Here is a 60,948-nt window from a genome sequence, read left to right on the forward strand (position 1 = left end):
CTTCCCTCCTCCTCCTCCTCCTTCCTCCCTCCCTTCTCCTCCCTCCTCCTCCTCCTCCCTTTTCCTCCTCCTCCCTCCTCCTCCCTCCCTCCTCCTCAACCCTTACCCCTCGAATCTGCGAAGGAGACTAGCTCTCCACTCCTCAACCTTGGACTCCTCCTAAACCCTACAACCGCCTTTGAACCCTAGAACTCCTAGTTAACTCTCAACCCTGCCCCCCTTTCTAACCCTGAAATCCCCTTCTAAACCCTTGATCTCCCATAGAGGCGAGAGCCTCCATCAATCATTATAATCAAGCCCTCTTTCTCATTCACACACGCATGAGATCTGCTTTCCATGCTTTAGCCTACACCTCTCACCGGAACATGACCCGAGGACCTATGCTACACTTGTGAACACCTATGCTACAATGAGCAACGACACGATTGTAGGTGACCAACACCCTTGGAACCTGCATTTGGGTAAAACAGAGACAATATTTGGCATTGCTGTCGAGGAGGTTAGCGCCTGAAGCGAAAGCGGAGCACATGCTTGCATGTGTGAAAAAGGACCCCTTCGAAAAACCATTCAAGATACATCTCTCAAGGAAAAGGAGTGAAAAAATGCTTACAAATGATGCAAAAGGATAAATCACATTAATACAAAAAACACCCAAAATTAACCCTTAATCCCCCCACATCCTATAAAGGCAACACCAACCCCCCCCATTTCTATCCCCAAGCCACTTCTTTCTCCAAATTTCGTTAAGCATTCATAATTTTCGTCTTTCTCTATTTTCTGTCCTCCAATTTCTGTCCACCATTTCCACCACCACCACCACCACCACTTTTGCTATCAATCCCCCCTCTACCACCACTTTTTCCGTCACCCCCCCTCTTCCATCTCCATCTCCACCTCCCATCATCTTCCTCCCCACCACCTCCACTTTTTCTGTCCATCCCCCATCTCCCCCACTCAAGGTAACCATCCTTTTCCCCTCCACCATCTCTCTACCTCTCTCTACACCCCATCTCCCCTTTTTCCCCTCCCCCTCCCCCTCCCATCTCCTCCATCACCCCCCACCTCCATCACCCTCCACTCTACCATCTCTCTACCTCTCTCTATCCCCCACTCCCTCCACTCCACCATCTCTCTACCTCTCTCTATCTCCCACCTCCTCCACTCCCCATCTCCATCACCCTCTACTCCACCATCTCTCTACCTCTCTCTACACCCCATCTCCCTTTTTTCTCCTCCACCCCCCATTTCCTTTTTTTTTTTCCAAAAAAACGGTGCTGATTATATTACTTCGAAAAAAACAAGATACATGAGGTCAATTTTGCAACTGACGGGCTGCGTACACAAATCGGACGACGCAACCCTACATGGAATCAAAAAGCTCTCTCTCATGGAGGGATCAGGCGGGTGTGAGTAAACAGCCAGAGAGGTGGTGAATAGCACCACTAAAGGCTCTGAGAAGTATGCTCGAAGAAGAGGCCCCGCGTATCCCAATCTCGGAGGAAACGTCTCCGCTTCTCTCGGCCAGCCCAGGAGTCTCCCTGAATCTAGTCCCACTGGCCTTTGAGTGTGTGGATGATCTCACTCCAGATGTCGGCCATGATCTGGGCAGTCGAAAGAGAGGTACCATCGAGGATCTGCGCGCAGCGCGAGGTCCAAATGTGCCAGCCAGCGATGCTGCTAATAATCTCCCAGACTGGCTACCTCTCCTGAGAACCTGTCTCCGCCTCTGCCAGGTGTGGTGGGATGCCCTCCAGCGGCCCCCAAGTCCCCTGTGTGATAAGGAATATGGGGTCCTGCGGGCCTGCCTCAAACAACTGATGAAAGCTAGGTGTGGTGCTGCACCAGCAGAACGCGCCCCAGATGATCAAACCTAGCTCCAGTGCTGCACGTGTAAGGATCCCGAAGGTCCACCTCCACACTTCTTGGGCGCGAGTGCAGCTCCACAGGTAGTGTTTTGGTGACTCCTCGTCCTCATGACAGATCTGACAAAGTCCATTCTGACCAATCTGCCGCAACCAGCTCCCCACTGGAAGACCCTTGTGGGCGAGTAGCCAAAGGAAGTAGGAAATCTTCCGTGACCGCCAGCTCTCCCACAGGGCCTTCCAGAAGGCCTGCAAAAATAGCCTGGAGATACCCTGAGCATACCAACTGGGCCGCTGAGTGGGCGGGCGGCTCTGCATCCTCCCAAGAACTCTCCTATCCAATGTCGTACTGTAAGCGAAGAAAGGGATCGGCCCCTGGCCTGCCACAACCTCTGGCCATCTCCACTCACCTGGGTCCCAATCAAGCTCTGATAGGGCCCGCCCCTCCCAAAGCCAGAGTCGCCATAACTGCAGCTGATCCTGCTCTATACTGGGATCGATCCGCCAAACCTTCCCCACGAGGCCTACGACCCAAACCCTCTGCTATGATAGAAGGGGGTCGATGAGCACACCCTCTCTCCTGAGTCGGCCGTCCCCCGAAACCACGAAGAAGGAAACAGAGGTGTCGTCCATCCGGCCTGCAACCACCAGTGGGATGCCACGGGGGGTGAACTGTCCAAGCCATCAGTCATCACCAGGCATGAGGATCTGAAACTCGGGTGGAACCAACCAACTAGCAGGTATCGCTCCGTTTATCTCTGTGCATCTCGCCTGAGCTCCACGGACACCTCCAGCTGTGGCTGCTAGAGCAATAGTCTCCAAGTGTCTGTAAGTGTCCCTCCAAACTCGAAGGGACTGGGCTGGCCCCCGCATCCAACCGTCCCACAACATATGTGACCTCTCCCCTAGCTGAAGGCCCAAGGTGTCTCTGACCTGATCGTTCCAGATGAGCGGCTGGTGGTCGATCTCCTCCTGACTGCTAGGAGGGAGCTGAAGGAGGCTGAGACGGAGTCGCCTCCAAACCATGAGAAGGCTACGAATGAGTGGGGAGCGGGGGTGAGTAAGCGGTGCAGAGGTGAAGATCCACCGGAGGGACGGTTGCCACTCTCCACCTCGGCGCGGGATGCAAGAACTGATCCCTTGCTGAAGTAACATCTTCCACGTTTGCCCCCCCGGGGTCAAACCGCGGATAACTAACTTGCCCAGCAGGGCTTGACTCTAAAGCTCAGGATCAATGACCCCCAAGCCACCCTCAGCCTGCGAAAGAATGACTGTCTGCCAGGCTACCCTGGCTCTGGTATCTCTGAGACCATCCCCCCCAGACCAAAGGAAATTCTGAACCATCCTCCTGAGCTGTGCCACGCTGGACCTAACAAGAGGCCACATACCAGGGCCGTGGCCAAGAGAACCTGGTTGACTACAAGAGCACGACCTGCAAGAGAGAGCTTAGTAGTGTTCCAGAAAGCCAGCTTCCGTCGAATGGAATCTAGCATCGGGAGAAACTGCTGAGCTGGTGTGATGTCCAAGCCGACCTGAAAGCCGAGATATCTAGCTGTCTGCCCCCGTGGGATCCATCTGAAACCCAAGAACCTCCCCCACTGTGAGCATGCCTCAGGGTTTGTGAGAAAACTAACTGATTTGTTCCAGTTGATTTTTGCACCGGCTGCCGAGCAGAAGACCTCTAAGGCCAGCCTCACCCTCTCCAGCATCATCTCATCATCCTGAACGTACAACGCTGTGTCATCTGCATACTCCGAGTCTAGGAGCTTCGTGTCCTCCTTGATGGGAAGGCGAACACCCCGGATCTCGGTCGACCTCGCCCGAAGGTAGTATGTCATCGCCTCGGCGAAGAATAGAAACAGGTAAGGAGCGAGGGGGCAACCCTGATGCATTGATCTCTCCAATTGAAAACGCTCTCCCATCCTGCCACCGATGATGACCCTGCTGGTAGCTGTCTTGTATAACGCTGAGATACCCTGAATCCATCCTACTAGGAATCCCAGTCCCTCCAAAGTACCCTCCAGGAAGGACCAGTCCACTCGATCGTAGGCCTTCTCAAAGTTGAGAAATAGAATGGCTAAGTGCGACCCGTTGTGCTGAGCCCACTCCGTCGCCTCTAAGAAGGTAAAGACATTATCTAGGATACTGCAATCCTGGACAAAGCCTGTCTGAGTGTCATGAATGAGGTCAGGAAGTAGTGGCCGAACTCTGGCACTGATCATCTTGGTAAGGATTTTGTAGGCAGTGGTGAGAAGAGTGATCGAGCACCACTGGCAGATCTCCTGTCGGTTTCCTCCCTTCGGGATGAGGCAAATCAATCCAGAAGAGAGGCTCTCTGGCATATGTCTGCTGCTGAAAATCCTCTAGAGGGCTGCTAGGAGGGGCTGATGGATCTAATCCTAGAAAGAGGTGAAGAAAGCGCGAGAGAGCCCATCCTCACCAGGGCATTTCTACCCATTGATGGCCAACAAGGCCTCCTGCATCTCGACAGTGGTGAACGGAGCCATCAGCATCGTCTGCATGCTGGACAAGGGCTGGAATGTGCCTCCACACTTCCTCGCGGGAGCGTCTAGAATGGGGGGCGAGCTGCTCCTACTGGAAAAGAGTCTTGTAGAAGTCGGTAGCCAACCCCAAGACCTCTTCCGGATCAGAAACGATGTGCCCCTCCACTGTCCTAAGACTCCGGAGCTGATCACCTGCTGCCCTCTGGCCATGCATCCTGAAGAACTCCTTGCTCATCCGATCGCCCTTCCGAGCCCAGTAGGAGAGGGAGGCGTGATAAGAAAACTCTGAGCGACGCTGGAGAGTCTCCTCAAGAAGGGCTCTAGCTCGAAGGGCCTGGATCCGAAGCTCCTCCGAACCTAGAGCTACCTGCTGGAGTCGCTGAATGGAGGCGAGGTCCCTACGAAGAGCTCTCTCTCTGCCCCACCACTCCTGGCGAAGCTGAAGGGCTGCGAGCTGGCAAATCTGGCTGGACTCTTGCAAAGCCTGTGCCACCGACTCTACCAGATCCATGCACTCGCTCCAATCTCTGTCCCAAAGGCTACCAATACTGTTGCGCACCTCCTCCCTAGAGAAGATGGAATCAGGAATCTTGCATGAATGGGGAGGAAGGAACTGAGCTGCCGAGTCTAGTGATAGGAGCACTAGCGCGTGGTCAGAGAGTGTCGTCCCTGGCACTATACCCACCTGACCACCTCTGCTGTGACGGCCCAATCACTGACATAAAATATGTCCAGTCTCTCCAGGAGTCGGCCTCCTTCCCTGCGGAAGCCCCACGAGAAGTCCAAGCTCCCATGCCATCGTCGGAAGGACGGGTCTCTCCAGCCGTCCCTACCTCCTGTCGCGAAGATAAGGGAGTCCCAAGCGGACTGCTCTGCCTAAGCTATACTTGTAAACTCTGGTCCTTGGCCCTGCTGGTCCTCCAAAGCCTCCAAATTATTGAAGTCACCTCCAACAATCCAGGAATCCATGTCTGGGAGAATCTCTGTGAGTATCCTCCAGAAAGTGGCTTTGCATCGGAGGTCTGTGGGTGCATAGATGTTGAGGACTCCTATTTTCGAGCCCTCCAACTCTAGGCCAACCCAAAGTGCACGGCCTGGGATCAACGTACCATGACAAAAAACTCCCTGGGCAAACGGCTCGCAAACGGAAGTACAAACACCGCCACTCCTTCCCTGTGCTCCGATCGAAGGCTCCCAATAAGTGTGAGAGCGTCAAGGGAGGATTTTCCTGTAGCTACGGGAGTGAGCCACTGAAAGCTTATGCTCATGGAGCAAGAGTATATCCAAGCGACCAATCACTGCTAGCTGAAGTTCCTGTCTCAAGATGAGCTTCCTAGGACCACGGGTGCCAGAAGAATGAAACCCGTTCACATTCCAGGAGACAAGGTGTAAGCTCATGATGAGGGCTGGTAGGCTGCGAACAACTGTCTGCTCACGGCTGAGGTCGATGAAGAGGCTGAGGTTTCAGAATGAAGGCGCTGACGCTTTTGTGAGGGTTTGGAGGGGGAGGCGGGGTCATCCTACCCATTCTTCAGAACTTTTAGCAAAGGTGTGAGGCCTTTGGTGCCATGGACAAACGCTTTCTCGAGCCAACTCGAGATCTCTGAAGTGGTCATCCCATAGAAGGCACGAAGTTTCTGGGGAGTCCAGGCTCTTAAAGCTTGATGTGCTTGATGAGAGGGAGAGCCTACCCTTATCAGGCTCTCCCTCTCTCCTTTAGTTAATGGGATAGTGAATCAAACAAGAACCTATGAGTACTTAGCACGTTGCACCATTTCTCTCAAGAAAGACAGTCCTAATACTGAGCCAAGACTTCCAAGAAGGAGAAACATAGTGATAAGGAAGCAAATGTAGATGCCTCTCACCTTGAATCAAGGATACCCTAATGATTGAGATACCAAAATCTCTTGCTAAGCTTGGAGTCAATGAGGAATGGCGTAACAAATCTAAGCCTAACCACAGAAAAATAGAGTGTCATCCTAAGTATTGTTATGCATTATTAAAAAAAGTATTGTAATGCATGTGTGAAACTTGACAACACTAATGACAAGTGTTTGTATCAAAACAAGAAAACAATATCTACCAATTAGGGCTCCCAAGATGAAATAGGAAATGAAAACTCATAATGATTTCTAAGACCAAGATCAAAATCCTCAATATTGTAAGAGATATCAAGACCATAAATAGAGGAGACATGATTGATGAAAAACCAAAGTTAAGTGCTTCTTTTGTGATGAAGATGTTCATGTATGATCTGACTGTAAAATTTTGGATCAAACATATGAAACTCGTACGCAATAATAGTGAATGTAGACACTAATGGGTGCTTGTGTGGGAAGCAAGGTCAAATGTCGAATGGATGCAAAAAGTGTGGTAATATCATAGCAATGTAATGACCTACATAATATTGTTACTTTCAAGTGTCTTTGGTAAAATTAAAGATGATTTAAAACACATAGCATACTACCAGATATTGTTTTATGCAAGTGACATTACTCATACATGTATACAACCTATGATAATAGAGTCTCCATTTGCTATTGAAGCACATTGGATTGTTTCACTTGGTACAAAACTTAGCCAAAGAAAATTGGACTAAAAGAATAATTGGGGGTATTTGTTGGATGCTTTTCCATTGGATATGTCATGCATATCCCACATGGAGATGGATGAGCTCTTCATGGGAATGAAATTCCTTCCATTAAGATAGATCCTCTTAAGAAAATAACAATAAGAGAAGCTTTGTATGGCTATAGTTTTATCTTTCTTGTGTGCATGAAGAGTTCTTTTATTGGGGTCATTGGTACATGATAGCTTCCTTTACTATCGGTAATGTTGGTTGACAATTCTACATAAGATGTTCATTGTTGACTAATCATGTTCTCACGTTGATGTCATTTTTTGGTTGGCATAACGTATTTGCTTACATCCTCAATTTTTCAACATGGCACATGGAGGATTGATAAATAACTATATGGGAGAGATATATCCAAGAACAAATTGTATGCATGAGGAGCATTTAGGATTATATTCCTTGTTGTTGAGACAGCCATGTCCACTCACCCCGCTAACTCAAGTACTCAGGTTAGTTCCCAACCTGGTGTAGTGCTTCATGAAGATGCTCGCTCTTGCAATCCTAAGGTAGGGGTGCTCGGATGCAAATGGGTGCCAATAATTAATACTCAAAGGTTGGGGCTAATGAGAAAGAATCATGTGACGATGGAAGAAAACTAAGTTATTGTCCACACTTAACACTTAGTGAAATACACCACAAGTGAAATACACAACAAGTGAAAGAAAACCTAGAGAGATACTATTTCTCATTACCATTCAATCATAATCACCTTGTACAACCAAGCCACCTTGGCTTGCAATGAAAACTCCCTCACCTATCAACTCAAGTCAACTCAAGTCAGAGCAAGAGGACTCGGTACACTACTCTCTCGTCCTTTTTTCTTGCCTATTACAACTTAACTTCTACCTAAGAACTACCTTCCATCTTAGCATGCATTGCCGCTCTTGCTATCCATGCTCGAGATGCTCGGTGGCCACGTACTAGTTGGCTTGACCTAGAGTCAAAATCTCACCTCGGCTATCCTTGCATTTGTCCTCATGGGCTATCAAGGACTAGGCATTGCTCAAAGTCGGATTTGAATTCTTAGGGTAAACGACGCCTTTGGTGATAAGATGTCATGGGCAGACTGGTGGTTGAGAAGGTTCACTTGATCTATTGGTGGTGGTCAAGGAGGGGAATGCACTAGTTTAAAACAGCGCCCTCTTGGTGGCCAAGGATAGACATTGGAGATGTCTACCAGTGGTTGCTCAAGGTTGGCCAACCAATCCAGGCTTCAGTAACTGGGTCCTTAGATGGGAAGTCGATGCTAAGGGTTTCAAAATTGGTGTGGTACTGTTGCACTTGGATGACGCATTTCTTGCCACTTATTCCCCAGTTCCTTATAGAGGTCATGGATGTTGTCACGCATGGACTGTGCTTATGTTACATGGCTATTGATCAAGTGTTCAAGTTCTCATAAAAGCTTGCCATAGTAGGCTTACATAGTTGCTGAACTCATGCGAGAATCAACCTATGCTCAGCTTTGAAGATATTGTGTTGTTGCTTAGCATGCTCTTCCACAAAATGGTTGTAATATTGAATGGCCTTGTCAAAGACCCAAATAATTGGTTGGATAGGCTCCAAAATGTCGTGGTGCATAGGGGGTGCAATAAACACCTCATCTCCTACCGGCTATCAATAAACCCTGTAGCAAATAGGCATCTCCTTCCTACCTGGAACATGCCTCAAAACTTCCATTATAGCTGTAGCAATCGGAATACCCTCTAACAAAAAGGGCTTGACATCTATAATCTGGTCAGTTTGCACCTCCTTATCTGCGACCTCAACCAAAAATTAGATATGCACTGTTATATCAAAATTGTAGTCCGGCGTCTATACTGCCCGCTCAATATGGGTCTCCTCACTAGAATGTAATAATAAGAGTGCCTGAGCTATGATCCCTTCTGGCCTTCAAAACCCCTCCCTCGGCTGAGGAACATGGGTCCGAGGTTCTTGCTTGCTCTTTTGCAACAGACTGTTGGTGGCCAACTGCCGAACCACCAGCTCCATCATGATATGGCGATGGTTTGCGATGTGGGCTATCGGGTGTTCATCGGGCACTTGGAGGAGGCGGCTGAGTTGTTGGAGTTGCTCGTACTTCTCCAACTTTGCTTGAAGCTATGCATTGTCCTTGATCATCATCTCCCCTTGCGCGACCTCCTTCCTTAGGCATGCATTTTCCTACTCGAGTGCCTCAGCCTTGATCTACCTGTTGCTGCTTGCCCACTATGACCTATTGCTATAGCTTCTGTACAGCCCACTAGAGGTTAACATTCTTTGCAACAATGGACATCATAATGCCCTAGGCCTTGTTTGTGAAGTCCTTCTGATGCTCGAGCTCACATTGTAATTGCTATAGTCTATCTAGAGCTCGGTGTGCATCTATTTACAGTTGCACATGTGTCTGATGGAGTTAATCATGAACTACCCTTACTCCCTCAAGTTGCTCTTGAAGAGAAATACACTCAGCAGCCAAGTCACTTTTCGCCCTGCGCAGGTTGGCTGTTTGCTCTTCGAAAAATTTGGTCACCTCCTCTTGGTACCTAGCTTGTAAAAATAATTTATGTTCTAATACCTGGGGAGGAATCTAGTGGTTGGCCAAATAATCCAAGGATTTCACTATGTAGGCCATATTCTCCCTCAACACCTACCATTGACTCTCTATGATCATGCGATTTTGATGTTCATATTGAGTCAGTAGTAGCGGGTCGAGAGGAAATGGCTCTAGGGCCCAAGGCATTGAAGGGGAGAAGGAAGTGGAAGCAAGGTAGGAGGTTCGAGTACTAAGCTAGTTCCTTGTTGCTTGGCTCTGTGCACTAGCTTGGCCTCTTTTGCGAGCTCTTGATCCACTGTGTCCTTACCGTCTTTTCCCTTTCATTGGGGGTACCCTTTTGACTGGTCCCCTCTAATTGTTCTTGCTCCTAAGGGCGTTGCTTGGAAGTATTTGAGCCCAACAAGGTTGTGGCACCATTTGGAGCTTTATTTGTCTGAGTCATCAAATCAAGAGGAGTCTGATAATACACCATACAAACCCCTTAAATGAGGACTATGGGTGAAGAGGTTTATAGAAGGGGGATTCTAGGAAAGGCTTCTAAGCTAGAACTAAAAGAAAAGAAAAATCAAGAAAAGAGGATGAGTAGAAGTTAGATAGTTAATGGTGATGTTAATAAAGGAATGTGAAAGAAAACTTTGAGGGTCACAAGAAACTCTTCCAAACCCATATTAGTGTAACTACCTTCACCCTGGAGTTGAATGCATCCTTGAGAGCTGCTTGTAGAGAACCACTTGTCATTCCATGTGTGAACTCAAATCCAAGACCCTGATGACTTAGGCATAAATCCGTGCCCTATTCTGTTTTGGCTCTGCTGATGGGGTTTGTTGTTGATGCTGATTGGTGTATTGACTTTCCATAGTATTTGTAGCTTATCTTCCCGACCAAGGAGCCTTTGGGCTTATGTAGTTGTAATCTACTGAGTGTGCCATGCTTGAGGACCAGAAGAGGACTGGCCACCTATTTTCACCTAGGACTTCCACATGTGAGTAGAGAGGTAGGACTTCCACATTTTATAAGTTTTTTTCTCTTTATGGACACACCTAGACCTAGCACTTGGAACTGAGTTCCTATTCACCTAGATGGCCTTAGTGCTAGGTGAGTGCAGTGACATATTGAGCAATTGTGACCCATACCTAGCAAGAACATCATTTTGCAAACCACTAGAGGAATATGAATTGTATAGCTATTTGGCACCTCATGTAAGTCTGATAATCACTTCAAAGGAGAGTCACTAAGTCATCATTGGAGATCTTTGTTGAAAAACAGTTGTCGTCCCGCCATTGGCCTTGAAGTTCTTTGAGATCCTTGATTGTAGCAATAGGTTCTTATGGAGCTACTCCATTTTTTGGAGTAGGTTCTTGTGGATCTACTATTGGCATGTTTCTTATTATCAGTATTGCATCATCGAGCATTGCAATCTCCCACATGTACCACTTTTATGATACTCATCGTAATAAAGTGATATATGTTCTATGTATCAAATGTGAGTAGGATTGCAACTCAGAGATCTTTTACTTTTGTTGAGCCCAAGTTTTAGCTGAGAAAGCTATCAAGGATGAAGATAATTCGTTGTTCACATTGGAAGGTTCTTGTGGGACTTCCATTGTGATGGGCATTACTTGTGTGGCCGATTCATGCATAGCTACACTAATGATAGATGCCAAATTTCTTAAAAAGGAAGGTCCTTGTATGGCTCCCAAAGTGGATTCAGCTTTTGTCTTGGCAGGTTCTTGTGTTACTGTCTCTTTTTTCAAGGCAGGCTCTTGTGTTACTACCAATTGCCTTGAAGATGATGCAATGAAGTGACATGCCTTTTGAGAGACTTGCAGTCGAGCTGGTTCTTATGTTACTGTCTCCCTTTTTGAGACAGGTTCTTGTGTAACTACTTGAGAGGAGGTAGATGAATTTCTTTGCATATCATTCTCTTGCATTAGTGCTTTTCCCTTGTCCTTGCAAGCATATTCTAGTTGTTCTTGGCATCCGTGCAGAGTAGGTTCTTGTGTGACTATTACTGGTGCATCTACACTCGTTGATGCTTTTGTATTGCTAGATTTGGAGCTCAAATGCTCCCACCTTTTGATACTCTCTTGATCCTAGAGTACTGTTCTCCTTGATGGCATGCAAAGAATAGATGATGTCTTGCCATATTGTGACTAGGGTAGCCATTAGAGTGACCCATCAGCCACCCACCACTTGATTGTATTGAGGGACCCAAATAGTAATGATAGACATTGTCTCAAACACTCTACTCTATCAAAAATGTTAGGCCTACATGAGAAGGCGATGATGCATCCTATATCTTTATCTAAGAGAATTGCTAGCCATGAATCCTATAGGTTGGAAAAACTAGATCAATCAAGAAGGCATGCCAACCATTCCCCATGTGAAGTCCCATTGCATTTGTTGTGTGTAAGCCATAATCTTGAAGCATAGAAGCATCTACCATATACATGCATCTGATCTAACTAAGGGTCGATAGGCAATCCCCCATGATCCAATAGCTAAAAGAAATAGGAAATCTTTTATGGTCTTAGGCTGGTCCAAAGATGAGGCCAAAAGTGGGAGATGACCTCCCAAGGGACATCCTGCTCAACCCAATGGTGCTCCCTCGAGGGTGTCCAAGTGATTGCCTCTGGCTGAACGCATCAACCAATGCGAGTCGTGTACAAGAAAAAGGGGACCCAAAACCACTCCCCAAGGTCCCACTAAATATCATGGAGAGTCCAATCCTCCCAGAGCCACAAGCGCCAAACTTCTCCCTCCGGTGATGAGATAAGATTGTGTCTATATCAATATGCCAACTCTTGCCCAAGCAGCCCATTATCTTGGTCTACTGCCACTCCAAACCATCCAAGGCCATCTCATCCACACTATCTCTCTCTATCTCAGCCTGCAACAATAGGCCTCCTCGTTGACCTATAAAACCTAAGACAAAAGTATCCAAGGGACTCCCAAAAAAATTAAACCATGAAAGGCACCCCTATCCACAAGAACTACCCATACAAGCTATGAGGGATCTAAGGATCGTGTAACCCCTCCCACCAGGAAGTGGGGATTGCTACATCAACCTTTGCCATTTGGGTTCCCCCCCTCAAATGTGAGAGAGCCTATGCCCTAGTCTCTGCATGCCTAAGAAGCTGCCTCCAAGCTTTGAAAGATCTACCTAGGCCGTTGTCCCATTGCACCCATCCAATGTGTTTCTATTGTCCTAGTATATGCCCCTCCCAGTCCCAGACTTAGAGGTGCCATATGAGTGGCTACCTCTTAAACTCCTCCTTGCAGGAAGGGCTAGTTTGAATGAGCCCTCTAGCCAGATGTTGCTAGATCCTAAAAAGGCTCCTCATAAGGGGGGAGCCCTTCCTTGTGAGGGAAGCCTCTAAAAAAATCCACTTGTGGGATTGTTGCCATTGTCCACCAATGCAAGAAGTGTTCCCAAGGAGCTTCTAGGTCTCTACACCTCGAGTCAGACCTACTAGCTTGCGTAAGAGGGCTCTGCTTTGCATCTTTGAATCAATGATACCCAAAGCTCCTTGTGCCTATGGCACAATCACTGTTTGCCATGCCACTCAGGCTTGGGCACCAAACGCCTTAGCTACCCCATGTGCCCTTAGTGGCGGCACCACTAGGAGGCTATGTACCAGGTCATGGCAAGAAGGACCTGGTTAACTACTAGTACTCTACTATTAGGGAGAGTTTGGTCAAGCTCAAATACAAAATCTTGCACTAAGTGCTCTCTAGAACTGGGGCAATCTGCTGCTCTACTGACATATCAATGCCCATCTGGAAACCAAGGTATCTTGCAATCTACCGCTATGGAATCCAATGAAATCGAAAAGCATCCCCCTAGTCTTTGACCTCTTGAACCTCCTCTATGCCTGTGAAGAAGCCAATACATGTGGTCCAGTTACTCCAAGCCTAGGCTCATTGCTGACTCCTCCACATACGAAGCTATATCATCTAAAAACTATGATTTCATTAGCTCCTCCTCCTATCAAATCAACAACCTCGTCTTGAGGGTGCTCACCTGAGATTTTAAAAAAATAGCCCAATGCCTTTGCTACAAACTAATAGGAAAGGCCTTCTAAACCCAACGAGAAAGAGGAAAGGCCTCATCCATGATCACATGACTAGAACTCCTTGCATAAAGAGATGAGACCCATCTGATCCACCTCTCCAAGGAGCCCAATCTCTATATGATGCCCTTCAAGAAGACCACTCCACTCTATTATATGCCTCCTCAAAGTCCAATAGAAAGATGGCAAGGGGCAGTGACTCATCCCTGGCCCAAACCACTGCCTCCCAAAAGGTGAAGATGTTGTCTAGGATACTCCATTCTTGAACAAAATTGGTATGTCTGTCATGAATGATATCAGGTAGGTGAGGCCTCAACCGCAAGCTCAAGACCCAAGGTCTTATAAGTAACATCTAGTGAAGTGATTGGTCTCCACTATTGAATGTTTGATTTATCACCCCCCTTGGGGATCAAGCAAATCTAGCCTTGACTCAATGACTGCAGAAGGGAGCCTGAGTCAAAAATATTCTGGCAAGCCAACCAAAGCAGAGTGAAGATATGCTCCCAAAAACATTGGAAAAGCCTCGGGGTCAAGCCATCCTCCTGTGAGAGCTTCTAGCTCCTCCTCATTTGTGATGAATGGAGCCTCTAGTTGTCTGCTCAAGCTCTATGGGACATGGCCTACAAGTCAAGCTGCAAGCTCTCATTCTAGTCGCTAAGCCACTGGGGACCTAGATCCTTCTCTCGATGTCTCTCTATGGATGATAGGTCTCACTATAGTACTCTCTTTTGTTGCAACTGAATAGTATATCTCCAACTAAGGGCATAAGAATGTAGCTCCTGGCTACTCCATTGGATTGCATTTGCTACCCAAGACACTCCTCTCTGGTTCCCCCCTTTGGCTGCCTCTAGATCTCAGCTCTACTGCATGTTGTGCCTTCACCTCCTGAAGGAGCTCATTTGGGATGTAAACCTCATTTTGGGTAGTCCAAGGTAGAGTTGCTCTAGATGAAGTACAATCAAAGAGTGATTTGATAGATGAAGTACAATTGGAGAATGATTTAACATAATGGTGCTCTAGATGAAGTACAATTGGAGAGTGATCTGACATCATGGTGCCTACTAAAATACCTATGGAGCCTCCCCTCTATAGTGCCTGGTATCCAACAAAAAATTTGTCAAGGTGCTCCAGCAATCCATCATGCCTTGTCTACCCAACAGAAAAATGGAGACTACTAGCGAGCCTAATAAGCCTCCCTTCAGGTGTCTCTGCCACTGAGAGCTACTCCTAGGTGCTCCAATCTACTACCAGCATCTCAACAAAAGAGGCTCCTCCCTGCTTGTCCTCAGTGAACTCTAGGTTGTTGAAGTCACCTCCAACAATCCGAGTCAACATCAAAATCTTGATCCCCTATGCCCACAATACTCATTTCCACTTTTCTTTGTTTGCTTAGTAACATTTCTATGAAAGCTTAAAGAGTCAGTAAAATGGTGACCAATTCATTGTACTTTGATGGAGACTTGTCAATAGGATTGCCTTAGCATCTCATCATCTACTCAATCTCCAAGGCTTTGTTGTTGCTTCATGATTGCTTGGATATGATTCAAATGTGTTGCCAATGACTCACCTTCACCCATTTGAAGAGCAAAAAGCTATTGTTTGGGCATAATCTCTCCTATCTTTGAGATGTCGACATGGTGGAAGAAATCCACCCCGAGTGCTCATCCCAAAAGACCCAAGGCATTCAAGCTCTTCATATTCCATGCTTGCATCTTCTCCAATCCTCTGCTATTTGTTGCTTTCTTCTAAGTGCCCAAAATGATCCCCAGGGACCCTACTCCATAAAAAGTAATCTGGCAAACAACTACCACAAAGGGAAGTTCCTCCCATCAAATCTAATGACTGACATCTCTGGAAAGCCTTCCTTGGAGGAAGTCTTGGACTAGCTATCCATATTTCTCCTTAGTAGAGCTCGGCTATATACCTTAGCTTGTACACCAAGAGGATAAGTCCTTCTCTGACTTCTTCTTGCTCTCTTGAGATTTCTTAGAACTTTTACTGAGTCGAATCTCGATGATCTTCTTCGGAGTATGAGCCCTCAAATGCACACAAAGTAGAAGATGTGTACTACAACTCAAATTTTATCAACCAAAATTGTGCTCAACCCAACCAAGCTTGTTGCAAAGATTACAAAACTTGAACTACAACAATAATGACCATGATCACAAGAGATGCAACCACACATGTCACAATACCTTCTCACAATCTGAATGACACAAGAGATAACTAGGAACAATAATAGATTGCATAAAATGATAGCTTCCATAGAAAATGACTGTAAATAGATTACTATATGAGAAAAATGACACACAACCATAATAGAAATGCCACAGAGGCACACAATTAGCCATACAAGCTAATAGAAAAATGATATTCACTAACTCGACTAGCTTTCTTATATTGAGAACACCGTCTCTATTGCCATCACCTCTAGGCAATTGTAGGAGTCCTCCGGCCAAGTTACCCAATAGCATCGATGCCATCCATGCACTGTCATAGTTCTTACAACTCCGTGAACACTGGGAGACTCTCATGAGATCCAAGCAAAGTTTGAAAGGTCGAAGTTTCACGTATAAGTAAACCCAGTGAGCCATGTTGAAGATCCCATGCATGAACACCAAGTGTACGACCTCCACTCTAGAACCCCTACGAGACTTACCACCTCCACCTATGCTAACAAGGCCCATCAAGGATCTACCTTATTGAAAGGCCCGTTGTTGCTTTGTCCCTACTCCTAATCAACAATATTCCTCAAAGCTTATTCCCCATCTAATTCCCCTTATGTAGATTCTCTTGTATTATTGCACATTTTTAAAAAGATTTTTTGTGGTCTTTGGAAGCACATTGAAAAGACATTGAAATGTACAACTAATGTACACCTTGAATGGAAAAATGTTGTCCTCTATGACACCTTAAGCCTCTCATGTCATCCTTTTATACTTGAAAAAGAATTAAACTAATTGGAAGAAGTATTGAGAAGTCACACGATCTATTCCCTCCCTCCGCGCTGTCACTCGTTCTTCATGTGAACATTAATATTTTAGTCAATATACTCATTGGTTACCCATTAACATGACATATTCCTCTCATATTTTGCACATCATTATGCTTTGTCATGATTGGATCAAAATTTCTATCTTTGTCTCCCCATACTTCATCTCCTACTTCAAAGCTCAATTGCCTACTCAATTTTCTCTTGATATGATCTACATATGTATGATATTTTTCTTGTTCTTCAAAACCTATTGGCTACTGCATCTGTTATTTTTTCCATAAGTCTCCATTGAGTAAAGTTGACTTGACATTAACATCCATTTGATGAACATGCAAGTTGAAAGCATGCGCAACTCTGATAAAAATAACCTGATTGTATTCATTCTGATTACTGGTGCATAGGTTTTCTCAAAATCTATTCCTTTCTATCGAGAGTGATCTTTTGCAACCAATCAAGCCTTTCATCTTTCCATGGTGGAATTCATTTGTAAATGCATTTGCAGCCAACTATGCTCCCATAGAGTAGTTTGATACTACCTCGGCCAGTTCATCGACTGCTAGCTTATTCATGGATCTTGGAGCTTCAATAGTCCTTACTTTGTTAATTGGGTCGGTTACCCTCCTCTATATTAAAACATGAGTATCTGGGACCCATGGAATGTCTAAACTAATCATGGTGGATGAATCTAAAGTGTACACATGATGAAGAGCTAGACTAAATAAGAATAGACTCAAGTTCAATTAGGTTACATGATTCAAATTTTACTCATAGAGAGACTTGAGAGCTTGCATGTCTTATTGCACGAAATGACCTCCCTTCTACATGCTTGCATTGCTTACTCACATGTGGATACATACTTACATACTTACGTACCTACACACACACACATACATATACATATACAAATACATACACATACACATACACATACACATACACATACACATACATACATATTATTTAGTTATTTATTTATTTATGGCTTCTTTACCATGTGGAAGCATGCTCTTCCTTCATATCTTTAGTAATACCCTGCCTATATTATGTGCTCATGGCACCACAACTCTCAATACCCCCCATTGGGGCCATGATGTATAGGCTATTGCAAGGTGGTAAGATGTGAGTTACAAAAGAAAAATCCATCACCCCCCTAGGTGCTTGAATAGCTACTCTCAAGTGGTCAGGTTTGATAAAAAAAACTAGGTCTACTTATGTGGTGACCTTTTACAACCATTGGCTAAGGTGGTAAAGTTTGTCTTTGTGGCTCTCAGAACATTTCATCGTTTTGCTATTATCCTCTTTGCTTGATGAAGTCTCTACATAGTTGGCTTTCTGTTTCTTAAACCTATAATCTTCTTCCTTCTATCCCAAGTTCTTGCAATGGTTACATTTTGGCTTGTTCTTCATTTTGCATTCACTTTGATAGTGACCCATCCTTTTGCAATGGTACTTGCTGGAAGAGTGCTTGTTCTTTGTAATTACTACTTGTTGTTGTAGTTGTCTTCAATTCCCTTTCTTTTTTAAGTAGAGATAGCACACATCCCTCAAGTATCGGATCATGAAGATAATTCAAAGTGGTTGTCAATGCATTGTATTCTTTAGGCATACACTTTAGGAGGATTGCAAGCGCATCATTTTTTCCTACCTTTGCATCTATTGCTTCTAGTTGGCTCATGATAATTTTTATCTTAACGCTCACAAATTGTGCCCATGACTCATTGAAATCCATTTCAAACCCATGTATCTCAATTTTGAGATGTATATCTTAATTCTTTGCTTTAGCTCCAAACACAATGTTCAATTATTCCCATGCATCTTTATCATTTCCTTAGAGTTAATGATTGATAATGCTTAATCATCTTTCTCTTCCCAAAGTTCACTTGCTACATTAGAGGTTTCTTCCTGAACAGTCTTCCATAGCTTTTTTTGCATCAAGAGCTACTTCATTTGTGTAGCCTAGGTGTAGAACCCTTCCCCAGTGAGCTTCTTGATAATTGAGGTGCTTAATGCTGTTTGTTATAAAGGTCATAGTGATTGATTTCCAAAATCAATATTAGTAGTGTTTTATGGTGTAGATGTGACAATAATGTAGAGCTAAACAAGTTGATACTTTTCAATTTTTGGAACCTCTTGAATAGAAAATTATGGCTTGCCAAACTTTGACCAAGGAGAAGCGTCCAAATGATGATGTGGAAGTTAAGCTGTGTATCCTTGCGAAGGGTGTGCTAGTGGAGCACAGGTGATGATGTGGCATTGTGTGTGCAGATGTGGACTACAAAGTGTGTTTAGCAAAAGGGGTGTGCTTACATGATAGGTGTGCCATGTGGAGCTATTGAGGTGGCATCTTGTCATGTTACATAGATGCACGCATGCCTACTAATGTGGCACTACCTACATGGTAGCTTGCCAATGTTAGCTACCAATGGTCACTTTATTTGCTCCTTGTATTGTCTTGTATGCCATGTGGCTTATTGCAACATGGTCATGTTCTTCCCTATGGATGTCATTTGCCACATGGGCATGTTATGCCCTATGGCTTATTGCCATATGGTCATGTTCTACCCGATGGCTATCATTTGCGGTATGCTTGGGTTTGTTTACCTGCATGTTTGTGTTGCTTTTGCATTTGGTGTGATAGTTCATCACCATGTCTTATTGGTCAAGTTGTTTGTCTCACATTGCTGCTTGCATGATGAGGTTGTGTTGTCTTTTGTAGCCAATCGCTCCTACTTTGGTAGGCATTGTAGGTCTAGGACTACTTGTATAATGTCTATAATTTTTGTTTGATCCATGAAAAGGGGGGTATTCATGAGGGTGGGTAGCCTCAACCCCCCATCCATAATATGGTTTGACAAGGGGATTTGAACCCTACACTTCCTAATCCAAAACATGTAGGCCATACACACTTGCTTGTGTCACTTATTCCTTTTTTATGGTAGGTAGCCTAGAGAAAAAATTTCCCTTTTCTAAGCCCTCATTATGCCACATGTACCATTTTAGTCCCTTGATCAATTCAAGGTCAAGGACCTACAATTGTACAAGTGGGTCAAGGAGAGCTCATCTTGGAAAAAGCACTCCTTTCTAATTTGCAAGTGCTTTTGCTATCGGAAAACTAAGAGATGCGATTGCCATAGTTAGAGTAGAATCTGTGTTCCATCGCCATAGCCAAACCTTGCAAGCTTTCTTACTTCTTCATCGTCGTGTAAAGCCAGACTAGACTATGTGTGCCATCACCATGGCCAAACCTTGTAAGGTTTTTTACTTCTTCATCTCCATAGCCACTTCTCTCCTCTCCATCTTTGCCATAGCTCCTTGCTCCCCTCTTCTCCTCACTCACACTCCCTCTCTCTGCCTCCACATCCCTCCCTTGTAGAAATCTCCTCCCCCAACATCTCTCTATTTTTGTTGCACCTCCCTTTTGCCCCAAAGACAACAAGCTTTCCAAGCTAAGAATGAATCATCCATTATCTGTGCCTGAAAAGTAGGTTGCCAACCTTGCTTTTTTGCGGTGAATATTTAGCTCCTCTCATGAAACCGTTGGTTTCGGCTCCAAGAATCCTCAGAATGAGGACCACCCATTTTTGGAACCGATTGTTAGGGCAAGCATGCAAAAAACACCCAAACTGGGTAGTAGGTAGTGATGAAGATACTAGACAAGGAGAAATTTCTAAAAGACAAGATTGTTTAGTAGATCAAATGGGAAATCTCTACAATGAAATTGGTTGAATGTTGATCACATATGGGGCATGTTCCTTCGATATAGTGAGTAGTTTTCCATGATGATATATTAACACAGTATTTGCAAGGGCCAAACCTTTGCAAAAAGTTGACAACATCGAGCAGGTGCCATAGGAAGGCCAAGGCTAGTCATGCAGTGCCTGCAAAACCATGGATTGAACTGAAGGTCATGGGAAAGAGGGGCTGCTTGGCTACCTCCTCTTGAAGAAATTGGCTAGTACATATGTAAGGGCAACAATAGGTAGCCTAGCTATCTTTGATGCAAATAGCATGAGGCATGCCATCACCATCAAAGATGTGATGTTCACCAAACCTTTAGAGTCCCATTCTTGGCTGAAGTGGAGGGACATGGCTCAGTATCGGGCACCTAAGAAGGAAGATAAGGAATGGAAGTATCAAGATATTCTCGAGGAACTTTGGCAGCTTTGTCCACCTAAAGAGCAACAACTCACTGGTGCAATGGGATTGTCATTCAAGGAGCTTCATGAACGATCACTTGGAAAAGATGAAATGATTGGAGAAAGAGGTGCCACACTAAGCAAGTATAAAGAATGAGAGAGAGTTTGGAACAACATTGGCCTTTTGCTTTACCTAAATCACTCTCATGGAAGCAATTGATCATGGGAATAATGGGAGAAAGAGGTGTCGAAGAGCTAGATGAATTGAGTGAGTCCAAAGGATGGAGAGAACCTAAGCCCCTAACTTCACCCACATATCTCTCATGGAACCGGTTGATCATGGAAGAATGGGAGAAAGAGGTGTAGGCAACATGAGCCAAGTGAATTGAGCGAGTTCAAAGAATGGATAGAGGGTTTGGAACAAGTGTAGCCTTCAGCTCAGGAGTAATTCAAATTAATGTTGTAAGGGGGGACTGACTCAATTAACAATTTCTCTCCTTTCAAGATGCGGGCACTATTCGTGCATTTCACTGTCCCACTCCTCCTCTTCTCCACTTGAGGCTTTGATTATTGACGATCACCGAGCCTCAATTGTAAGGGATGCATACCATGGGTGCTACTATGCATGAAGCTATTAACATCACCTTAGTAAGCCATCTCATCCCTTAAAAAATCCTCTTCTTGCACCAAAAGATTTGAGAATAAGAAATTTATGAGGTCAAAGTGAAACTACTAATTGGACCATTAAAAATTTCAGGGGGTGTAAGTTGGGGTGAGGATGGGTACTTCAACATGGAGATGACCAAGAACATATGTGTAAATCATAAACATCAACATCTATCTTATAGGAATAACTGTAGATTTGGTACATGAATTGCAAAACCTATGCAACACACCTTATGGTTCAAGAGGATGTGAACCTCCACAGTGTTGAATAAGAAGAATTTTTAAGGTGAGTTTAAAAATTGTCGTGAGCATCACATTAGCTTGTCATAGGATTTCCAAAATTTTGTGTAGATATGACTCTATGTATTTAACATAGATAGCAATTCAAAATTAAACCTTTCTAACGCCGTTCCTACAAGTATATAGGGTAGCTTATTCATTCATGAGAATTCTTCGTGATGCTATTGGACTCTAATATTCATGATGTTCTTAAACACGATGCCCATCCCTAGGGAAGGAAGTGCGCTGCCTCCCCACCCACACATTGTGTGGTTATAACACTATATTATAAATTATTATAAAAATATTTTTAATTCTTTGTTCATCTTTCCTTGCCTTAGATATATTTACTTCAATCTAAATTCTTACAACATTGCTCTCTTTTGATGCATGTGCTTGATGCGATCGAATATTCAGAGGTAGCAAAGATAGCCAAGTTGGATGCAAGATTGAATTGCGGATAATTCATATGGTTGGAGTCCAGATCACAATATTATATCCATTGCAACAAGGATACATTATGAGCTCTTGTGACTATAGCCATATTCATGTATTTGTTGTGCTTCAATTCCTAGAAGGGGCAAATCTTTGGGCATCACCAAGTCAATAATTAAGCGCCACCCTCGACACTTCGAGGGAGCATCAGATCCTAATGGACCTCATGTTGTGTCTCATGTCCATATTTTTAGCCATTCTTTCTTGTCCTTTTAAAAAATTGTGAAAATTCAAGTTCAATTTCAAGTTAATAGTTACGTGCTTCATGACCAGAATTGGACTGTGAAGTATAGGAAGCAATCAATGGATGAATGAATAAATGAATGAATGCTTGCCAAGGACTCTAAAATATAAGGATTGATTAATGAATGAATGGATGCCAACAAGGAAAGTCATGATAAGAAGATTTAATTTGTGACTGTCTCTTAGTGCATTGTGCTATTCAAAAATCCATTTTAAAGAGCCACACTATATATTATTCTTATTATGTTATTGTCTTTTTTGTTTCCCTTTCTGTTTGTGCTTTCTTGCTTGGCATCTAGTCTTCTACTCTAGTCTAAAGGCTACCTACCCAATGTAGTTTCATGATAACTTGTCACTCAGTGTGCAACCGTACATGTCCACCCTTTCTCTCCCATGTGTGTGTGGCCTTGAGGCTTGTTACACATCTAAGCATGGCATTGGAGGATAGAACGGGAGTTGGCGGCGGGCACATGAAGCTTACACACCAAAACGGACGAAGGGGTGTTGTGAGGGGAGCATTCTCGATGCTCTCCCCACCCTGTGCTCCATTTTTTTTGGGCGAGGGAGCTTCCTTGCCCAAGCTCCCTGTTCGCTGCCCTGTTCTCCCACCTAGCTGGTGATTAATCTTTAAGCTGCCATTGCCTTTACTACTTTCTCTCTGTCAAAAATGTGTCTGCCTAGTAGTGGCGTGCAGCTTGGGTAGGTAGTGGCATGTGTGTAATGACCCTAAGTTGGTGTGGGGAGTCTTAGGGGGGTTTCACACCCATCCGCGGACATGTAAAATTGCCAAAAAGTGTGTTTGCCATGGTTTCATCCAAAAAAGCGCATCCATTTGCTCGTGTATTTATACAAGGGTAGATGACTTTTGTATATATAATAAATACTGCAAAGTTTGTTCACGAAAAAAGGTTATCCTAGCTATACAAGTCGTCGTACTAGTTCAATTGGGCCCCAGTTTCAAGTAATTGCTGCGATGCGGTTTGGATGAAGGCAGGCCGATGCTCGTTGGGGTGCTGCTGTGAGGTCGCTTGAGAATTTTTGTTCGCCTGGGCATTTTTTGGACATTGCGGGTGGACAAGCTGCATGGTGGGCACACATTTTTATTGGAGGGGAACCCGTGTGCCGATTTGCGGGCGGATGGGTGTGAAACCCTCCTTAAAAGGAGGGGGGGGGATTAGAATCGGGGAAAAAAAAACTTGCAGCCTTAGGCAGGGAGGCCCAATAGAAGGGATAGGCTCGAAGACTGACACAAAAAAGATTTGTGAAGGCTACCCACTCCATGGCCGACTCCTCTAACCGCGACATGCTTGGCCCATTCCATCTCCTCCAGTTGCAACACCGATCACACGGTGGTGAGATAAATTAGCAACCTGATGACTACAAGGGCAGGTGTGAACAACCACATGGGGTGGCCATCCTCCAATTCTAAGTCCTTGTCCATGGGGGGGGGCCTTAGTGTATATATATCTGAGAGTCTAAGCATAATCTCACTTCCTCTTCTCTTCTGTGTAGCTTGCAGAAATTTCTTTGTTGTTGTTGCAACATCAAAATCTTGTTGTAATTTCAGTTGCACGCCTTCAATAGCTGGTTTGATCCGTCTTTTACCAAGCTTTTCGATTGTCTACAGTCATGGATTTCCCCTTACGCTCCCTCTTGCCTTTATCATATATCACAGTTTTCCTGGCATCCTCCGCCTTCGGATTCAATCTCGTCACCTTCACAGAGATTGATACCAACCCCGTTTATAGCCCCTGCAAAGACACCACCGTTCAAACCGGAGATGGCTTCACTTTTGGCTTAGCATTCAACACAAATGCTTCGTTTTATCTGAAAGGAGTGCAATATTCGCCTTGTGACCACAGGTTGAATCTATCCTCTGGGAGCTTAGCACTCTTCCGTCCCCAGGTGGATCAGATCAGTCTCCTCACAATCAACGCCAGCTACTTGGACCTGGTCAGTAAATGTTTCTATGCGCCTTCTCTCGAAAATTCAGATCTTGTAGACGGATTTATGAATCAATTGCATCTTGGTATTCTTTTCATATATGACATTAAGCCTCAGTCACATTGCGCTTGTTCGACACAGCTCCAGGAGGAGGACTGTCTCATTCAAGCATTAACCCGATAGAGATGCTCCTAACCAATGGCTTAGTCCGCTTTGAAATATTCAGGTTTTCGTCCGTAGTTATGATGAAGATGCATAACACAGGAACACTCGTATCTTCTTTGCATTGCTGTACGCTTTATCGTTGCAGCCATGAAAATTTGTAGCTTTTGTTTCTAGCGTTGATGTGGGTTTTTCGTGAATATTTATTCAGCATTGGCCATTTTTGTTCTCGGGGTGCACCACTGTCAGGACTTAGGTCTTATTGCTTGGAAGTCTAGTACACGAAGTTTGCTGGAGTGAAGCGGGCATTTCAGTGAGTTGGGTTTAAGGTAGGGGAATGATGATGACTGCATTGAGCATTTTCTGCTCAAAGATTCCTTTCATGAACATGCTGAATGGAACAACCTGGAAACAAAAGTAGATAGTAAGCCTTCTTCTTTAATGCTAGCCTTTGTCACGGCTGAGTCTGCCCCTCACCTTCGGAGTGTCGACAGAAACTCAGTACAAATTTGTAGAAATGGATGCTTTGGGTGTGTGGACTTGTATGTGTGAAAGCATATGTCTACACTATGGTCTGCACCCACCGTTGGGCGATGATGACGTGAGTGGGGATGCGATAGTAGCTAGTCCCTGCTATGTTGATGGAGTTCATGGTTAAACTGTACTATGTGTTGTGTTTTTAGAGGATGAGTTTGGGCATATTCCTGGATTCATCTAGATATAAGGCTATCCCAAGACAGTTCTGTCATTTATGTATTCATTTAGCACACTTTTGAAAAAGTAAAGTTGGGGACTGATAAGCATATTCTTAAAACTGTGTTGCTTTTCAGAACAATACCGCATTAGTTATGGTGGCATTTGCTGGAAGCAAGTATGCGGCAGAGTCATTTCCTCATATAGTGACCTCTCAACAGTATGTCATCACAAGTTTCACATTGGTACTTTCTTGCTCTCTCTCATACATTTTTGGACGAGCGTTTTCAATTGGTTGGTGTGTGATTCTTACCATAGGATGGATATTCTGTAAACGAATCATAATAAATCTGCAGGAACTACGTACTATTGTTGACTTATAACTTATGTCATGGATGGCTGATGGAAAACATCAGAAATGATCACTTTTATTTACAGAGTTGCTGGCAGTTCTAGTCTGATCAAGGGTCTTTTTAGTTTATGTTTGATCCTCTAAAAGTTTTGTCCAGAAATGATAGACACTGCATGTAAAGCAGCATTAAGTTAATCTAGGAGACTGAGAGGAAGTTATGCTTGGATGCCATTGCTGCCCTTGCCATAAAGTTGTTTTCATTGCGCTCTTTATCTGCTGTCTGGGTTTACGCAATTATTTTATTTTATTTAGTTTGTGAGAAAGGCATGGTAGCAGATGAAGAAGATGTCAAGGGAGGAAACATATATTGAGGGGACGGTGTACTGATTGTCCCCATTTCTTTGTAACAAATGCTAGCCTTCGTCATGGCTGAGTCTGCCCTTCACCTCCAGAGTGCTGTCAGAAACTCAGTATGAAGACTTTGTATAAATGGATGGTCAAGTATGTGTGAGTGTGTGGATTGGTATGTGTGAGAGCATATGTTTATACTATGGTCTACACCCACTGTTCGGTGCTGATGACATCAATGAGCTAGTCCCTACTATTCGTGATGGAGTTTATGGTTTTCAACCTTATCAGTGACTATCATGAGATTGAGACTGCACTATGTTGAGTTTTAAGACGATGAGTTTGGGCATTTTCCTGGATTCATCTAGATATAGACGCTTAAGGATTTCCGCACTGCATTAATATGAAGGAGTTTAATGTGGTAAGATATGGCCTATACTAACTCTGACTGTCACAGTAATTGGCAATTGCCACACCTTCTCTTCTAGTCCTGTTTTGTGGTACATCTGCAATAGGTTAAGTCCACAGTTGTTTTCCATTTTTTAAAACATCTAGTTTTCAATTCAGAAAGGTTAATCGTTCTTCATAAATTTAGTCAGTTTAGGAGATTTGTAGATGACTTATTAGTCCTAGACACTCCAAACTTTAAAGATTTTATGTACCAAAATCCAAACTTTGGTGGAGGAATTTATCCTCCGGAGTTTTGTAAACTTAATTGTACAGCTAGTGGAGGCTATTGTAGTTTCTTTGATCGTAGCATTACTCAATCTTCTTTAGGTTTATAAGTTTATATCTATGATAACGACAACAACCTGAGTATGCTATGTTGAATATCATACATTGACTCAAATCTCTGATATGGCTAAATATGGAGAGATCACTGCCCAATTGTATAGGTTCTCTCATCTTTGCACAAGTAAGTCTTTCAATTTAGTAATTTAATCCTATTATTATAAAATACAAGAAGAGTAATAAAGCAGCTTCACTCTATCCTATGTGGTATCCGTTATATCTTTGGAATTTTAGCTTTGGGTATGTTTAGGATACCTTGAACTTAGAATCAAAATCCAAATGGGGAGCTTCTCTTTTTAGTTCTTAGGTATGTTCTATTTTTGGAGTTTATGTCCTCTTAGATACATGTATGTATGCAAAATTGGTTTATATGTTTTGTCTCCCCCTCCCTTATTTATTCTCGATTTAAATTTAAAATAAACAAGGCCGCACATGATGTGCTTAACAATGTTGCCTTCTCTAGCTTTTATGGAGTAGATTGATAGTTGATGTGGGGGGGGGGAGAGCGAGCGTGCGCAAGAGAGCAAGAGAGAGAGAGAGAGAGAGAGTGAGAGAGAGTGAGAGAGATTCATCCCTTGATGAAGCCATGATATTTGGGTGAAGTCGTGTAGATATTGTGGAGCCGAAGTCCTGGCTCTATGAAGATGAAACTGGCCTTCAGAAACTCCAAAGGGCATTAAACAGATGATAACCAGCAAATACTTAATTTTCAGCCTTTTAGAAATTTCCACAACAAACCAAAATAATTTCGAACACAACACTCTCTCGTTCTGCACCAGACATCAGATTGGCCCTAAACTTAGCTCCCCTTTCGATATTTCTTTATCAATTATGCAAAAGGCATCCAAATACAAGAAAAGCACTGTCGTGCATCAGCCAACTGAATAATCCGTTCACAGGCACTTCCGTCTTGCTATGCATCAATTTCAGTCTCAGAAAGGCATCCCAGTCCAGTGCAATATCCCATGGCAACCGATTTTGGTTGGTTGTTCTAACCTGGCAACTCTGATACCCTTGAAGGGAGTTTGGTAGGAGAGAAGTCAGCCAAGTCTATTGTGGCAGCTCTGATACCCTTCAAGGGAGTCTTGGTAGGACAAAGATTAGCAAAACAACCAACCCTGGCTGTTACTGGCACACAGAAAGACTAGCTGCAACAAGGCTATAGGATCTGAAGATTCTGAGGCAGTAGGAGAGATTTTGAGAAGCAATCGATCCAAAGGCTCTGGAAACCTTGGAACAACAGCAAGCAAGAAGGCGAGTGTGTCTGGGGCAGTTCTCTAGCACTCTAATAGGTGAAATCAGCAGACGCAGCCCTGGAATCATGAGAAACAGCAAATTATCTTACCTCTAACACTCCTTTGATCCTTGGCAGTCCAATCTTGATGGGCGACTAAACCTCGTAGCTGTTTAGAAACCCTAGAAGCCTGCTGGAATAAAATTTTCCAGTTCTGGGAGCTTTGGATGACCTCTGGGCGGTGCAAAACAGCTGAACGATCTGTTTGGATACCCTGAAGTAGCCCAGATAGGTGCGAAACAAAAAGGTGATTGGCTTGGTGGGCTTCTGGCAAATTGTGAATCAGCAAATAGGCTCTGATAGGGCTCTGGTTGGGTGCAAATCAGTAAAGCAGCTCCTGGAAGATGCGAAACAGAGAAACGACCAGCCTGGAAAGCTGAAACAGCCCTGGGAAAGTGCAAAACAGAGAAACGCCTGTCCTGGTGGGCTCCTGGAAAGATGCGAATCAGCAATTGGCTTCCGGAATGGCCTTGGCAATGTGCAAATTTGCAGAACAGCTCCTGAAAGAGGCAATTTTGCAAGCTGGGACCTGGCAGGGCTCTTGGCTGGCGGCAAATCTACAAGATGAGCTGCTGGAAGGTGTGTGGACAGACACATAACTGAGAACTCAGTTATCTACTAGGATTCAGACAGATGATTTGGGGACAACTGTAGAGAGATATGGACAATAGAGAGAGAGACTCCAAGGCTGGGAAGGAGGAAAGATGAGATGGAGCTGGACCAGCCCTTGCTGAGCCCCCAATCCACTTGAGCCAAGAATAGCTACCATGCAAGTCACTTGATTTTTACCCCTCTCTAACCTTTAGATCCTTTGCCTTGGCCCATGGGATTAATTGCACTGAGGTGTCCTTCACAATTTTAATCAGTTTGAGGCCAGGTCAGCCACCTTAAATTCCTAAACATTAGAAATTCACATCCCTGTGACAGACCCCCCTCTTGAAACACAGCAAAGGTGCTCATTTGCTGGTTGAAGACAACAAGCAAAAAAATAAAAAAAATCAAATTACTGAGTGGCAGACTCTGCCAATATTACAGGTACCTGTTCAGATATGTGCTTGAAACATCACCAATGCAAAAACAGCATTGAGAAATCAGAAAATATATACAAGATATGGCTTGGTAGATAACCAGCCATTCTAGATATATAAATAGAATCTTACAGTGACTAGTACGCTGATCTAGAAGTTTTGTGGCGTGTTGTTGTATGTAGTGAAGGGGGAAGGGGCAGATTTGGAGATGGGGAGAGAATAGCAGAAGGAAGGGAGAAGAATGAGGGAATAGAGAGAGGGAGAGAGAGAGTGTGAGCGTAGGCAGCAGGTAGCAGGAGGGAGAGTAGATAGGATTAGATGTCACATCAAAAAGTCCCTTACAATCCTTTTGGGTTGACTTATATAGTCCCCCACAGTTCCCACATTTCCCCTACTATTCTCCCATCTATTTCCCCCTTAAAATCCTTCTTTTTCCCACCTTCATTACAGCCATCCCTTCCCAAAGAATTTTGCCCTCAAAATTTCCAAGAGGTTGCCCTGGATGAGAAGGATACAACAGAAACTGATCAGCTCTGTAGGAGATAGGGGTAGTCCTGCACAATGCTCTCAGGTTGCCAAGAATTCTCATCTTCCGTTAAACCTTTCCATTTGATGAGGTATTCTGTGTAGGCTTTGTTCCTGAGTACATGATCTCTGAAGCCCTTGATTTGCTCCGGCACTTAGATTATGTGGCCCTCTTCATCCATAGGAGGCAGCTCAGGAAGAACCTGGACATGCTGTCCGACATGTGGTTTCAGCAAGGATACATGGAAAACATTATGGATCTTGGAGGTACTGGGTAGTTCCAATTGATATGCTACTTGCCCAACTTTGCGGATGATATTGTAGGGGCCATAATACCTGTGGGCAAGCTTTGTGTTGGTATTACCTTTCAGCGAGGAATATCGATTCTTATGGAGACGTAAATGCACATAATCCCCTTCTTTAAAAGATAAGTACCTCCTTTGTTCATCCGCATACTTCTTCTGCTTGGCTTGGGCATCCTGCATATTCCTCTTAGCCAACTGCAGAAGGGCATTCATACTCTCCAAATCATTTCTTGCTTGCTGATTTTTCACAGCCAAGTCTGCAACCTTGGAAGGCATTCCCACTTTGCATCCATACATAGCCTCGAATGGACTCATGCCAATAGAGAGGTGTTTGGTGCTGTTGTAGCAAAATTCAGCCAATGCTAACCATTTGTCCCAAGACCTCTGCATGTCATGACAGTAATGCCTTAGATACTCCTCCAACCACTTGTTTATTAAAATGGCAGCGGAAGATGCAAACAAACTGAAATTATAGAGCCACACAGAGAACACTAGAGATAACAAAATGTACCACCACTGATCTGCTGTAAATCAGCCCTTAAACCAGGGCAGCAACTGAAATACAAGATATCTTGAATAAGATGGAAAACAGGAGCTGCTGGAGAGGCTGAACTGAAGCAGAGAAAAAGGGGGGAACACAAGAAAGCTGAAGCCTGAGAGCACGGAGGCAGGAGAAGCCTGAAACGAAGAGGCAGAGGCTTGGAGCGGGGAGGCAAGAGCCCTGAAGAGGCAAGATCTGCTGCGGGAGTGTGGGCAGCCAACTGAGCAGCTGAGAGGGGGCTCTGAGGGGATGGTCAGGAGCAGGCTGTATGCTGGAGCCTTGAGGAGCTGCAAGAAGTGTTGGAGGAAATGAAGGGAAGGAGGCCCTTTTATAGGGCAGGCCAAGGGGGGGAGTCGGCCGGTTTGGCTGGACCGACCAGCCTGGTCGGTCAGGCCAACTGGGCCGACCAGCTGGTCGGCCAGCCTACCCCCTCTGGCCCCCCTTGCTGCATGGGGGCTGGTCGGCTGGCCACGCCTGGAGATGCTGAATCTCAACACCCCCTCTCAGCTCCAGGGTGTGGCACAAGACCCAGAGAGCTGGTATGACGTTGGAGAAGGGGAGGAGAAACAGATTTGGTAAATATATCGGCGACGTTGTCGAAAGTGGTGCTGAAGAGGAGCACAATGGTACCGTCAAGAACCTTCTCTCGCGTGTAGTGGTACTGAATTTCAATGTGTTTTGTCCGAGCATGAAAAACCGGATTGCGAGCAAGGGCAATACAGCTTTGATTGTCACAAAAAAGTGTGGTAGAAGTGGATTGCTGAAAACCACAATCGAGAAGAAGGCGCCGAAGCCACACAGCCTCACAGGTGGCACTACACATAGCCCGATACTCAGCCTCGGTGGAAGATAGGGCGACCGTGGGTTGGCGTTTACTGGACCAGGAGATAGCCACAGAGCCAAAGGAGAAAACATAGCCCGTGGTAGAGCGGCGAGAATCGGGGTCGCCAGCCCAATCGGAGTCACTCCAACCTCGGAGAGTGAGCGGGGAAGGAGAGGAACCACCGGCAGCATAAAAGAGCCCGAAAGTAGAGGTCCCCTGAAGATAGCGGAGGAGACGTCGAGCAGCTTGCCAATGAGAAAGCGAAGGGGTTTGCATGAAGGTACTGAGGGTGCAGACAGAGAAGCCGAGATCCAGTCGAGTGTTAAGTAGCCAAAGAAGAGATCCAACAAGCTGGCGGTAGAGGGAGGCATCAGGATAAGCAGTGGACCCAGAAGCAGAGAGTTTAGCGTTGGGATCCATGGTAGAGGTGATGGGCCGACAGTCAGCCATGTGGAAAGTTTCGAGGAGCTCTTGAACATAGCGTTGCTGAGAGACAAAATACCCCCTCTTAGTCTGCCAAATCTCAAGACCCAAGAAAAAATGGAGAAGGCCCATATCCGTCATCTCAAATTCAGTTTGAAGAGCAACTTTAATGACAAGGATATGATTGGTATGACTCCCGGTGAGGATTAAATCATCCACATAAAGAATGATGAAGGTATGAAGCTGTCCTTCATGAAAAAGATAAAGATTGGGATCAGCCAGAGAGCGAAGAAGTCCTTGGCGGCAGAAGAAGGTATCAATACGCTGATTCCAGGCCCGAGGAGCTTGCTTGAGACCGTAGAGAGCCTTGCGAAGGCGACAGACCATGAAAGGAGAACGAGAATCAATGAAGCCGGGCGGCTGATCCACATATACCTCTTCATGAAGATCACCATTCAAAAATGCAGATTTGACGTCCATTTGAAAGATGGGCCACTGATGGTGGGCGGCAAGAGCGAGGATCGTGCGGATGGTGCTCATCCGGGCGGTAGGTGCAAAGGTCTCCCCATAGTCGATGCCGGGTCGTTGGGCATAGCCTTTAGCCACCAGCCGAGCTTTATACTTGTCGACAGAACCATCAGAGGCGTATTTTGTTTTGAAAATCCACCGGACACCAATGACGGAACGATGTGAGGGACGAGGGACAAGGTCCCAGGTGTGGTTCCGAAGAAGAGCATGAATTTCCGCTTCCATAGCCTGTTTCCAATGAGGCTGGGCCAGAGCCTGAGGAACGGTAGTGGGCTCACGAGTGGCGAGGATGCGAGACATAAGGGCATAATTGACATGAAGGGGATCAGAAGAGGATGGTGGGAGATGGCGATGAGAGCGACGAGGCCCATCATCAGGGGGTGGTTCGGAGTAGGGATCCTCAAGACCGGAGGAGCGGAGAGTATCAATGAGCCATCGCGGAACACGTACTGAGCGGGGTTCCAAAGGAGGAGCAGACGAGGGTGGAGCCGGAGAAGGAGGCGGAGGAGAGAGAATAGGAGGTGATGTACCGGGGGACGAGGCAGGTGGAGGGAGAGAGAGCTCCGGGGCATCGGACGGATCTCCAAGAACAGGAGGAGAGTCGGAGGATGTCGGAAGGACCTGCTCGTCGAAAAGAACATCCCTGCTCACGGAGATAATGCGGCGGCGAGGATCATAGAGGCGATAGCCAGTGGAGACGGAGTTGTAGCCTACGAACAAGAGCTTGTGGGACTTAGGATCAAGCTTTCCACGATCAGATTTAGGAATATGAACATAAGCATCACAGCCAAATACTCGAAAATGGGAAACATCGGGCTTAGATCCATAGTAAGCCTGATAAGGGGTCATGCCTGGGACTGCTGATGTCGGAGAGCGGTTAAGAGTATGGATGGCGGTCATCATGGCCTCGGCCCAAAGAGACTGAGGGAGTTGACTGTGAGTGAGCATGGTCCGAGCCATTTCAACACCGGTACGATGTTTACGTTCAACCACACCATTATAGGGAGGGGAGAAGAAAGCTCTGTAGTCAGTGAGAAGGAGAGTTGCTGACGAGGACAAACTTCTTCAACTTCATCAATATAGAAGTTCCCAGATCAGAGGGTAACCTGGTGCTCTGATACCATATTAAAATGGCAGCGGAAGATGCAAACAAACTGAAATTATAGAGCCACACAGAGAACACTAGAGATAACAAAATGTACCACCACTGATCTGCTGTAAATCAGCCCTTAAACCAGGGCAGCAACTGAAATACAAGATATCTTGAATAAGATGGAAAACAGGAGCTGCTGGAGAGGCTGAACTGAAGCAGAGAAAAAGGGGGGAACACAAGAAAGCTGAAGCCTGAGAGCACGGAGGCAGGAGAAGCCTGAAACGAAGAGGCAGAGGCCTGGAGCGGGGAGGCAAGAGCCCTGAAGAGGCAAGATCTGCTGCGGGAGTGTGGGCAGCCAACTGAGCAGCTGAGAGGGGGCTCTGAGGGGATGGTCAGGAGCAGGCTGTATGCTGGAGCCTTGAGGAGCTGCAAGAAGTGTTGGAGGAAATGAAGGGAAGGAGGCCCTTTTATAGGGCAGGCCAAGGGGGGGAGTCGGCCAGTTTGGCTGGACCGACCAGCCTGGTCGGTCAGGCCAACTGGGCCGACCAGCTGGTCGGCCAGCCTACCCCCTCTGGCCCCCCTTGCTGCATGGGGGCTGGTCGGCTGGCCACGCCTGGAGATGCTGAATCTCAACATTGTTCACCCTCTCTGATTGTCCATCCGTCTGTGGATGATAAGCAGTACTAGGCGCAAGGGAAGTACCAACTGCAGTGAATAACTCCTACCAAAAGTGACCCATAAATTTAGCATCCCTGTCACTGACAATCTCCTGAGGAAAACCATGGTGCTTGAACACATACTCAATGAATTGCCAGGCAACCTGTGAAGCGGAGTACCGAGTCCTAGTCTGTATGAAATGGGCCTGCTTAGTCATCCTGTCAACCACCACAAATATGCTATCCCAACCCTTATCTGTAGAAGGCAAGCCTGTAATGAAGTCCATGGCAATGTGAGTCCATTTGCCTTCAGGAATGGGTAGCGGTTGCAGAAGGCCTGCGGGTAACCCCCTGTCCACTTTATTTTGTTGGTAGGGCAAACATTCACTGACAAACTTAACCACATCTCGCCACAAACCATCCCAAATAAAGCTCTCCTTGACTTTTTCATATGTTTTTGTGATACCCGTATGCCCTGACATAGGGGATGAGTGCATTTCCTGTAATACCATCAACCTGTACTTGGAGTCTGGCACAAGATAAATTCTGTCCCTGCACCATAACAGTCCGTTGCGGAGCTGAAATCGAACATGTCCTTGGCTGGACGGACTCTGTAACTCCACAAAAATAGGAGCTGCATCAGAATTTTGCATGTATTCCTCCTGAATCCCAAGTATCCACTCCTGATGAAGCGTGGAAATGGCAGACAGTTTGCATGACCACATCCTGGACAAGGCATCAGCAACCACATTCTCTTTCCCCTTTCTATATTCAATGTCAAAATCATAGGACTGAACTGCAGCCAGCCATCTCTTCTGCTTCATGGATAAATTAGGCTGCGTTAAGAAGTACTTGAGTGTCCTGTGATCCGTTTTGACCTTAATCTTGCTACCGTACAGGTAGTGGTGCCATTTTGCAAAAGCATGCAAGATTGCCAGCATCTCTTGATCATAAACATGATAATTCATTTCTCTGGCATTAAACTTCCTGCTCTCAAAAGCAATCACACCATGCTCTTGTTTTAGGACAGCCCCTAAACCTTTGCCACTGGCATCCTTCTCAATAATGAAAGACCGTGAGAAATCAGGGCACACCAATACAGGTGCATTGCTAAGGGCATCCTTGAGGTTATCAAAGCTGAGTTGTGCTGCTTCTGACCATTGGAAGGCATCCTTTTTCAGCAAATCAGTGAGAGGGGCAGCCCTTTTGGCGAAGTGCCTAATGAATCTCCTATAAAAAGAAGCAAGACCCAAGAAACCTCTGAGCTGCGTGGTATTTTGTGGCTGCGGCCACTCCTTAATGCATTTCACCTTAGCTGGGTCTACCCTGATTCCGTGCCTGCTTACAACATGACCAAGATATTCAACCTCCTCTGCCATAAATGTGCACTTGCTGGCCTTGGCATAAAGCTGATGCATTCTCAAGATTTCTAGCACTTGTCGGACATGGTCAATGTGTTCCTGTGCATCCTTACTATAAATGAGAATGTCATCGAAAAATACCAGCACACATTTGAAAAGAAGGTGGTGTAAGATCTTGTTCATGAGTGCCTGGAAGGTGGCTGGTGCATTAGTCAAACCAAAAGGCATCACCTTGAACTCATATAATCCTCTTTCTGTACGAAAGGCAGTCTTATGCTCATCACCCTCAATCATCCTTACTATAAATGAGAATGTCATCGAAAAATACCAGCACACATTTGAAAAGAAGGTGGTGTAAGATCTTGTTCATGAGTGCCTGGAAGGTGGCTGGTGCATTAGTCAAACCAAAAGGCATCACCTTGAACTCATATAATCCTCTTTCTGTACGAAAGGCAGTCTTATGCTCATCACCCTCTTTCATCCTGATGTGATGGTAACCTGACCTCAAATCAATCTTCGTGAAATACTGAGCACCCTTAGGTTCATCCAGCAGGTCATCAATCCTGGGAATAGGAAACCTGTTCTTAATGGTGGTCTTATTCAATTCTCTGTAATCAATGCACATACGAAAAGAGCCATCCTTCTTTTCACCAGGAGTACTGGAGATGCAAATGGCGAGGTGCTATGAGCAATGAAGTTTTTCTCAAGCAAATCTCGCACCTGTGTTGCCACTTCTTCCCGTTCAACCTTAGAGAGTCGGTACGGGGCCTTGTTTATTGGTTTACTACCATGTTCCAGGACTATGGCATGATCAACATCTCTTTTTGGGGGCAACTGAGATGGCATATCAGCAAACACATCCCCAAATTCTAAGAGCAATTTCTGCATTTCACAATTATCCACATGGGGAATACCACCCTCCTGAGGTATAGAGACATTCAATGCATAAATGGCACTTTCGTTCTTGAGCTCCCTAGCTAGCTGCCTTGCTGAAATGACCTGCAATTTCTGATTCACAATGCCCTGCAATGTAACAGTTCTACCCTTGTGGCAAAACTCAAGAGATAAAGCATTCAAATCTATACTGATTTTCCCCAGGAATTTCAGCCAATCACAACCCAGGACAGCATCTATGGGTCCCATATCCAATGCCAAAAGATCACCTGCAAACTCATAATGATCAGAAAACTTGATCCTGGCATTCTGGCAACAATGTCTGCTGATCATGTGCTGTCCATTCGCGATCTCCACTTTCAGACCATGGTCTATCTCTGTAGCAACTAATCCCAATCTTTGCAATGTTCTACAATTAATGAAACTGTGAGTGCTACCATTGTCTACCAATACATGGACAGATCTGCCATTAATCATTCCCTTCAACCTGATTGTGTCAGCACTTTTGGCACCCATCAAGGCATGTAGTGAGATGGTATACAGTGTAGACTGGGCATCCCAATAAATCTGTTCATCATCCACAGGAACATTACCATTAGCATCACCTCTGACAGGAAAAGGCATTGTAGGTTGATGCTCCAACACAGAGAGTGTTGGCTTATGGCCTTTCCTGCTACATGTAGGCTGAATATCAATCTCATGCATCACATGAGTGGTTTGCTCAATAGCCCCACCCGGATCAAAAGGAAAAACAGTCCCCTTTGTGGCATCTGTGTCAGGAGACTCATCTACATCATGAACTCCTGTCAATTCCTCATGAGAGACATCATGGGGGTCTGCTACATCAGCCACTTCATCATCATCAGATAATTCAATTATCATGCTGAGTTTGGCTGAGCTGACATTCTTCATTTTGCACACATCTCGGTGCTCAGGTGTCCATTTCTCTCCACACCTAAAGCATAAATTTGCCTTCTTCCTACTGTCCATTATGGCTCTGGAATGTTGTTTAACTTCTGATTTGCCAAAACCAGCGCTGGGTTTGACACCTGTCTTTGCATCCATGGGCCTGTATGGCTTTGCATATGGCATCTTACTTCCAGAAACCGTTGGATATCGTGGGAAGGAAGCAGCTGCTGGTTTCTTATCAATCCTATCAGCAAAATTTGTCTTCCTGTCAGCATCATAAGCAGTACCATAGAAGCTATGTGACACATGCTTGTACTTGCCAGCATATTTTGGCTCAAACACCTCAGCAAGCTGGGCTGCTCGCTCAATGGTTAGAGGATTGTGAGCTCTCACATCAGCAGCTAGAGAGGGATCTAAGCCTTGTATAAAATGCAGCAACTTCCCTTTCTCAGAAATATCCTGTACAAACAAAGAAAGTCTCCAAAAACGCTGCAAGTACTCCTGGACCGTACCTGTTTGTGACAGTGCATAGAATTCAGCAAGGTACTGTTCAAGGATTAGGGCCGAGATGAAGGTCGTGACCATAAGCTCCTTGAACTTTTTCCAGGTGGTAGGCTTCTGAGGTGACTCTCGCATGTAACGCCACCATGTATGTGCATAATCCTGTAAATGCATGCCAGCAAAAATGATCCTCTCCTCATCATTCTTAGGGTAGAAGCGGAAATAATCTTCAAGCTTCGTGAGCCACTCCTCCAACTCATTGGGAGTGCGAGTGTCACCCTTAAACTTATGCACAGAGATTTTATCTTTCACATCTTTGGCTGCGTTATTTCTATAGTGACTACCAGTATACTCACGCTTGAAGCTCACATACTGTGAAAAGGGCATCTCATTACGAATATCCTCAGGCAAAGCCCTATATGAACGTAAGGCATCTGAAAGCATATCATCCATGTTTGCATGCTGCCCACTTCCAGCATCATGCTGGTTAGGAGAACCACTCCCCTGATGCATAAAGTGCGTCTGACTGAAAGCATTACCTCCCTGATACGCAGGCTGAGTCTGACTGAATGTATTAACAGGAGGTGTCATCGAAGCATGCAATCCCTGCTGAGTCTGCCTGCCATAAACATCTCGGTGGGTGGGTGGCATAGAAAAAGGTTGAGAAGAGGACTGGCCCCTCTCCCAACTGCCCTGAAACCCAACACCCAATCCAGGCATGCTCGCCATTGGCAAAAATGTGCCAATGGGCCGGCCCAAAATGGACGGCTCAGCCAATGAAATATGTGAGCCAAATGGAGGCCTGGAATCAATAAGAGAAGTGCTCGGCGGCACGGGCAAGGCATCACCAAAATCAACATAATCCCCATGCTGGGGTGCATGCATAGAACCAACATCATAAGTGCGACGGCCATCAGCCATAAATCCCCTGTGTGGGTCAGGAAAATCACCTTGGCTATCCGACTGATCCTCGTGCTGGGGTGCGGGCTGCTTACCCTTATCGTGCATACTGATGGCGGTAGTGATCTATTGCCCAATGTTCTTACCCATCTGGGTGATAGCTGTATCGTGCATAGCCATAGCAGTGGTGAGCTGTTGCCCCAACTGCTGACCCATCTGCTGAAAAGCCCCCTGAAGCATCGAGGCCAATGCATCTAGAAACTGTGTCGGTAGGCATAGCAGAAACTGGCTGTGAAGGAGATGCACCCTCTGGGACCGGCATCTGCTCCTGCTGAGCAACATCGTCACCGTGCTGAGATGACTCATCCGACCGGGGTGCACGTTTGGGTGCCATGAGTGACACGAGGAAAATGTGCCAAGTGTCGAAGGCTCGATGTAGAGGCTTGAGAGGTGTCAATAAAGAGGCTCAAATGCAGTCGTTGAAGAGGTTTGAAGAAAGCTCGGTGAAGAGGCTGGAAACAGGGCTCAAAATGAGCCACGAAGGTGGCTTAGAAAGGGCCAGAATAGGGCTGTAGGAGTACCCTAAAAGAGGGTTTTTTTTTTTTTTTTTTTTGGGGAGCTTAGGACAACTAAGACACCTAGGGTAGTCTCAACTAAGCCAAACTGTCTAAACCCAACCTTATCCAATCACTAACCTAATTAGACCTAACCAGACCTAAACTAACCTAACCAACCAAACCCAAGTAGCTAACCAACCCCCCCCTAAACCCTAGCTAACGGAACCTTAGGAAAGACTAAGGTATGATAGACGACGGCGGCCTGGTGAGAGGGCGGAGAGAAAGGGCGACAGAAGCATGGCGGCATGATAGGCGACGGCGGCCTGGTGAGAGGGCGGAGAGAAAGGGTGACGCTTATGGACGGCAATGCCACGAGCAAGATGCCACCGAGGTCGAGATGCCACGGGCGACGACTTGCAGCTTGGGCCTGCTGGGTTTGCAGGGCTGCTTCGTTACGGGACGCCTGCAAAGGAAAAGGGGCAACGAAAAGCTGAGCAGTGCATGAGCGTCGTGGACTCTTCTCGGCTCCCAGAGTGGTCGTGGGCTTGTGGAATATGCGAGGATAGGCTTAGATAGGCACGTAGCAACGGGTATCGGTGGCCTTGCGTCTGTCAGCCGACGAGCTGGTGGTACCTTGCTGCGTCTGGCAGCCTACGAGCTGATTGTACCTTGCTGCATCTGTAGACGTCTCAACGTATTGATTGCTTTAAGGCAGGGTTGGGGAAGCCAACGGAAGCAAGGTGCCAGAGAGCGGTGCTCTGATACCAATGCAGTGAAGGGGGAAGGGGTAGATTTGGAGATGGGGAGAGAATAGCAGAAGGAAGGGAGAAGAATGAGGGAATAGAGAGAGGGAGAGAGAGAGAGTGTGAGCGTAGGCAGCAGGTAGCAGGAGGGAGAGTAGATAGGATTAGATGTCACATCAAAAAGTCCCTTACAATCCTTTTGGGTTGACTTATATAGTCCCCCACAGTTCCCACATTTCCTCTACTATTCTCCCATCTATTTCCCCCTTAAAAATCCTTCTTTTTCCCACCTTCATTACATTGTAGGCAAAACCTGCAAATAATGGTTCAAATACCATCATAACCTGACGGTGTACAAGGAAGAAGTCCATAGCAATGCTTCGCCACGGTCTATCCGGAATGAGTGGCTGGAACAGTCCAGGGGCTTTCTGCCTGTCATACTTACCTTTTTGACAAATGATGCATGTCTGGACATACGATTCAACATCAGCATGTCTGGACATACGATTCAACATCACGCTGCACAGCTGGCCAGTAAAAGAAGTGCTCAATAGCCTTTACAGCTGCGTCTATTCCTCGATGTCTGGCATAAGGTGGAACAAGGCTTTCAGACATAACCCTGGCCCTCAACTACTTTGTAACACACAAACGGCCATGCATCAACAGAAAACCCTCTCGAAGAGCATAATGATCATTTCTCTGTCCCTCAGATAGCTAATAATATATTCTTGCAAAGTCATCATCCGTAGCATATTGCTCTTTCATGGCATCCAATTCATCATGATAGGCAATAGAAACTGCAGAAACTTGTGGTTTCTTTGATACGGCATCAGGCACTGGCCTTTGGGATAGTGCATCAACAACCACATTCTTGTTTCCAGACACATCACAATTTGAAATTGAAACATAGACAGAAAATTGACCCAGTGCATGTGCTTCTCAGATAGTTTTCTCTGTGTGAGAAAATACCTCAGTGAAGAATGATGTGCTTGAACATAAACATCAGCACCCAACCAGTAGTGCTTCCACTGTGACAGGGCATGAATTATAGCAAGCATCTTCTTTTCGTAAATCTGGAAACTCATTTTCCTAGGCTGAACACCTTGCGGTGTTCCCATAGGCATCACACTGGACAACAAAGGGTTTTCACAAATCTAGCAAGATTAACATTGGGTCCGAACAGAACTTTTCTTTCAGCTCTTCAAAAGCTGCAATTTCTTTTTCTTCTTCTTAGGTTTCAAAGGGGCATTCAAAAACTCTGCAAAGCGTGGGTCTTGTATCAACTGCACAAAAGTGTGATCAGTTCCTTGCAACTGTGCATCAACTTCTGATTGAACGGGCTGCTCCTCATCTTCCTCCCACCGTGCTGTATAATCAAAAGAGTCTGATTTCTCCTCTCCATCAATGCTATGTGCCATGGCTGAAAAATTCTCTAGGCCGCAAATTTATTACAGCAACTAGTATTTGCTGTCCTGACCAAAACAGAACCACAGGCTCACCCTCTTGAGGAAAATGGCAATATCCCGGCAATGGACATTGAAACTGGCCTTTGGAAACTCCAGAGGGCAATGAACAGTTAATAACCAGCAAATACTTAATTTTCAGCCATTTAGAAATTCCCACACCAAACCAAAATAATTTCAAACACAACACTCAAAAGCTAGATTTGCCCTCGTCTGCCGCAGACACAGATTGAGACCTAAACTTAGCGCCCCTTTCGGTATTTTTTTATCGATTATTTAGAAGGCATCCAAATACAAGAAAAGCATTGTTGTGCGTCAGCCAACTGAATAATCCGTTCATAGGCACTTCCGTCCTGCTATGCATCAGTTCAGTCTCAGAAAGGCATCCCAGGGAGAACAGCAAATTGTCTTTCCTTTGGCACTCCTCTGATCCTTGGCAGTCCAATCCTGATGGGCGATTGAACCTGGTAGCCGTTTAGAAACCTTGGAAGCTTGTTGGAAGAATTTTGTTAGTTCTGGGAGCCCTGGATGACCTCTGGCCGGTGCAAGACAGCTGGACGCTAACCTTTGGCCGGTGCAAAACGGCTGGACGTTCTATTTGGATACCCTGGAGTAGCCCATACAGGTGCGAAGCTGAAAGGTGACTGGCTTGGTGGGCTTCTGGCAAATTGCGAATCAGCAAATAGGCTCTGACATGGCTTTGGTAGGGTGTGAATCAGCAAAACAGCTCCGGGATGATGCGAAACAGAGAAACGACCAGCTTGGAAGCCTGAAACAGCCTTGGGAAAGTGTGAAACAGAGAAACGTGTGTCCTAGTGGGCTCCTGGAAAGATGCGAATCAGCAACTGGCTCCCGGAATGGCCTTGGCAAGGTGCAAATTTGCAGAACAGCTCCTGGAAGAGGTGATTTTGCAAGCTAGACCCTGGCATGGCTCCTAGTTGGTGGCAAATCAACATGATGGGATCCAACCCTTACTTAGCCCCCAATCCACTTAACCCAAGAATAGTTCCTTTGCTTGCCCCTAACTTGAGTTTTACCCCTCTCTAACCTTCAGATCCTTTGCCTTGGCCCACCCAGGCCACCTGGGTTCAAATCTAGGCAATGGAACCACCAAAACCGGCCTTTGGAAACTCTAAAGGTGCCGTGAACAGAGCCAACAAATACTTAATTCTCAGCCATTTAGAAACTCCCACAGCAAACCAAAATAATTTCGAACACATCACTTGAGAGCTAGATTGCCCTCGTCTTGCATTAGCGCCGCTTTCGGTATTTCTTTATCATTTATTCAGAAGGCATCCAAATACAAGAAAAGCACTGTCATGCATCAGCCCAAAATCAGCCAACTGAATAATCCGTTCATAGGCACTTCCGTTCTGCTATGCATCAGTTTCAGTCTCAGAAGGCATCCCAGTCCAGTGCAATATCCCATGGCAACCTTTCTTCCGATTCTGGCTGATAGTTCTAACCTGGCAGCTTTGATACCCTTCAAGGGGCTCCTGGTAGGAGAGAAATCAGCCAAGTCTGTCTTGACAGCTCTGATACCCTTCAAGGAAGTCTTGGCAGGACAAAGACTAGCAAAACAACCAACCGTGGCTGTTCCTGGCACACAAAAAGGCTAGCTGCAACAAGGCCATAGGATCTGAAGATTTTGAGGCACTAGGAGAGCTTCTGAGAAGCAATTGACTGATTTGAAGGCTCTAGGAACCCTGGAATAGCAGCAAGCAAGAAGGCAGTGTGTTTGGGGCAGTTCTCTGGCACTCTTAACAGGTTGAAATCACCAGAAGTATCCCTGGAATCACAAGAAACAGCAAATCGTCTTTCCTTTGTCACTCCTCTGATCCCTGGCAATCCAATCCTGATGGGTGACTGAACCTGGTAGCTGTTTAGAAACCCTGGAAGCTTGCTGGAAGAATTTCGTTTAAATAGCCCTGGGAAAGTGCGAAACAGAGAAAAACATGTCCTGGTGGGCTCTTGGAAAGATGCGAATTAGCAACTGGCTCTTGGAATGGCCCTAGCAAAGTGCAAATTTGCAGAATAGCTCCTGGGACCTGGCAGAGCTCCTGGCTGGTGGCAAATCAACAAGATGGGCTCCTGGAAGGTGTGTGGACAGCTGGGAAGCAGGAAAAACGAGATTTTGTACTGAGATGGAGCTGGACCAGCCCTTGCTTAGCCCCCAATCCACTTGAGCCAAGAATAGTGCCTTTGCTTGCCCTGCAAGTCACTTGATTTTTACCCCTCTCTAATCTTCAGATCCTTTGCCTTGGCCCATGGAATTATTTGCACTGAAGTGAACTTTACAACTTCAATCAATTTGAGGCCAGGTCAGTCATCGTCAATTCCTAAAAATTAGAAATTCGCGTCCCTATGACAGAAGATTTGTGACCACTTGAAAAGCTGCATGAAGCTGTAGAGGGGTAGTCCCCAAGTTTGCTAGTAGAATATGATGTGGGACCAATGGCTTGCTACATATCATCCTAGCAAGAAGTAGAACTTGTAGTCTCTCTATTTGGGACCAGTTTGTCTCCAATAGATCTAGCCCCCAATGGACTTCTGTACATCCCAAACTAGGCTGAAAATGCTCCAACCACAAGTCCCAATAAGTAATCACACTCTTCTTCTACTGGATATCAGCAGCCTCCTTATGCTTTTTTGAGGCAGGAGATGTGAAGGATAATGTGCTCCACATAGTGAGGATAAGCCTGCTGCTTGTATTGCTTGTATTCTCTTACGGATGAGAAGAGCCATGAGGTAATGTGTGGAGAGATGGGTGCAACTCTCTCCTCTATATAGGCCATGGAGTCGCCTCTAGATGGCCGATGGGGTAGGGCAGGTGAGCTGGCTGACCGAGATGCAGACTAATCTGCCACCTATACAATCAACTGCTGCTAACCTGCCATATGCCATGTCATCGTGGCTGACTTGCCACATCTCTGCTGCGTTCCAGCAGCTGTAGATTGTCACATCATCACATCAGGCTGCCACATCAGCAGCCGACCTGTTTGTGGATCAACTAACAGCTCGACATGATATCTGTATATCAGCCTATCCTTTTTGGCTGATAGATGGTTAATTCTTGATGCCCTCTGCATCCCTGCATCACTTATACCACTGCTCATGGATTCTCCTCATTGAGGGGCCTTACAGGTGAGCATCTAATCTAGTGGATGTCTAGAGGACGGAGCATTGATTCTCCAAGAAAATGGTCTCAATTCCATTTTGATGAGGCATGTGGCTGTAATGGGGAGGGGGCCTAGTGCATTGTCGCAAAAAAATGTGTGCGTTTTTACCAAGCGTTTGCACTTTTTAAAACATGATCCTTGGACCCTGCAAAGAACACAGAATATTAGTTTATTTAAACATGTTTCATCTTTCAAATATCAATGGCTATGTAGTATATTCATTGAATCCTGTACTATGTAGGCTCCAAGTTGTCTTTGTTGTTGTGTTGATGGGCCATGTTTCATCTTTCAAATTTTGATGGCTATGTAGTATGTTTATTCAGTCCTGCACTATGCAGGCTGTAAGTTGTCTTTGCTGTCAGTATCATAAAATTTGAAGCTTTGTAACTGTTCTAACTTGTTTACATGCATATTATGCTTATAGGTTAGTTAGTACTATACACATATATGCGGGAAAATTCATGGGAGACATGCGGACATTTCCAAATGTTATGTCTTTTGTACCAAATGTTTCCAAACGCATGGCAACTCCACACAGAGAGAGAGAGAGAGAGAGAGATGATATGATATGATTCTATTAAAGTCCATGTGAGTCATGATCATGATTAACTAGTAGTGATCCCTTACACTAAGACTTCTTTTATGTAACTCCCTCCATCCACAAGGAGGAAGCCTGCAACAATCACCACTTCCACCTGCAAGTGTGGTCCCCTAGGCTGCGGATCCCGGGTGATGTGGTGGGACTCCTCCTTGTGGGAGGGTATACATACTTAGTTATCGACATACGTAAATACAATGTACATACAGACCTACTTATCTAGCTACCCACCTACCTACCTTTATCCATCCATTCATGCACAGGTAGGCAGGACGTGGGCGGGTATACAGATACATAATATATTATATATTTTTAGAAAACTGGTATTTGTTTTGTGTTGTATTTTGACTTAAAAGGCAACATTTGAGGCACTTCTCTAAAAAATAAACTACAAAGAAGAAAGACTGTTGCCAGGATTGCAATAGAGAGGTAATTCACGAAGTTTATTTTGATCCTAGACAAGCTGCTGAATGCTTGGAAGGATACTTTCTTGAGGTGATCCTAGCACTTTCAGGACTTTCCTTGCTGAAAGCTAGCTTGATGCACCTCATCCCAGCAGCAGACATCTTAGCTTTGAGTCAAGATAGTGAGGAAAAACTTGAGAGCTGGGATTTATGGAATGCTTCCAACCATATATGAAAGTCTCATTGCAGGGTAAAGCCTTATTGCTGGATCCCAGACTCATTATTCGCAGAATCTTTAAAGAAGAGAGAGGGGTGTCTCATGCAGGCAGAGAGAAATCATTATTTTAATTATTTTTAATAATTGCAATCTTTGGGGGAGTAAAGCGGCTTCTCTCAGTTCAATTTACGTCTTTTGGTTGCTTTTGTCTCAAGATTGGGAGCTGGTGAGCTAGGTCCAGCCCTATGTGATAGATCCAGTGATGCTAATGCAGTAACGTCTTGAATGGCTAGCATGTGAACCTTAACTTCATATGCACGTCATGTATCTGCTAGTGGCTCGCTCTTGGTAAAGCTTCAGCTCAGCAGTCTAGGCCTTGCATGGATTCCTTTAAAATACTGACTCGCCTTTGAATCATGCATTGTCTGGATTTGGCAATTATATAGAATGAAATCAAGTTAAGGGGTTTAACTTGCTCTTTGTAGCGGATCATACTTGTCAATGGAGGATCATACTCTTGGGAAGTAACCAGCCAACTTGCTGGAGGTGGGTTGCATCAAGCAGACGTCTCACTTTAAGTTGAGAAATTGTGAGACGGTTCAAAAATAGTCCAGCAGGTACATATTTAAAGGGGCATTTGCCAATCTGGGACTTGGAAGACAAAAACAAGGTAACCATGGCATTAATAATCCATTCAAGACAAGACCGATACTGACATTGCTTCAGAAGGATGAACCTGATAGGAGGACCCTCTTTTTGTGACGAATTGAAAGCAGTGCTGAGACCGAGTGCCTTCATAGTGTTTATGATAAAGCTAATGCGCATTCAGGAGTTGACAGTGTTTGATCTTGGAACACATGGGTGGGAATGAACATAAATATGCAGAGGTATAAGATTTTGCATGCTCACATGGGAGTGCGCACACACATGCACATGCACACGTGCACCGCCAAAATGCAAACAGATACTTATTTCCCCCCCCTTGCATCAGGTATTGGACTTCAGTAAAGGAAGGTTGCAGAATTTGCTATGGAAAAGTGATGGCTGCAGCTCTTGCAAAGGGAATTCAGCATTTGTGTGCTTGAAAGGAGAAGATTGTGCCATCCCTTTGAAGAACTGCAAGACCCTAGGAGGAACTGTTGATTGCAGCCTCAGTTTTCAAACATCCTTCTCAGGTTCAGATAAGCATTATAGGGTGCTCAATTCTTGGTACGAGATTGGTCATCTTCATCAGTACTCTTTATACGGATTGTATAACAATTTGAAGAGCTCACTTACCAGTCAGTATAGCAAGTATTTTTAATGAATTCTGAGAAGCAGCATAAACTTGGCTCTGGTTGTTTTGAGCTTGTACTGTGCAAGTCAGCAGCACTTCCTTGCTTACACCCATGTCTGCTATATGCAGACTCCAAAATATTCTTTTAGGGGGTTGCTTTGGCACTCTCTTTGGCTCTTGTTGCCTTGCTTTTAAGTGTAGAGAGTTTGGGTATTCTGTATCTGGTGAGATGTTTGAGTGAATTGACTTTGAAAGTGGTCGCAGTTCGATCAGACAAATGTTAGTAAGGGCAAGCTGGACTTTTTACGGGGTGTCTCTTCTTCCTTGCAGGAAACCCTATGAAGTTGTTACAAGACATGCATTTGTGATATAATACAGTAATTTCATAGTTTGTTAGAAAGTAGATCTTGACAAGTAAGTTTTCAGTACAGTGTTTCTTATTCTATCAGTGAGAACTGGATTCTTGTGACGTTTAGATGAATGAAGAATTGTTGAATATATTTAGTGAAACAGCATGATTGTTTGTGAGAGAGTTTATTCAGTCGTATCATGAGAATCTGACTTTCTCATAATGTCAAAAATGTACCCAAGCGTGGTTATATACTAGCTTTTGTAATGTAATGAAAAACCATTGCAAGCTTTTTTGTATATTTAGTTATATACTTTCTAGACTGAAAAGACGTTACATATATGAATGCAAGTACTATCATACACACGTAATCAATATGCCGCTAGTTTATAGCACCTCTAATCAAACCATTTTTCACATCCATATTAGATTGATAAAGTTTTTGGTGAGAATAAGTGAAGTCTTATAAGGTACTAATTGTCGTTTCATAATTAGAACATTCTCATCGAGTGAGTTACCTTATGAAAAAGATTATCACTAAAGAGATTTGAAAGTCGCTTGCCGTTGGATGTGACAAGGTAGTTAAATTAGAAAGTTTACATTTTTATCATAAACCTAATTAGCTAGATGGGTAAAGTCTCAACAAGCATACCAATGTGATGAGTGGAGTGTATTTCTAAGAAGCTTGCAAAAAATAAAATAAAAATTGCAATGCTAGTAAAAATAACGATGCTTTTTTAAAGGTGTTATAATGATCAGCAAGAATAATTATGAAAAGAAGCTACACATATAGTTTTTATAGAAGGTAAGTGGCACACAGTTTCTTCCACAAATCTTCTGTAGTCTGCTCATTTACTACTGTGAAATAAACTGACTCTGTAAGATGAAGTCTAATAGTAGATTTTGTTAATGCATCCAACTCATTCTAATCATCCTCAGACATATTTGTAGGCTTAGCTTCAATCCTTGCCAAGGGTTTAATCTGTTTCTTTTGAATAAGCACATCCCTTATTTGTTCTTTCCACAAAGAAAAGTTTGTACCATCAAACTTTTTAATGTTGTAAAACTCCTTTTCAGACATGGAAGAGGATGCCATGATGCAAATAAAGCAAAATTTCAAATGCTAGTGCCTATAAGAGAATCACACCAAATATCAGGTGCGCCCGAATGTGTATGCCATAATAGAGTGAAATATCATCAAAACTCAAAGCTCAAAGCATCAAAAGATGCATCTGACTCATGTGCATATACTATGCATCCATATGAGCAAATCTGGCCTAAAAGAAAATGCCAACTGCAATGGCAATCCAAAATGCTAATAAGTGCTAAATGACTTAAGCATAAACATCGTCCACTGGCATATGCATCAATAATATCTCATCCAAGAGAGCATAGCACTATCAGTGCATCACCTGTAATGTGTCAAAGCTATCCCTTAGTATAAAATAGCATCCATGTGCAAAGCGTCCATAAAAATAGCATCCCACGAGGTAATTTGGGCCTATCAACGCATCCAATAAGGATCGCAATGCATCCAAATGGCTTATAAATCATTCACTGCAACCCAATGCACACCACGAATGAGCGCACATTGCTCAAACTGCAACCAGAGTGATCTGCATAAGGTATGCTCAAGAAATCATAGTCTCACGGTAATGACCGCTAGTGAAAATAGAACCTGAGATGCCTCAAAACATGGGCGCCATTGCATAATCGGACTCAGCAAGAAAATCTGCAAATATCTCTCTTCTGTCGGAACTCCAAAATCCCAACCGATGAGTGAGAAATGGGAGTCAACACTTATCCACTGCCATGTGGCATAAATCTAAGGTTTCAAAACCTTAGAATAAAAAATGCATAACAGAGAGACGAAATCGAATACACAGAGATCTATAACTCTGAAAATACTCCACCGAATCGTGCAAGAACTGATAGTTAGGGGTTTTTGGGCATCCGGAATGCAATGGGACAGACGGTTTTGAAAACCGTGGTCTCAATCACTGGGTCCAACACACGGACTGAAAAACGTTTTTGGAAACAGAGCTGTTTGTAAACTCTACCAGAGTGCGAATGATGAGCAACATAGAAGTTTTAGGACCTCTTGAGTCCACCGAAACTGACATATCTGCAAACGATTGCTCCAAACTTGAGTTCCAACACCTGGGTAGAAAAACGTAGAAACTGACACAGTGAGGGTTAATAGACCCTTCTAAAAACTATATGTGTAGCCAGCTTTTCTATTGACCATTGGAACACCTTTGAAAGATCATAGTTAAAGCAATACTGTTCTTTCAAAGGTGTTCCAATGGTCAGTAGGAGCTCTTATGAAAAGGAGCTACATATATAGTTTTTAGAAAGGGACTTGTTGACACTGTGGCCTATAATAAGTGACCTATAAAAAGTGACCTATAATAAGTGACATATACTTTAAAGAGCCTAGTTATCATTCCGATGCTGGATGGATTATCTGATGGAGAATTTTCATGGTTTGACTGAAATTAACATTAAACTTCAAGAGCTGAATGAATGTGTAATTAATGCGGGACGGCCTTCATACACCATAGACTTGCATTGTGTGTTATCATCATGCTCAGCAAGATCGTAGCGGCAAAAGACTGCATGCACATATAGCTAACTCTAGAATCGAGACTCGGCAATAAAGGTTTCAACTTGAGGAGATCAATGCAGTCACACATGATAGTAACAATGATGTTCTCTTCATATCTAGTTTATCTGCAGTCATGATTTCCAAAATGACGATAGCAATTGGGGGCCCAAAAGTACTCCACATTTGAAGAATCTCATATTCAAAGGAGTGAGACCTCATTCATAGGAACCCCCTCCTTACAAAATCCCATTGAATATTAATCTAGTTTAGAAGTCTCGCAAAGATGTGATTGTTGACATCAAAAGTTCCTGTGAGGAAATATTATAAAAAAGAACATTGGAGGATAACCTAGGATATGAAAATATAGAAGATGAAGGCCAAATGATCTGGAGTACGCCTCCTATAAAATCTAAAAAAAGGTACCATTTAAAGCCAAAACCATCTCAACTAACAAAGCCAATCCAAGATCACATATAATTGGCCACCCAAATCAACTTATAGGCTCCTTAAGGTAATACACAGTATTTGAATAAAAGATGTTTGGGTTCCTTCTTAACAAAGTTTCAAAATTAGTTTCTAATAGATGTTGATAATATATGGACTTGTAATCCATGAATATGGCAAGAATTCCATGCACACTCTTATGGAGGATGTTGCTAAGGCTAAAAGCACATGTCAACACTTGACAGGAATTAGTCAGCTCCAGGAATCTCTTCCCTAGGTGTCAAAAATAAATAAGCATGTCAAAGATTTTATTTTAGTCTAGTTGCAACCATGAGGGTGAAAAAGCATTTATATGAACTATCTTTATTAACAGAATTTTATTCGGTGTTGCTACAATCATGAGGCCATATGAACTCTCTTTGTTTTAAAAAAATCTTAAAGACTTTATCTTAATACAATAGTGGCAAAGCAAGGATTTTGAATTTCCCAAACAAAGAAAAAGCAGCATATTGCAACATATCAAAACAAAGAACACAAAGTCTTTAGATATTCAAAATTTGTTTCAAGCTTGCTAAAACAAAGTCTAGAAATGTTTTGCACAAAAAAAAAAAATCTAGAAATGATGGTGCATTGTATAGAATCCTCAAAGGTAAAACTCTATGAAGCAACATAATTCATGATCAATGCAACCGATATGTTGGAAAGCAAGAAGCAATATACTAAGATCTACACAATATGGATCCTAAAAAGTAAAAAAATGCTAAATTTATTTAATGGACTAAATAGCACCATCTACAAAGGACTACAGAGGGAAAACATTAACCCTAATCCCTAGAAAACATTAATCCCTAAGTGTAAAAATGCATATATTCTCATTTTCTTTTGTTTCAATGCAGTGTACCATTAGCCATCTCTTGTGCACTCCTCTCTCACTCTTTCTTGTCACTCCTCTCTCTCCATCTTCTTTAACATAATATATATATAACATGGTGTGAGCTCCATCCTCCTTTGTGAGAATCAAGCCCTTGTTAAGGGGAACAATCCCTCCTTTGAGAAATCTCTTTATGTGTTGACACCATCTTGTAGACATTCTTTTCCTCTCTATTTTGCTTTAGAAATCTTGGCATTCTAATACCTTGTTGAGAAGTAAACGATCATAGCATCCAATATCAATTGGGCTATGTGTACCTACGTGGAGTGGGGTGTCTAAGGTTGTGTGCTAGGCCTATGACACATGTAGATACTACGTGGCAACAAATTGAAGTCACGTCCTTGCATGTGGGACACTTGAAGGTGGTGTTCTTGGTACAAGACAAGTGGATTCATTTCCCTTGTCTATTTCAAGTCTTGTATATGAGTGTGTGAGACATCTTTGTGAGTTGTATCCTCTTAGTGATCAATTGTTGCTTTGTGCCATCTTGTCCCTCCTTGAGAAAGTAGTCCATTATCTTCTCCCATGCTTTCATCTCTCATTCCATATTTCCCATTATCTTATCTTTGATTTGTAACATGGTATCTGCTTCATCTCTCATTCCACATTCCCCATTATCTTGTCTTTGAATTTGTAACATGGTATTAGGCCACAAGGCTAGATCCATAGTTGTTACTTTGTTTCTCCATGATAGATCTTCCTTCTAGTCATCCTCTCTCATGTGCAAAGCTATGATATAGTGCTGCCACACTACTGCAACCTTCTAGACTAGTAGTTTCAAATAGCATACACAAGCAACTATTAGTTGTTAGAAACTGGTAGCATGAAAGAACCAATTGTATCACATTAAGAGCCTCACAGCGCAGTAGCATGTCATTGACAAGAAGTATCAACCAAGGAGCATCAAGAAACATCCATCAACAAAGAGTAAGAAACTCAAGTCAAATGCATCACATATAAGATAGCACCCAAGAGCAATCAAGCAAGTGAAGCAACCGCTAACGTTGTTGTAAATAGCCTAGGTTGGCAGAGATTAAATCTTTGCCATGTGAGGATTGCACATTCAGATAGGGACGTGGCCTCCCAATTTCTACAATTTGGTTCTATAACCCACGGCCCCCTTATTTTTGGCAATCAAATTCCAACAATCAGACTCCTCTCCCCAAACACCTCCACGTGGGGAATGCATCATGATCGGCCTTTTTGGGTCAAAAAGTGACCAGAAAGTGGCTCATGGCTACCGACTGCTCACCACTTTTAGGAAAATTGTCTCCTCAGAAAGGCCTCCCCCAAAACATTCCCTAATAGATATATCAATTGCCAAAACAAATAGACTGTCTATTTGTTGTAGATGGAGTGCTCAAAAGATTACGAAGATAAAGAATCTATGTGACAGATTTCTTCTCAAAAGTAGCAACGAGATAATCCTTCTTACTTTTATTAACATCATATGTAGTTCATGTCACTTTAGTAAAGCTCCTTGTTTGGAGACATGGTGAGGGAGATGAAAATTTTTTAAGTTGAGTGGTTTTCTAAGGTTTCTCTTTGCTTTTTGAGGGAGAGAATTTTTTTTAAAAGTTGAGTGGTCTCTCTTGCCTTTAAGAGAACTATAGTAATTATTTTCTTAAGAGAATTACGATGTTCGTTTTGCGCTACAATCAATGTTTTTTTTGCAATTAGTTGTTGCTTGCAGGTTCATGAGTCACCACCTTCCCAACTATCTATTTTCATTAAGTCCTTTAACTGATTTGCCAAACTCAAAGTAGTCAGCTCCCTTGATGTTAAAGGCTGCCAAATCCTTCCACCATGCTTAGGAAGGAGATCGAGCAAAGGTTCCAAATTGTGACTTGCACTAAGCCAAAGTAGAGCACATGGATTGCAGGACAACTGTCATCTACAATATCTTTGTCACATAGACAACTGAGGAAACTCATTGAGAAAAGGTTGAGTGCTAGAAGATGATGGAAGTTGGAGAGAGGATTCTTTCCATTGACACAACTCTAGCTCACCTTTTGGCTATCACCTTCAACTTAGGTCTCTATTTATCCACACATAAGAGGTTTTACAACCAAACGAGCAATTGTTATTTGCCTTCATTGGGACAGTATCGTGGTTTCTTTGATGGTTGAAAATAATAACTCAAATTAATGACTTCCCATCTTAGTAAGCATCAGACCTATTTTTTCCTCTTCCATTCACATTATTACTTGCAAAACATTGTCTAAGATGTTTTGAACTAGGAAAATGGAGAGTAGACCACTAGCAAACTATTAATAGATGCCACTATGGAGATATCTTTTGTTCTTCATGCAAAATAGTTCAAGTCTCTCTAGCATAATAGAAGGAGCTTCATAGTGAAGGCCTTACTATTGCCACACTAACACCCTATCATACTAATACAAGGCTTTATAGAGAGCCAATTAGATAAGAGAGCTACACCCGTAGTCCATTTTCATCATTCACATTGACTTGTGCCATGTTTAGCTTTGGCTGAGCCATCTACAAAACACAATCATTGATTAATCAACAAGTCTTTTGATGCAAGAGGATTTCTTTCCTTTTGGCATAGTTCCATCTTTTGTTGTCTATTTTTTAGGATTACTCATTGTACAAACTTTCAATGCATAACCAATATGCTCACTTATACATATACTATTCTAGGTTTTTGAAGTTTTTCTTTTTCATTCTTTAAGTTGCTATCATATGCATTGAAAAATCCCAAAAAATCATGTTTATGCACCTAGTGCAATTTGAGAGTGGTGTAAATTACACTGTTGATATAGGGTTCATGGGAAAAACCCTACACTAACTTTAAGGTATGATCATGTATATATTCTAATTTTATTTGCAATACACATAGCGTATAGCTAGTCATCTTTTATGCTCCTCTCTCTCTCTCTCTCTCTCTCTCTCTCTCTCTCTCTCTCTCTCTCTCTCTCTCTATCTATTTATCTATCTATCTAAGAATATGCATGTCATTATCACCAAATTTGATTGATATGTCATCCTCTTCATTAAGCACATTTAATGTTCTAGTTTCCATCCATGATTTAAAGTTTTCCTAGAGTATTGGACAATTTCTAAGCAATGTTCCTATTGGTATATGCCACGATAGCTAATTAAACTTTCCCATCTAGTGGAATATTTACATTATAAACTTTGGATTGACTAATAGTTCTATGGTGGTATCCAAACTTCTTTGTAAAAGTTCTCCTGTCTTCTTTTTTCTTGCTCTTATGTTCATGATAGACTTGTTCTTGCTTAACCTAGTTGTTCAAGGTTTGGAACCTTGGTTTCATTGTTTCTGCTTTAGGGTACTCACATCGACTAGAAATTTATGAAAAATTACTATGGATATGACAGTTTAAGTTTCTAGTTTTGTCTTTGTAGCTACAAGAGGTTATGGGACCTTCTTCTCCATCTATGCCCTTGTAATCACACCTACTAGAATTCAAATTAAGTGTGGTGTTGCCACACTATACCTCCCTAATTTGATTGTTTCACCTCAATCCATAGAGGATAGTCCATGCAAGCATGTAAACTCCACAATCTTGACAAAAATGAATTCAGTATAGCTGGATGATCTCTATGTGGACAATGCTATTTTGTAATTATTCGTACATCCAAAACATTTGATTGGAACTTGGTATGCAATAGTTCTAACTTGATTAGTAGAAACTTGTACCAATCCCTTAAAAATGTTGTACTAAAATGGCATTTTTGATGCATTTTTCAACACTAAGAGGAAAATCATCAGGCGAAAGTGAGGTTGCCATAAATGAAGGCTGAATGAAGAGGTTGCCATATGTATGCGGCAAGGATCGGGTACGATGGATAGGATAGAATACAATGTGGATGATGGTGCAAAATTTGGCACATATCAAATAAGGCCACATCATTGTCATATTCTTTCTCTACTATGAATTTGACTGCAAAGTTTGTTGCCTAAGAATGTCCTTGATTTGTTGTCTCATCTATATCTATATGTATATTATTACATCTTAAAAACAATTATTCTTGGCATTTCAAGAAAGATCATTAAAAAGATCTACCAATTGAGTCGTGTGAGATGTGGGGAAATCTACATTGCAAAAAGCCACATCCTGCTTTAAAGAGGTAAGGTCTATCAATTGTTGTTTTGGGAAAAACTATCTAGAATTGTAGGGAAGGTAAAATTAGAATATGAAATCAATATATGAGGATAATATAGAATCACACATTTTTTGCATTTGCAACCATATAGCTGCATGTATGTTTTCTAGATTTGGGATGTCAAAGTAGACAATAGTGTCTATAGGATTCTTTTTCTTTTTTTCGGAGAAAATAGCTTTCTATTAACGCTTGAAAAACCACCATACAAATTAGTAATCTGAGGGGTGTTGATAATGGGAAACAAAGAGACTTCAAACATGCCTTTTACTTTTTAAAAGTCCCAACAACTAACATTGAGGAGGTCTATAGAGTTTGGAACAGTGGATGGAAAACAGTAGACAATAAACAAAGCTGAAAGAAGAAGTTTTCCAATCTATGGGTCAAAACCTTAGCTAAGAAAATGTCAGCCCTTCTCTAGCTCATACTCCATAAAGTCGTGTCAAAAAACTATAAAGGTGATTCCATTGGCAAGGGAGATGGTGTGTGCAAGAGATGTCCAAGGCATAAGGAGGGCATATTTCATTTGCTTGTTGCATGTCCTAATGCTAAGAAAGGATAGAAATTAATTCAAGTTCAAATAGGGGAGCCCACAAATTGGAAGTCAAAACCAGCTATCAAAAGAACATCAACCTATTTTCAGGTAAATTCAGCACATTTCCAAAGAATGCAACTCATTGCCTAGAGAAACTTTGGAACAAGGGCTAATAACAACCAAGGAGGGGGACTAGACATCTAGTGAATACCTCGCACTATTCCACACAATGATGCTGGACACCGTCTCCCAAACACTACCCTCTAATGAAGGCAAGGGGCATGGGCAAAAAGGATGTGTCACATCATATGCCCGTATCTTGCAAATTTGCTAGCCTTGGATCCTAGAGAGCTAGATCAATGGAGAAGGCATGACCCTGCTCCGTTAGCCAAGCAATCCCCCAAACTGAAATTGTGATTTAGCCTCTACATCTTGGTGACAATTCGGAGGGCACCCATCCGAGTCCTTTGCGCTACAAGGCATTCCCAAAGACAATGCAAGAACATCTCCAAATCTTTGAATGTGCAATAGAGGCATACCATTTATTCACATTTACTTCAGCCAAGGGTCAATGGGAAACCCTCCATGTGCAAACATCTAGAAGAAGTATGAGATCTTTTGTGGCCTATGGCTTGTGACAAAAAATGGGAGATAACCTCTTGGGGAACGTGTTGCTCCACCCAAATGTGCTTTCTCGAGGAACTCCACATTGCCAAGAAGGTTATCTCAAGAGAGGTTCTCTCTCTTGAGATAACCTCCTAGGGAACATGCTGTTCCACCCAATGGCGCTCTCTCAAGGGACTCCACGTTACCGCCTCTAGTTGAAGATGTTGTCATGTACAAAAAGGGCACCTCCTCCACACTGTCCGACCACCCCACTCTGAATCACCCAATCCCCAATGTAGAACCTATCGAGTCGCTCTAGCAAACCATCATGCCGCTACCACCGCTACTTGAAGGAGAAGTGAAGGTTGTCAGAAGTCTAGGAAACTCTACCACCCTACATGGGCCACAACTGTGAATTGTGAAGATGAACTGAGAAGTCCAACTCCACTCCCCTATCCTCCTTGAATTCTAGATTGTTAGTCACCTCCAAACATCCAAGAGTTGACATGTAGGAGGCTCTCAGTATGCCTCCAAAAAGAAGGGTGATGTCTGCAAGCAAGAGTGTACATCCTGGAGTTAGCAACTCTAAACAGATAACCACACTACCTGCCAGGGAATAAGCTCACCCTAGTTGAATACCTCTGGGGTGAGTGCCTAGGAAACTTAGATGCAAACCCATGCACTTCTGCCTAATGCATCTCAGGGGCTCTCCCTTGGAGGAGATCGTGCCGGTGTCTAATCTTTGCCACTGAAAAGATGTGCTCCTGGACGAGGAGAAGATCAACTGACTGTCCCACCACAACCTTCTGCAACTCTTGATGAAGTATTAACTGTTGTGGCTGTTGCCATGTGCTATCATGAAGTTCGTGCAGCACATTCTAACTCATTAGGGCCAAACTCATCGGGAGGGGGGGGGGAGATGGAGAAAAATGCCCTCCTATGGAGGAGGCTATACAACGATGATGGATTTCTGTGACTTCGACGGGGGTTTGGAACAAGATTGCTATTGAACATGCTCTCTGTAGTTCCGTAGCAGTGCATGCTCACAACGCCGATTTCGTCCGGTAAAATGGTTGTCTAAGAGACTGAGCCGGCAAGAAGGTTTGATTGCTACTCAGTATAGTCTCTTGAAGGAGAAACCAACGGTTGCAGAAGGGAGCAAGCTCAATAGCAACAGCTGTGGCTACTGAAAAGAAGCGGAACATGAGCCAAGCCGACCAAGCTTGGAGACGAAGCCTGTAAAGGAGACGTGAGTTGCTGAGGTGGAGCTCGGAGCAAAAGCAGAGAACTTTGGAGAATCATAAACGGGATGCAGCGAACCAGAATCGACTGTTTGTTGAGCCATACACCGTGAAGGATAAAAACGTCCCTTTGCTACTGTTGTTGATTCAACCGTAAGGTTTGGCTAAGGTTCTTACAATTGCCACGTGTCACACAGTAACCTGAACATATAGTGCCAAATCACTAAAACTTTGAGATGCTATAACTCGTGATACATTAAAAATTTTCATCGCGGTTCAAAAGACAAAAGTCCTCAGTTTTTTTAGCTCTTTCCATTCTTCATTTTTGTAAATGAGGTAGACACTACCACGTACGTAGTACTTGGGAAGGCCCCTCATGGAGCACACAGAAGTGATCGTAGCAAAATTCAGTGGAGATGGATATGGCAAATGAAGACCACTTACACATTGATGAGAAAGGGTTTATGCGGACTTAATCAAGCCGAGTGAGGAAAGTGAGAGCGTACCAAGCACCACAAACAATCACAAGGCACTTGGCATAATAGCCCAAGGGTTAGATGATGAAGTTATACATCACATTGCAGGTATCAAAGTTGCAAGACTAGCATGGGAGCAACGCAATAAAAACTATGGAAGTGAGAAAGCTTAATCAACAAATTCAAGGCATTAAAGCAACAACTAGCAAGCATGAAGAAAAATATTGAAGAAGTTAAAGCTTCAATTGTACTTCTCAACAATGTTGACAAAAAGTCATATGGAACTCTAGTATCCACACTCAAAAATGTTGATAAAAGTCTCAATGAGATTGTAGCAACACTGTCTAACCATGAAGCAAAAGTAAAAGACAAGTACTCCCTAATGCATTACGTGATCAAGCACTCTATGTCAAAGGGACAAAAAGGAAGTCCTCAACTCCACCAAGATGTTACGATTGTTGGAAGCTTGGACACACAAAAAATGAATGTTGTCAAAAGCACAAACCAAAGTTGGAATGCACATTTTGTGGAAAGATTGGGCATGTAGAAGAGCAATACTATCACAAAAAGAATCAAGCCAACTACTCCAAATCCAATGAAGTTGTAGTTGAGGATGAAGAAGGGCTTCTATAAGAGCCATGATATGTTTTCACACCTCTTTCTCTACAAAAGTGTTGTAATCCACCTTCTGAGGCCATATGATGCACTCAAGGTGAATAGCCAAAGTAGCTACAGGGCCAAAGTTGCTTGAACACATAGGGAGAGTGAGGAAGAGTGAAAATAAAGATTGTAATCTCACACCTAACACCTTGCAGTAGCTGTGTTGGCACCAAGGGGGGGGGACGGAAATTATATATTTTTTGATATATCTCGCTTTGGACATTATTATTTTAGTCAAGTGTGACTATGGAAAAGTACTCCCCATAGGAGCGCACTGGACACGGCAAGGGTCCTAGTGGATACTTTATGTGGTTAGTTGGGGATGCCTAACTAGCTTATGTTTTGCCATGCTAGATGGTCGATATTGTGGGTGAGTCCATGTTCATACTAATGTCGCTAGTGTTATTGGTGTTGTGCTTGATTATTGTGCTTTGAGTGCGGTTATGTCGGGATCGGTTGATTCGGTGACTCGTTCAATCGATTGTTAATAACTACTGTAATTGGTGGCTTGAGTACATGTGATGGAACTCATAGCAAGGATTGGAGTTAGTGCGAGGGTACCGATACAGCGCATTATGTATGGCCATGGGCCAATTTTGTATTTGCTTTATTATTGCAAGTTTGAGCAATATATTTTATAGTGGACATAATGCATTTTGGGCTCTAAGATGGCTATGTAAAGCAAATCCCTCATTTTTGGATGAGAGGGATAATTTTGGCTCCTTGGTGCTTTTATGAAATATCATAAATACTCTAGATGAGGGAGGGTGAGCCACTTATCTAGGGGGGGGAGATTGTACCCAGTCTGATGTCGTTCTCGTGGTGTGATTATGCTCTTCTTCTCCAATTGATTAAGTGGTGAATTTTTGTGTTGAAAAGAATACCTTTTGGCTCTAACAGGATGAATAGGTAAAGGTCCTTTGAAGGGCTTTAAGAGGCTCATATGGAAAGCATTATGTATTTTCTAATTATTAGGTAATTCAAGCCTATAAGCTAGATCATTGATTTTCTGAATCACCTTGAATGGTCCATAAAAAAGTGGGCACATCTTGATTACTAGCAATGAACACTCTTTAATCTTCTTTTCTCAATCCAAAGAAGTACATAAACGCCTTCTTTAAAAAGCATGTGTTTTCGTTTCTTATTAACTTGTTTTGTGTACTTCTCTTGAGCGATTGCAATGGCTTCTCGAACCTCTTTGAGAATATTTTGATAGTCATGGGTAAATGCATCTGCTGCCTCGACTCTATGGGTCAATCGCGTAATAGGAATAGGTAAAACCTTCCCATAGATAATCTCAAAGGGTGCTCTTCTAGTTGCAGAATGAGGAGTATTATTATAAGCAAACTGTAAGAGATGAATGTATTTATCCGAAGTCTTTGGTTGACTTACCACATAAGCTCTTATCATATTCAGAATAGTACTATTTGTAACCTCAGTTTGTCCATTCGATTTTGGATGAAAAGCTGATGAGAAATCTAACTTAGTACCTAGATTATGAAATAATGCAGTCTAGAAATTACTGCAAAACATCGAATCTCGATCAGACACTATAATCTTTGGCAAGCCATGATGAACAAAGATATGCTTGATGAATAAATGTGTAGCTTACTGAGCTATTAAAGTCTTCTTGCATGGGATGAAATAAGCTTGCTTACTAAAGCGATCTACTATCATCCATATCATATCATTTTGTTTCGCTGTAGTAGGAAAACCTGTTATGAAATCCATGGATATTTGTTCCCAAGGTTGTGTAGGAATAGGCAAAGGCATCAGCAATCCTGGGGTCTTTCCTTTGTAACTCTTGATCTTTTGGCAAGTGATGCATTTGGCTACAAACTTAGCCACATCTTTTCTTATAGTAGGTCAATGAAATTCTCTTGCTATCACTTGTAAAATGGCAGTCATTCCCCTATGTCCCATATATGGTGGTTGGTGCATTTCCTCCATTACAATTTGTCTAAAGGGTCGAGTGATGCATAATTTCTTTTGATAAAAGAGGTATCCATCATTGCATGA

At 43.7% G+C, this 60,948-nt stretch overlaps 2 protein-coding genes across 2 annotated transcripts; one reads left to right on the plus strand and one right to left on the minus strand.

Annotated features, from left to right (window-relative positions):
* Positions 1-23,866: 23,866 nt before the first annotated feature.
* LOC147902773 (uncharacterized) lies at positions 23,867-47,302 on the plus strand. The gene is made up of 3 exons (XM_087373778.1): positions 23,867-24,374; positions 25,358-25,465; positions 46,646-47,302. The coding sequence occupies exons 1-3, from the start codon at positions 24,051-24,053 to the stop codon at positions 46,955-46,957; spliced, it is 744 nt and encodes a 247-aa protein (XP_087229904.1). The 5' UTR covers positions 23,867-24,050; the 3' UTR covers positions 46,958-47,302.
* LOC147902774 (uncharacterized) lies at positions 28,129-38,514 on the minus strand. The gene is made up of 2 exons (XM_087373173.1): positions 36,789-38,514; positions 28,129-28,382 (listed from the first exon to the last, which is right to left on the minus strand). Exons 1-2 carry the CDS (start codon positions 38,512-38,514, stop codon positions 28,129-28,131), a joined length of 1,980 nt encoding a protein of 659 aa, XP_087229299.1.
* Positions 47,303-60,948: the final 13,646 nt, after the last annotated feature.

Source organism: Dipteris shenzhenensis, chromosome 4 (assembly GCF_047967505.1).
Source record: "Dipteris shenzhenensis isolate YYH24624 ecotype China chromosome 4, Dip_SZ_1.0, whole genome shotgun sequence".
Taxonomy (NCBI): domain Eukaryota; kingdom Viridiplantae; phylum Streptophyta; class Polypodiopsida; order Gleicheniales; family Dipteridaceae; genus Dipteris; species Dipteris shenzhenensis.

Bases quoted from the DNA above. Each gene is read 5' to 3' on its own strand.
- LOC147902773 (XM_087373778.1), top strand. From the start codon at position 24,051: ATGGATTTCCCCTTACGCTCCCTCTTGCCTTTATCATATATCACAGTT. The intron at 24,375-25,357 runs GTCAGTAAATGT...GTTGCTTTTCAG, and splicing joins ACGCCAGCTACTTGGACCTG to AACAATACCGCATTAGTTAT. The intron at 25,466-46,645 runs GTACTTTCTTGC...CCCTTGCATCAG, and splicing joins TCATCACAAGTTTCACATTG to GTATTGGACTTCAGTAAAGG.
- LOC147902774 (XM_087373173.1), bottom strand. From the start codon at position 38,514: ATGGCTGATGGCCGTCGCACTTATGATGTTGGTTCTATGCATGCACCC. The intron at 28,383-36,788 runs GTGATGCTAATG...GGGCTGTTTCAG, and splicing joins AATGCCTTTTCCTGTCAGAG to CTTTCCAGGCTGGTCGTTTC.